Source organism: Mizuhopecten yessoensis, unplaced genomic scaffold (assembly GCF_002113885.1).
Source record: "Mizuhopecten yessoensis strain PY_sf001 unplaced genomic scaffold, ASM211388v2 scaffold7547, whole genome shotgun sequence".
NCBI lineage: Eukaryota > Metazoa > Mollusca > Bivalvia > Pectinida > Pectinidae > Mizuhopecten > Mizuhopecten yessoensis.
This window is the reverse complement of record NW_018407102.1, coordinates 610,132-682,220: the sequence shown is the minus strand read 5'-3', so window position 1 is coordinate 682,220 and position 72,089 is coordinate 610,132. Positions and strand designations below refer to the sequence as shown.

General features: G+C 36.3%; 3 protein-coding genes across 5 annotated transcripts; 1 reads left to right on the top strand and 2 right to left on the bottom strand.

The window, feature by feature from the left end:
• Positions 1 to 2,516: 2,516 nt before the first annotated feature.
• Positions 2,517 to 3,661, bottom strand: LOC110453902 (cocaine esterase-like). The gene is made up of 2 exons (XM_021503116.1): positions 3,027 to 3,661; positions 2,517 to 2,717 (listed from the first exon to the last, which is right to left on the bottom strand). The coding sequence occupies exons 1-2, from the start codon at positions 3,497 to 3,499 to the stop codon at positions 2,543 to 2,545; spliced, it is 648 nt and encodes a 215-aa protein (XP_021358791.1). The 5' UTR covers positions 3,500 to 3,661; the 3' UTR covers positions 2,517 to 2,542.
• A 7,872-nt stretch (positions 3,662 to 11,533) lies between these two features.
• Positions 11,534 to 60,833, bottom strand: LOC110453898 (cytosolic Fe-S cluster assembly factor nubp1-B-like). The gene is made up of 11 exons (XM_021503106.1): positions 60,713 to 60,833; positions 59,259 to 59,360; positions 58,660 to 58,793; positions 29,112 to 29,180; positions 27,408 to 27,440; positions 20,635 to 20,725; positions 19,294 to 19,448; positions 16,965 to 17,075; positions 15,368 to 15,470; positions 13,964 to 14,186; positions 11,534 to 13,002 (listed from the first exon to the last, which is right to left on the bottom strand). The coding sequence occupies exons 1-10, from the start codon at positions 60,831 to 60,833 to the stop codon at positions 14,056 to 14,058; spliced, it is 1,050 nt and encodes a 349-aa protein (XP_021358781.1). The 3' UTR covers positions 11,534 to 13,002; positions 13,964 to 14,055.
• LOC110453897 (tektin-3-like) lies at positions 54,061 to 71,310 on the top strand. Of its 3 annotated transcripts, none has more exons than XM_021503104.1 (7): positions 54,061 to 54,177; positions 65,409 to 66,136; positions 67,313 to 67,383; positions 67,769 to 67,912; positions 68,661 to 68,883; positions 69,114 to 69,268; positions 69,784 to 71,310. In XM_021503104.1, the coding sequence occupies exons 2-7, from the start codon at positions 65,420 to 65,422 to the stop codon at positions 69,995 to 69,997; spliced, it is 1,524 nt and encodes a 507-aa protein (XP_021358779.1). In that variant the 5' UTR covers positions 54,061 to 54,177; positions 65,409 to 65,419; the 3' UTR covers positions 69,998 to 71,310. The 3 variants fall into 3 exon arrangements, with proteins under 3 accessions (XP_021358779.1, XP_021358778.1, XP_021358780.1); XM_021503103.1 differs by lacking the exon at positions 54,061 to 54,177 and adding an exon at positions 60,835 to 61,002; XM_021503105.1 differs by lacking the exon at positions 54,061 to 54,177 and adding an exon at positions 64,289 to 64,399.
• Positions 71,311 to 72,089: the final 779 nt, after the last annotated feature.

The following is a 72,089-nucleotide window of genomic DNA, read 5'->3' as shown; positions in this document are numbered from 1 at the left end:
CAAAATATGATCAGTTTCGTGCTGTAACTTATAATGTGTTAAGATCATTGTAAAGTGGGATGTACAGGAGAAAACGTTTGTATTCAACAACGTTTGATATGTTATTTAGATATTTTTCCAGCAAATGCTTATTATGGCGACCTGCATCGATCTTTAAAACAGTCTTTCAGTTTAAATATCGTCTTTCCAGCAAATGATTTTTATTTCGACCTGCATCGATTTTTAAAACAATCTTTCAGTTTAAAGATCGTCTTTAAAGTCTGCACTAAGTATCATGCTCGTCACTTCTGCTTTCTTCCTCCATTTAACATTCCAGACTTTCAGAAAACTTTTCCGTAATCCTGCATGCCCTTGATTTGAATCCTATGTTGTTTGTGTATGTAAGACGGACGAGAACCATGTCGAACATCATTATCATGCATGTATACGCCATACATACACAGACATCAAGTAATAAAGTCTTGCACCATTAAGGCAGTGGTAGCATTTCTTCGTCGAAAGAATGATTAAAACACACTCGGTGATTCCGTCCATTTCTGATATTACAGCATCATAAAACGTTTGGTTAATGGCATCCGGTATTATTTATTTATATTTTAGAAATTCTGGTAGTAGGCAGAACTCATATCCTTTATTTCATAATCATTCAATAGTATTGGGTTTGTGGTATGATCAGATCATGGAGTATATTTCGCTGTAAATCTTAAGTGACCTTTATAGCCCGAGTTTCCTCTGGCACTGACACCAGACTTAGACATTGTGACATATAGATACCAAACCAGACATCTATCTGTCAAAATGTCTAAGTCTGGTGTCAGGGCCAGAGTAAACTCGGCCTAGTGACCTTTAGTGATTTCTTGAAGTCATGATTTGTAGCAGTGTGGTGTTGTGGTGTATTCATTGTGAACGTCAAAACTACACCCGGATGACCAGTAAAGGTCGGGATTAGACATAGGCGGTATACTACAAAAGCCTCACTGAGGTGTATTCAAATGATCAATACAAGTATTGACCACAGGGTCAGTGTGTACATAGCCGTGTCCTAGTTTACTCGACCACAGGTCAGAAACTATAACCCTACGCTAACACTGGCTCAGCAATATCTTAACAATATGTAAAATTCGCATCAAGATAACGTCCATATCTACTTAAGATGCAACTGGATATTGGCTTGACATGTATAAAATTTACATGAAAACTAAAACTAATGTTTATTGAAAATCTATTTTGCGTTTGTGCGACGCTACTTGGAATACTTTTCAGTGTCCATAGTTTTGTTCTAATACCTTTATGAAACAAGAGATTCCAGAGGGATCTTGGCGCCCACCTTTGTACCATCTTCATTAGTTCTTTGTTAGTTCGATCTTTTCTCTTCTTTCCTCTAATCTGTTTGATCGAGTCATGTTAACAGTAAATGCACCTTGAGGTAACTTTTGATCTAAACTTATTACTGATGTGTATGAAAGCCAACCTTCAAATTGAGTTTGTCATTTCACATATTTACTAGTACAGTACTTAATGTGAAAGAAATAGAATCGATCATTGCAATATGAGAAAGATCTGTTTAGTTCTTCTTTTAATCCATTTTGTTTTTATGATCAGTCTCAAAATATAACATACACAACGAGGGATCAAGGGGAACCTACATTTAAAATTTGAGAAAGATCCCTCCCGTACTTCCCGAGAAATAGCGATAACAAACTTTCACTATCAAAATCCAAGATGGCTGCCTGTCGGCCATGTTGTTTATCCGATCAGTCTCTAAAATTGCCCTGCACAGCTAGGACCAAGGGGAACCTACATATAAAATTTAAGAAAGATCCCTCTAGTTCTTCCGGAGAAATAGCGGTAACAAACCTACAATATCAAAACCAAAGATGGCTGCCTGTCGGCCATGTTGTTTATCCGATCAGTCTCAAAAAAATGCCCTGCACAGCTAAGGACCAAGGGGAACCTACATATAAAATTTGAGAAAGATCCCTCTAGTAGGGAAAACTACATATAAAATTAAAGAAAGATCCCTCTAGTTCTTCCGGAGAAATAGCGGTAACAAACTTTCAATATCAAAACCAAAGATGGCTGCCTGTCGGCCATGTTGTTTATCCGATCAGTCTCAAAAAAATGCCCTGCACAGCTAAGGACCAAGGGGAACCTACATATAAAATTTGAGAAAGATCCCTCTGGTACTTCTTGAGAAATAGCGATAACAAACTTTCAATATCAAAATCCAAGATGGCTGCCTGTCGGCCATGTTGTTTATCCGATCTGTCTCAAAAGTTGCCCTGCACAGCTAAGGACCAAGTGGAACCTACATATAAAATTTGAGAAAGATCCCTCTAGTACCTCTTGAGAAATAGCGATAACAAGAATTGTTTACGGACGGACGACGGACGACGGACAACGGACGGACGACGGACCACGGACGCAGGGTGATTTGAATAGCCCACCATCAGATGTAAAAGGAGGAGATAATTTTGCAATATTATCCGGATATGACATCTAAATGTTTAACTAAAGTTGACTGTCTGTTCAGAGCGCTGGATCACAGCTCGGTCTTTGCTTTATTGTTGTGTATATTAGGAAGCTCGTGTAACAGGAAGTTCATCCTTTTCTCAAACAGGTTCTGGCCCTGGACAGGCTTGAACGTGAGTTCCAGGTAGTCCCTTGACGTAGAACTAAACTGCTCCCACGGTACCAGACTTCCGCCGTTCGGATTGCTAAGCAAAACAATACACGCATGAAAGCTTTCACATTCATTCATAAACTTTCTATAATTATGTAGAAAAAATATCTACATGGACTTAAAGATCTGAAATATCTTTCTTGTGTGTATAATCGTGATTTCCCTGAATCTCAAATCAATACTGAACACGTTACTAAATTGAAAATGTTTAGATTTACTACACTGTCATTTCATGCGTCCTTGGGAATTTTCTTGCAAAACAATATCTGGCAAAAGTAAGTATTTATCAGTATTTTCCTGATATGTTAAAATATAAAATATAGTTTTGTGTTTCGACACTTACCCTGTTTTTGCGAAGTTTGTCCAGTACGAAACTAAAACATCAGTGAATTCCCTGCCCTCATCCGTGGCAAGCGACTCGTCATTCTGGCTGGCCGGACCAAACATATAAGGAAGTTCCATGCCATGGCCGGCACCCATCCCATCAATCCAGGCTGGTATGGGAAACAAGAAAGTAAAACTGAGTTCCTGACTGTAGACGTAATGGTAGGTATTAGAAGATGTCCTGTCTTGAGCATGGAATTCAACAAGTTGTAGAGCCGGTGCAACAAAGCAGGATTCTGCATACAGATAGTTGATATTCTTACTTTGTTGCAGCAGGTCGTCTGAGCTGTACTCCTTGCAGATGGCGTCTGAGAGAGACTCGTCTCCATACATATCCCTGGCAACAGCTGGTCCTAGCACATCACAAAGTACAGGGGTCGGCAGTCCCTGCTCCATATCAAACTGCATTGATTCCTGATGCTCAGCAAACATGTACGTAGTGAGCGACCCTTCGTTGCTTGTGGTTCCCGCTATCACATCTAAGGACCGGAAGAAGACTGACACGTCTGAGTTGGGATCCCGAAGACTGTCAATGGGCTCCTGATGAAACAATTCACCATCCACAACCGGCCAAAGCACTGATCGTTACGAGAAATATCCCAGGTACTCAACGTTCAAGGTGGGGTCCATCTGGACCTCCAACAGTTCGTCGGCTGTTTTCTTCTGGAAGCACTCCGTTAGCAAACCTCCAGCAGACTCGCCAAATATGGTCACTTTGTCAGGATCTCCACCGAATGCGGCAATATTACGATTGATCCATTTCAGAGATTCAATCATGTCCCAGATAGCAAAGTTGCCCTTGATGACATCATCCCCAGTACTAAGAAAACCAAATATGCCCAGACGATAGTTGATGCTGACGACGATGACGTCCTTGAGTGCCAGGAATGAAGGATCATCTGCCGCGGCCTGCCCTATCAAAAACGACCCGCCATGGATATACACCATCACGGCCTTTTTCTCAGAGGTAGATATGGCACGTGGTACGTACACGTTCAGTTGTAGACAATCTTCCGACAGTTCCTGGTTCTCCAGTCTCTCCCACACGCCTTCCAGTAGATCTTTAAACTGTACACAAGAAGGTCCGAATGCTGTTCCGTCCAAAGGCTTTGTCCACGGTTTGATTGGCTCCGGTTTCCGGAATCTCAGCTCACCTATGGGTGGTTTTGCATACGGAATGTTTCGAAATTGAATGACATCTTGTCCAAGGGCTGGGACGACAACACCCCGTATTGGTCCGGATGGCGTTACAACGATAGGGGGAGACTGACTCGCGGCATGCGCAACCAGAAGCGATGACACGAATAAAGTCAGAAAACTTGTCATCTTCACGAATAACCTGAGGATGGTAAGAGATATCTATGAATTGGAAACATTTCAATTTTATCAGTCTTGCGAATGCTTAATAAAGTGTCTAAACCTCCCGAGTATATTCAAAAACTATTTCAATTTTAAGCAGATATTTTAAAATGTAATAGCAATGGTTTAATCATGGATTTAAATTATCAGAAATTTCTTAAGAAAATGTTCTGAAATGACAATTTGTTTATTTATTATAACATTTTCAAATGCATTTTGCGTTACTGATTGTACCCCGTGATGAAATTCGGCCTGACAAACAACTGCAATTTGATAACATATACCAGGAAAACAAGTTATCATGCCATCTTCAAAATACTTGGCCTAAATACTGACCGCTCCGGTACGTATATACCCGACCGTTAATGCCCGGGTACCCACCGTGATAGATAATGTTCATGTGCGTACGCTGGTGATGTTATCAACACTAACATACACATGTGATGTGTAAAGAAAGTTTAGAAGTAAGAAATATCACAATTTACATACTTGTTATGGGCCCGTTCTGGTTTTACACTGCCATGTACTTGTATTGCCAGTTAACACACCGCGGCCGTCGGCCAGAACTGCAATGTGTAAGTATGGTACTCGGTAATACAAACAAACACATGTAGAATATATAAATGTATAAGGGACTCCTCTCTCTGTGCGACAGACTTTATAATATAATTAAAACTGTTTTAAAAATCCAGACTTTTACAATTATGTGTATCGTAACCTTACTCTGCTCTCCATTACAATGGTTAGAACAGTCTGTTACATCGTCCCTTTTAAATGTCACATCATTTAGTTGCTCATTGCAACCTCAAAAAGACGAGATCATTGACCAGAAAGAACACGCACGATTCAGTGTAACATTTACACCTCGGGTTTTAATCTTATCCCTCGGGCCTAGATTTCTCATTTCGTTTTCTCTTGCCACAAAAGTGGGGCATTATTTTCCCCCTCACATCTTATGTTTCGGAAACATAATGATTTATGATCAAAGCATTTTGCTCATTGTGACAGTCATTTTGATTGATCCAAAGAACGGCTCCCTGTGGTTTGCATTCTTAAACAGTTACCAAAAGTCAAGCAACCATCATCTATAAACACAAGGAAATGACCAAAGCTTCACGTCTAGAAGAGAAAGTGCAAATGCTTTAAATTGACATGGAAATCAAAATGGAGTATACCTGGCCCCAGGAGCATTAAATGAATTAAAATTCCAATTAATTATTATCAAACTGACAGTAGTAGTATTTCTAGGATGCGGACGTTGCCAGCTAACACCGAGAGGACATTGGATACAGCAGAATATATGAAGTTCATCCCGGTATCATCCTCGATATCCAGGGGTTACGCTTACTTTCGCTCTCTACACCCCTGGAATATGTCGTGGCAATATTGAAGGCACGACAATAGCTGTTTGATTAGTCTCAGGTAAAAAAAAAACCTGACCAATCGCTACGCTGATACCTGTCCTTTGTTGATCACAAAGGACAGACGCCCGATTTCAAAGCCTGTCAATTTTTACCGTTACGTGACCGCGAGATTCTTTTGATGTACATCAAAGGATCGAACTAATCTTCTTGTCTCATCAACAAGGTGGCGCACGCCGAGCCATCAATTTTGCCATGACATATTCCAGGGGTGTAGAGAGCGATTATGGAGGATGTCCCGGTATAAGTACTGAGAGTTTCATTGGAGAAAAGTGAATTTCCATTATTATAAACACTCGGTGGGTATGTTTTTGTCGGGTGTTGACCAACGCCTCTTCTTTATCTACAAATCGGTTGGAATATTTTACACAGTGTTTATATATTTACCATGGCTTATGGTAAATACTGCGACGTCCAGGTCAATGAAAATATCTGCCTCGACGTCTCTAATGCTGCTCACGAGGATGCTTTTCAATATGGGGAGTTTCTTGGATTCCGGGTTTGAATTTTCTTCAGAACAGTTTGTTGCTATTTCTTAACATTTTCTTCAGGTTGGTAAGTATGGATTATGAAAAGTTCTTTTTACACAACCAATAAAATGTTCTATATGACGTTTCGTTGACTAATACGATATGTACACTGTCATCTTCATCAGACAAATGACCAGTGAAGCGTATGCACACAAAGGTGTAAAATGTGTACGAGTTGCCCACAAAATCGATATCGATTTCGGCTACGCTGCAAACGTATGTACAATAGTTGTTATATATGTACCGAAATGACTTGATTCAGCTACGCTGTGCGAGAGTCATTGAGCCCCTTCGTCTCGATTTAGAACTGGCCCACTGCGCCGTATCCAGATCGACATCGATTTTGTGGAAAAGTCGTACACATTTTACACCTTTGTGTGCATACGCTTCACTGGTCATTTGTCTGATGAAGGTGACAGTGTACATATCGTACTAGTCATCGAAACGTCACATAGAACATTTTATTGGTTGTGCAATAAGAACTTTTCATAAGTTTGTTGCTATTATTGCAAGTCGATTGCTGGTACATGATGAGCTTAGCAGTTTCTGCAGCAATCAATCCTTTGGCTTGTGACCTTTCTGCATTTAGGAATGTGTAGTTTTTTTTTCTACAGTGCATAACACCATCTGGTGTATTATCGTTGGTGGAGTTGAATTATTATTTGCTGTGCTGTTAAAACACGAGATTTCAAATCTCCCATCGCAGCTGTATTATATGTGTTGTTATGTTTGGTAGATTGTTCCAAAGTCGGATTTCGTCAGAAAAAGAGTGTTGGTTGGATTGGGGTGGTTTTTCTTTGTCTTCTGTTTAGGACATTTAAGAAACAAGAGGCCCAATGGGCCTGCATCGCTCTCCTGGTATAAATCTCACACTTGTAACCTTAAAAGTGATCTAAAATAAAGCTACAGGCAAAATATCAGAATTTATGATTAAAATTCATTCAAAAGTCCCATTTTTGTTTTTTTAAACATTTCACCCCTGTGATTGAAAGTCGAACAAAGTCATTATGTTGAACACATTTTATAGCCTTTTATCTCAGGATGCAACTTGCAAAGTATCAACATCCTGGGACCCATGGTTATTCAGAAGAGGTCGTTTTAAGATTTTACTGACCCCTGTGACCTTGAATATAAGTCAAAGTCATTCACTTTAACAAACATAGTAGTCCTTGATCCCTGCATGCTACTGATTAAATATCAATATCCTGAGCCTTTTGGTTATTCAGAACAAGTTGTTTAAATATTTTGAACATATTTGCTCCTTGTGACCTTGAATATGATTCAAGGTCATACTTTTGAACAAACTTGGTAGCCCTTGATCCTAGTATGCTACTGACTAAATATCATCACCCTGGACACTTTGGTTATTCAGAAGTTGTTTAAAAACTTTAACATATTTGACCCCTGTGACCTTGAATGTGGGTGAAGGTCATGCAAATGAACAAACTTTGTAGCCCTTCATCTCAGCATGCTACTGACCAAATATCATCACCCTAGGCATTTTGGTTATTCAAAAGAAGTTGTTTAATGTTTTTCACATATTTGAACCCTGTGACCTTGAATATAGATGAAGGTCATTCATTTGTACAAACTTGATAGCCCTTTACCCTAGCATGCTACTGGCCAAATATCATCACTCTGGGCATTTTGGTTATTGAGAAGAAGTTGTTTTGAAGTTTTTAACATATTTGACCCCTGTGACCTTGAATATGGGTGAAGGTCACACATTTGAACAAAATGTGTAGCCCTTCATCTCAGCATGCTACTGGCAAAATATCATCACCCTGGGCATTTTGGTTATTGAGAGGAAGTTGTTTAAAGGTTTTTTAAGACAATTGACCCCTGTGACCTTGAATATAATTGAAGGTCATTCAATTGAACAAACTTGGTAGCCCTTCACCCAAGCATGCTACTGGCCAAATATCATCACCCTGGGCAGTTTGGTTATCGAGAAGAAGATGTCTAAAGTTTTTAACATATTTGACCCCTGTGACCTTGAAAATGGGTCAAGGTCATTAATTTTAACAAACTTTGTAGCCCTTCATCCCAGTTTGCTTAAGGCCAAATATCGACACCCTAGGCCTTTCGGTTATTATGAAGAAGTCGTTTAAAGTAAAATATTGATGCTGGACGACGGACGGACGGACGACGGACAGACAGACGCCGCGCCTGGCATAAGCTCACTTGGCACTTCGTGCCAGGTGAGCTAAAAAGAGTAGGCCCGTTATATCCCACTGCACGTGTATCGTAAGACACGACTTATTTTCGTTTTCCGTCTTCCTTCTTTGCTACCTACCTTCTCTTCCCGGCGGTGCCACCCTGAGCACCTGTCTTTGGCTATTACGAGGAGGACGTTATACCCAAAGCAAACAAACATAACTTTGTGACGTGGCTAATTCTAGTTAAATTTGTTAACCCAGGAGATCACTGATCTAGTTCTGTGTGCTTATTCTTATGTTCCGTAATGTTGTGTATTGACCATTCTGATATAAGGAATCTTGCTGAAGGTGATAAAAATTCTGCCAAGCAGAATGATATAATTTGCTCCTGTCAACACAATTAGCTCAAACTTACCCTTTGTTTTTTGTCCTTCTATATTTCTTTTACAAATTTCGAAATTGTTTTCTATTAAGCCATGATGTGCGATAATTTTTACCGTTAATGTAAGAATTAAACGAGATTTCTGTATCTAAAATTTAACACTCAGCATGTTAATTATCTATCTGCTTATCATTCAGCTGTCTTTGTCAGAATGATATTGTTACTTTAGATCTAATTAGTTGTATGATAGTTTCGTTGTGGAATATGAAACCAAATTGTTTTCGATCTCTGTCGTTGTAGTGATATCACCTTTATAACAGTAGCCGCCTCGAAGACATGCCATATTCCATTGTATTACCAATCCACTGTGGTTATATCAACAGTAAGATGACTGAGGAAGTCTTGACAACAAGCCCACCTGAGGAACTTGTCCTAGACATACACTGTGGTGACCATACTAGTGGTGTGGTTGCTGCTAAAATCTTGACGTTCTTTTTAAGAAGTTGAAAATAGGTCAACCAAACATTTAGCTTTCCAAGGACATATCCACCATGCTTGTATGTTTTTTTATAAAGGTATAGTCTCTGCTCCCAAAGAACATGAGGTTGCTCTCCATACAAAATGAATATCTAATGTTTTTCAAGAGACTTGGAAATAGCTTTGTGTGCAAACTTTTATGAAAATCCGTCCTGTAGTTCTGTACTTAAGGAGGAGTATTCAAGACAACATTGTGTCTACAGATAGCCAACCAAAAACAAACATACACAATCCCATCTAAACTTCTAATGGGTATACAAATTATCAAAGTCCACAATCCCCATCTAAACTTCTAATGGGTATACAAATAATCAAAGTCCACAATCCCCATCTAAACTTCTAATGGGTATACAAATAATCAAAGTCCACAATCCCCATCTAAACTTCTAATGGGTATACAAATAATCAAAGTCCACAATCCCCATCTAAACTTCTAATGGGTATACAAATAATCAAAGTCCACAATCCCCATCTAAACTTCTAATGGGTATACAAATAATCAAAGTCCACAATCCCCATCTAAACTTCTAATGGGTATACAAATTATCAAAATCCACAATCCCCATCTAAACTTCTAATGGGTATACAAATTATCAAAGTCTTTGAGGGCAATGTCAGTTATGATCAATGATCTCCATCTTCTTATAAAAACTGAAGAACTTATTAAATCAAAAACAAATACCATCCATTATCATCACATATTTTATTGCCTATGTGTTTCCGTATCGATAGATAAAAGTGAAATACATAAAATCTGTCTGTAATATTGAAACTGATAAATATTTCATCCCTGTTAAATACTGGTTCTTTTTTTACAGGCAAACACCTCACACCTCCATACACTTCTATAAACAAGAGGCCCAAAGGGCCTGTATCGCTCACCTGGATATCTAAGCAATCATGGCAAAATATTCTCCAAATGAGATCCAAGGGAATATGCCAGACCTCAAGGCCAATCCTTGTAGCATATCTGTATTTGATTTTTTATGCCCAGCAATGTTATGTATGGTTATGGGGTGGGGATCTCAACTGTTTCCAAGCTGTGACTCAGAAACTAGGTCCCTAGGGTTGTGGCCAGACCCCAGGATAAATTCTAATTTCATGACTGTATTTGTCTTTTTTTGCCCAGCATTTGTATATATATTTTTGGGGTGGGGATCTCAACCGTTTCAAAGTTATGACCCAGGGGTTATGTCTGCAAGGGTGGGGCAGACCCTTGGGTCAATTCTAATATCATGACTGCATTCGTCTCTTTATGCCCAACAATTGTATATAGTTTTGGGGTGGGGATCTTAACCGTTTCAAAGTTATGACCCAAGTCTCCAAGGGTGGGGCCAGACCCTAGAGCCATCCTGGAAGCAAATTTGCATTCCTCTCATTATACTCAGCAATTGTATATATGGTTATATGGTGGGGACCTCAACCATTTCCAAGTAAAAAAAAAAAATGTTGGCCCCACCCCTTAGCCCGGGGGGTCAGCCCCACCATTTGTACAATTTTGAATCCCTGCCTTCCATGAATGCTTCCGACCAAATATGATCAATATCCATGGTATAGTTTTAAGGAAGAAGTCGTTTATAGCAATATAGCCAAATTGCCCCCTTTTGGCCCAGCCCTCAGCCCCTGTGGGGTCAGCCCCACCATTTGTACAATTTTGAATCTCCACCACCTAAGGATGCTTCCAGTCAAATATGGTTGATATCTTTCTCTTAGTTCCAGGGAAGAAGTCGCTTTAAGCAATATAGCTAAATAACCCTTTTTGGCCCCGCCCATCAGCCCCCTGGGGGGTAAGCCCAACCATTTGTACAATTTTGAATCCACAACACCTAGGGATGCTTCCATTTAAATATGGTTGATATCCATCTCTTAGTTCCAGAGAAGATGTCGCTTAAAGCAATATAGCCAAATTTCCCCCTTATTGCCCCGCCCCTCAGCCACCTGGGGGGTCAGTCCCATCATGATCATTTGTACAATTTTGAATCCCCACCACCTAGGGATGCTTCCAGTCAAATTTAGTTAAATTCCAATAAGTGGTTAAGAAGAAGAAGTCTTTTGAAGAAATTGTTGACGGACGGACGATGGACGCCGGACGCCGGACGCCACGGTATGGCATAAGCTCACCTTGGTCCTTTGGACCCGGTGAGCTAATAATGTTCGGTTAGAAGCAATTCTTGTTTTTCAGTCAAAATCAAAGATCCCTGTCCCAGTGTAGAATGTGTGGAAGCTACGCTTCACATTGATCTTCACACAAATACAAATTTCATGGTAAAAACTGTACAGTAAAACGCTTTATGCTGATATGTTGATTTAGTTATTTTTAGGAATATAAAGTGTATATTCTGATAATGCTCAAAAACTTGTCCTGATATCTTAAACAAGACTAGAGAAAAACAACAAGCCTGAAATATTTTTAAATCTAGCAAATGACTAGCATATCAATAAACAAACCACTAAACATGGGTTATCTCCCTTCCACAATCTGTCCTTTATAGCGTTTTACAGAAACCTATTTTTACAACAAGTGAATGATAATATACTCGTTCATCACAAAAGTTTTCAACAAAATAGTTTTTTACTGTAGAAAATAGTTATATGACATGTAAGTCTCCTTTTTAACCTTATCTGTCTATAATTTCAGAAGTCCAAGCACAATATTTATACAATAGCCATTATTACAGTTTGGAAAAAGTTTGATTACAGCTGTAAACAATGTATTTGATTCAAAAGTGAAGCTTATGGCACTGAAAAAAGTTAAACTACACCAAACACATAAACTCACAGACTGTTTATTCACATGGAATTTAGAAATGTCAATTGAAATGTACATCTGGGACCATTTATAAGCCTTCTTTGAAAGTCAGGTAAAAGGACACCAGATTAAATAGAACTTTCAGTTAAGACAAAAACCTTTTTGCATCAAACATTTCTAAACACTTGGTAGGTATACATTCTACCAGGCAGAGTACAATACAACATAGTAGCAGAACCAGACAGAACTTCTCACTCCTTACATACAAAAAAGTTTGTATAACAAAATTTTACTGTAGAAAAGGTTTTTATCATTGTGTATAAAATATCAAAATAAAAGTTTCTCCATACATCTCACATTTGCATCTGTGATTGTGGAGGTCACTTTGGCACTTGTTTGACACAAAAAGCACTACTGTAATTAAACGTGTGTTTACAGGGCATTAACTCTAACTGTAACACCAGATTTACATGGACAACATTTGAAAGTTTTTAACATTTATAAAAAAATCTCACTTCTTCTTTTGTAGATATTTCCTCTAAAACCACGAGTACCCCATTTTTAGTTAGTTATATACATTTGAGGTGATCAACACTTACATCATACAATCTCTGGATATCATGATATCTTTCAATATCTTCAATGATGTAATTCAAGGTGGTTTTAGACTTGAGGTGGTGTCCAATTTATATCTAATACTATAACCGTCCTAGAGTTAGCTGCTGCTGCCGACTTCCATCTTTTCTCCAGTCTCTGTCTCCTTACTAGCCACAAACTTGTTACAGTGGTCAACAATTTCTGAAATACACACCATTCTAAGTTACAAAGACGGCATACAAAATCGAAAACGTATGGACTCTGCTTTGCATTCGTACCATACAGGTGATACTAGAACTGTGGAGGCCAAAGGCCACCGCCTTCCCCATTAAAACTGTTGGAAAGAAGTTGATTACATTAAAAGCTGACAATATTTTGCATTTTTAGAACATTGATCTGTTTACAAAAGCAGATATAAATCAGAAAGATGACGTTTCCAAAAGAGGAACATCTCGGGTAAATATGGCTAATAACGGACTTAACATACAATATCTGAAATAGCACGGTGGCCATTTCAGAAAAAATCTGAATCTTATGCAGGTGCAACTATGGAACGAAACGATAATATCTTCCATGTTTAAGTCATCATCTCTTTGGAAGTTCCTTGGAAATAGCAAATGCAAAGTCGAAAATGGCAGCCATTCTCTTTTCTTATCTGTCACAAATTACGACATGCACAACTGTTGATCATGCATATCAAATTTCATTGTGATCCGGTTTCCCTGAAGTAGTTTCTGAGAAACAGTGATAAAATTTGTTAGTAGATAGATTGACTGACTTACTGAATGATGACACCACACGGTGTGAGAGAAGGTGGGTAATTGTATAGTGTGTATTAGAAAGCGATGTGTATGTGTATCTATATTTGTATAATATTCACCGTTTATGATCTGGGTGTAGGCCTGAGTGGCTGGAGAATCTGGTACTTCTGTAAGGTGGTGTGAGAGAAGGTGGGTGATTATACGTATAGTGTGTATTAGAAAGCAATGTGTATGTGTATCTCTATATTTGTATAATACTCACTGTTTATGATCTGGGTGTAGGCCTGAGTGGCTGGAGAATCTGGTACTTCTGTAAGGTGGTGTGAGAGAAGGTGGGTGATTGTATAGTGTGTATTAGAAAGCAATGTGTATGTGTAACTCTATATTTGTATAATACTCACTGTTTATGATCTGGGTGTAGGCCTGAGTGGCTGGAGAATCTGGTACTTCTGTAAGGTGTTGTGAGAGAAGGCGGGTGATTGTATAGTGTGTATCAGAGAGCGATGTGTATGTGTATCTCTATATTTGTATAATACTCACTGTTCATTATCTGGGTGTAGGCCTGAGTGGCTGGAGAATCTGGTACTTCTGTAAGGAAGGATTTCCCCTCATCACAGCATTTACCTTGAAAATAAAACAAGGTAAACATTATTTCTCTTACCCTGAACAGGTGTATCCACATTTTTACCAATGTGAGATTTCCTTATCCCGCATTAGGGTTGAGACAGGGGGATTCCCCTATTCATAATAATACAATGACGTCACGTCAACAATCCATCAACGTCATGTCAACCCTGAATTGAGCCTGTAATGTTAACATTACATTATCCATATGATACAAAATGGGTGAACAAAGTTAGAGAAAAAGAATCATTCACCCCCTTGAAGGTGAGATGGGAAATCTCAACTCTGGGGGAAAGATTCTTAAGTTGCCAAACACTCTGCAAAGCCTCATGTACTGAGTATATAAAGTACTTCTGCAGGTCAGTCTGATGTAGTGTTTGTCTACACTCTCATGATACTATTAATTGGTTAAACATTTGACATTAATCCCATTTTCTGTTAGTCAGCCTTGTACTGTCTGTATAATAGTCACAAACCATTCTGATGAACACAGAGGTGCAGTCACAACACAACCTGGCGTACTTAGTTAACAGTGCTTTATTTACATTTAACAGTGAATGTATACATGCCTCCCAGGAGAGGGCTTCGTCAGGGCAATTATAATGATTTTATCGTTTCATAAGGTACTTTCTTGTGGGTGCAAAAAATTAAAAAGTTTTTATATTCAAGGGGAGTAATCCTTACACAATATATGTAACCATTCTGATTGGAGGTGTAATATCAAGTCAGTTTGTACATAGGGTTTAATGCACTCACAACAGCTTAGGTCATGTGAATGTGAATGCAGGAAGGAGACACCACCGAAAAAAAGACAGGTGAAGAAGGAAAATACAGGTCCATAATAATCAATATTGCAATGGAGGTAGCTGATCAATGTTGTTTTTCTTCTGTAAGCAGAAGACACAGCAGAAAACCTCAGATTCTGCATAGAGCAATCAGTAAAATGCTCATTAAATAGTACCGATATTTATTAAATGTTATTCATGATTACACATTATATCAAATGTCATGTGTATCATAGAAACAGACCTTATGTCTAAATGTTGTAATTCAAAAGGGCCAGTTACTCCATAGACATCATATAAGTTTTCTATTATGTTCATTAAACCCATCATAATTCTTTCTATTTACCTATTCATACTAATTTTATGCTCTAGCTAACAGAGCTGATCACCACTTACCTATCCTTGGATCCAGGGGTAGCTTGCCCAGAAATTTAACATCCATGTCTGCAGCCATCTTTTCTCCTCCTCCAGTAGTCGGTGGGAATATCTGAGATTCATTCTGCAAATAAATCACTAGTTATAGATTTGTGGTCTTATCTCCCTTTGATCGTGTTTAAAATAATACATTCAAAACATTTTTCATGAAAATTAGAACCTGGTGTTGTCTCCCTTAGATTGAACTAAGAGAGCTAACAAGTAGTTTTCATTATTCAGCTGTCATGGACATTGACATTATTTCCTAGGATCATTTTTTCTGTGGGGAAAATGTCCATGTTTGATTTCTATTTACCAAGAGTCCATCACACTTGTAATACTGGACATTACTGAAGTGTCACCTAACAATTAATGGTCTTGATTTGAACACTAGACTACCGTGCCTCACAACCCTTCAGTCACAAGCCCGGCATCCTACCACTAGACTACCGTGCCTCAAACCCCTTCAGTCACAAGCCCGTCATCCTACCACTAGACTCCCGTGCCTCACACCCCTTCAGTCACAAGCCCGGCATCCTACCACTAGACTACCGTGCCTCAAAACCCTTCAGTCACAAGCCCGTCATCCTACCACTAGACTACCGTGCCTCACAACCCTTCAGTCACAAGCCCGGCATCCTACCACTAGACTACCGCGCCTCAAAACCCTTCAGTCACAAGCCCGTCATCCTCCCACTAGACTACCGTGCCTCACACCCCTACGGTCACAAGCCCGGCATCCTACCACTAGACTACCGTGCCTCACAACCCTTCGGTTACAAGCCCGGCATCCTACCAATAGACTACCGTGCCTCACAACCCTTCAGTCACAAGCCCGGCATCCTACCACTAGACTATATAGCTACTATGCCTCCTCTTAATACTTTCTGAGTTATTTTCCAGCTGGACAATATCTGTTATCAAATAGGGATGGTCCTATTAGTCAAATGTTGGCATGCCTTGGTAGAAGTTAGAGGCTACAATAACATACGAATACAATCCAATTTACCTTAAACTCTGATCGAAGTTAGAGGCTACAATAACATACGAATACAATCCAAATTCCCTTAAACTCTGACCGAAGTTAGAGGCTACAAATATACTACCTAACTTAAAATTTGACTTTACCCCGTTTAAATGATTCTTTACTTACAGGCTATCAAATTCCAAATAATATTACAATTTGACTTCAAGTACAGGCTAAAACAATCCAACTTACCTTACACTTTGACTGAAGTTAGAGACTACAAACAACTAACCTTACACTTTGACTGAAGTTAGAGGCTACAAACGACTTACCTTACACTTTGACTGAAGTTAGAGACTACAAACAACTTACCTTACACTTTGACTGAAGTTAGAGACTACAAACGACTTACATCACACTCTGACTGAAGTTAGAGGCTACAAACAACTTACCTTACACTTTTACTGAAGTTAGAGACTACAAACGACTTACATCACACTTTGACTGAAGTTAGAGGCTACAAACAACTTACCTTACGCTTTGACTGAAGTTAGAGACTACAAACGACTTACATCACACTTTAACTGAAGTTAGATGCTACAAACAACTTACCTTACACTTTGGGCAAACAAACCCACTCATGTTCTCCACCACACCAATGATAGGCATCTCAACCTTCCGGCAGAAGTTCACCTCCTTCCGTACATCAAGTAAGGCCAATTCCTGTCAATTATATATCATGGTCACTACTTCAGAGCATATTAATTTAGGTTATGAACCATGCGACACAGCAATCTGATTTAAACACAGGTGTTAAGTTATCACCTAAAGTACCAACTGTAATGCAAAATAACATAATCATCCAATTTGCAATATTTCCTGTTCCATAAAACAAGACACACTTTTATGTACCTTTGGTCACTTGCTATTAAGTGTATCTTAGAAAATACATATCTTAATCAAAAACTTTGATCAATCATAAAAATTATCCATCATGAAATGATAATGGAGAAAGATAACAAATACTTTTCTTGAAACAAGATGTGGTCTAAATATGTAAATCTGATATGCCTTATGATCAATTGTTTCTCAAAGCCAACCAAATGTGCTTGAAAGTAGGTTACACCTCTTCCCCTCGGTCTAATCTTTTTTAGTAACAGTGACCTAGACATTACAAACTTTTATAACTTGGATTCAGAGAAAATGACTGTGACTCCCATGGGCTATTTTCAGTAACAGTGGCCTTGAACTTACCCCTCTATTGCACATCTATATATCACAGTGTATCACCATGTGATATTTCAAAATGATGTAGTCTTTGGATTCTGAAGCAAAGACCATAACCCCTTTCCCCTAAATGTCTATTTTTAGTAACAGCGACCTTGATCTTATAAAGTTTTTAAAACCCTATTACACATCTACATATCACGGTATATCACCATCACCATGTCAAACTTTCAAAAACATTAGTCTTTTTTATTACGAAATAAGAACTGTAACACACACACACACAAAGTGACCTTGACCTAAGACACTTTTAAAACCCCTATTGCATTCCTGTTTATCACCATGTCAACTTTCAAAAACATTAATCTTTTAGATTCCAAAATAATCTCAGAAAACCAAAGTGAGGACAGACGGACAGACATAAGGACAGACTGACACAGTGATACTACAGGACACCAGCATCTCTGATGGGATACCCTAATAATGGGGGAAAATCAAAAGAAAACAGTAGCAGTTTTGTCTTTATCACTGATGTCTTTGTATTCTATTTTTGTGACATAAAAAAGATGAATAATATGTCAATGCCTTATTATTTTATTGAAATTTGATGTGATGTCACTACAAGGCATATCGGTCCAAATAAATGATGGTGATGCTGTTAAACTCCCTAGCAATCCAAGTATACAATAAATTGGCATATAGCCCAATAGTTTAATTCATGGTATTTTAATGGAGTCATTCATGACAATTAACTAAAAGTTTGTTTTATTTCATCTACTTCATGACCTTCCATGTTAATTAGAATGTAAAACATTAATTAGAATGTAAAATATTTTAATTACAACGGATGGTTATGAAGTAGATTAACTTTAAACAGTTATAAGTTAACAAGTACTTGTAGGGCCAGCGGTCCTCCAACCAATGCCATCAATCCTACCGAAGGTGGGGGATTATTTCTGGGCACTCACATACGAAAAAAGTTCTTCACAAACCAATCCAGTTGAGATTTATGTGATTTTGTACCGTTAATGACATCGATTATCTCAGTTAATACTTAGTCGGTTACTCTCTCCAGGACAGATTGGTGTATGGAGTGTGTTCTCCAATAGATAAAACCCAAAAGTAAAAACACTTCAGCATTCCTACACACACGGGGCAACCCACCTGTATTTGTCAGGAGTACAGAAAAGGTAGCCACACCACACAACTATTAAAGGTAGCTGGACTCTTTTATTATGGTCAGTATTCCACATGACCAAACTATCATGGTTATACATGTGAGCTCAAAAAGGGTTAAGTTGCCATGAATACCATGGTGTCCAAAGGGTGGTCAATAGTGAATGTTTGTACGGCTTGCTGCCTTCATATTATTCGACAACTAGATTAGAAAATTATAAAGAGAGTACAGACAGTACTGATGGACAACATGTTTCACGTCGTTATGGATACACAGGTACCCGAGATTAGCTGAGGGTGATAAACGGACAAGAAGTGCCCTGTTGTCATGGATACCATGACATCTGAGAAAGATTAAGAAAATTTTATTTCTTGTTCTCACGGATCAGGAAGTGCAGTATTTTCAAGGATATGATAGTATCCACAAGTTTCCATGGGTAATAATGAGACTACTGTACGTAATGTCCTGGTTACATGCTCCAGGGTACAAGTTCACAAAAACAATAAGTATATCGCGTTTACATGATTATTAGAATACCTGAGGGGTGGTGATGATGACAGCACCATCAATTTGTGATTCCTTCAGGTACTGAGCAACAGACAGATGTTCATCAGATGTACCAGGAGGAGTGTCAATGACGAGGAAGTCCATCTCCCCCCAGTCCACATCCCTCAGGAACTGCTTGATCAGACCTGACAATGGATACACACCAGCTTCATTAATTATAGGCTTTATAGGTAATCTTCCTGGAATAGTTATAGATACTACAGGTAATCTTCATGGGACAGTAATACACTATACAGGTACTCTACATTGTGCCTGGGCAGTTTAAGACTATACAGGTAATCTTCTTGTTTTGGGACAGTTATGGAATATACAAGTAATCTTCTTGGGACAATTATAGACTATACAGGTAATCTATCTAAAAAAGTTATAGATTCTACAGGTAATCTTCTTGTGGCAGTTATGAAATCCACAGGTAATCTTCTTGTGGCAGTTATAGACTCTACAGGTGATCTTCTTGGGACAGTTATAGACTCTACAGGTAATCTTCATTGTGCATGGGACAATTATAGACTATACAGGTAATCTTCTTGGGACAGTTATAGACTTTACAGGTAATCTTCTTGGAACAGTTATAGACTTTACAGGTAATCTTCTTGGGACAGTTATAGACTTTACAGGTAATCTTCTTGGGCTAGTTATATACTATTCAGGTAATCTTCTTGGGACAGTTATAGACTTTACAGGTAATCTTCTTGGGACAGTTATAGACTTTACAGGTAATCTTCTTGGGACAGTTATAGACTATACAGGTAATCTTCTTGGGACAGTTATAGACTTTACAGGTAATCTTCTTGGGACAGTTATAGACTTTACAGGTAATCTTCCTGGGACAGTTATAGACTTTACAGGTAATTTTCTTGGGACCATTATAGACTTTACAGGTAATTTTCTTGGGACAGTTATAGACTTTACAGGTAATTTTCTTGGGACAGTTATAAACTCTACAGGTAATCTTCTTGGGACAGTTATAGACTATATAGGTACTCTTCATTGTGCCTGGGACAGTTACTGACTATACAGGTAATCTACCTGGGACAGTTAAAGGTTATACAGGTAATCTACCTGGGACAGTTAAAGGTTATACAGGTTATCACCTGGGACAGCTAAAGGTTATACAGGTAATCTACCTGGGACAGCTATAGGTTATACAGGTAATCTACCTAGGCAGTTTTAGGCTATACAGGTAATCTACCTGGGAGAGTTATAAGGCATTAGGTAGTTTAGGTGAGACAGTTATAGGGTATGTATAGATAATCTATACGAGATTGTTGTTTGGTATACAATTATAAATATATATAGGTATGTAGATACCATTTTTCTTTGGTCCTCGCCATATTACTGCATCGTCAGGGCCGCCCAGCAGGAACCCTATAGACATAACAGACAGATTGTCGTCCACATACTGTAACAGTAAAACAAAATAGTTATAAACCTTTAAACACACATCATTGATATTGATTTAAAAGCCATTTGTTACTGCTACTTTACCAAATGTAAGTGTTAGTTTACCTGTATAAATAGTATTTTTTCATGTCATTTCCCATTTACGAATTAAACAAAATGGTAAACATTGTGAACTTAGACCCTTTAGATTTATATCATCCAATCTGGTTTCTCTATGAACATTTTACACTTAACTGTATAAAATATACAGTAATATACACACAATACAGGGACTTACTTTTAATTAACAACCACACACCTGTACTGACTAAAAAGCCGTTTCTATAAAACTGTTTGATAGGTTAATATCAGTCATTGATCAGGAACAATTGCACCATGGAAGTTCACTTACGGGTATAATCTACGTGTGTGAACTTGACTATGAGGAATAGACCTGTCAGTCAACAGTGTAATTAAACAGGGTTTGATTAATGCCCCTCTTACACTTTCAAATCATCCTATAAACATAACCACTATAATTAAATGAAATAGGCAGTAAACAACACAGTCATTCAAGGAAAATATAAAAAAGTACCGGCTTTCATATATAAGAGAATAATTCTTTTTATAAAGGAAACCCATAAGAAAGCACACTTAAATGAGTATGTTGATATCCTGTAATACAAGATACCTCAATTCCAACAACCTATCTACAGTACAATAGTACCACATAAGTGCCATACCAAAAAGTTCATAACCCTATGTAACTGATAGTGTGTTGTTTTTAAAAGAAAAAGCATCCATGACTATTTGTTCGGACATTTCATAGAAATTGGTCATGTATTAACTCATTCGCCCCTGAAGACACATTTGAACTCATCAAATTCAAAGGTTGGAATAGTTCATTATAAAATTTCAGGGGTGAACAAGTTAAAACAACAGAGTATATATATATATATACCTGTCAATAACAAGGGACATTTACCAGTAAATGTTAACAATGAAATAAAGAGTTTGTTAATCATGTTACAGCCATTCCAAAAGCTCATTATGACCCCAACATTGTATAATCTAAAGACATACAATTCTGCATCCACATTTCTAAATACACAAAAAGATATGTTCCATTTCTAGGTTATATATTGTACGAATGAAATTTGTGAACACAAGTGAGTAGAGTGGCTTAACTTGCTTTATAATATGACATTGGAACAATTGATTGATAGATGTACCTTTCATTGTGATTAGAGATAATGTCGGGGAATCGATTCTGGCTGTTGTTATCTCCCCGCTAGTCATGAAACATTAATTGGTATCGTGGGTTGGTCCACCTAATCAGGAGGATGTGGAGAGAACCTCATTTTTCATTTGTCCAATTGTCTCATATACGACAGACAGACAGAAGAATTGACACATTGATTATATTTTATATAAAACTGGCTCCCAACTTCTGTGTCCAGTCTATCAATGATTGGTCATCTTGATAACTCTCTGACCAGTTCAACCATTCTGTTTTTTGGAATGTAACATGTCCAATTCAAGAAATTTTAAACAGTTCAAAGTTTTTTTCATTTCACAAAAAAACAAATGCGACAATGAAAAAACAGGTGACACAAAAAGTTTCTATTAATAAATGTCAAGCTCCGAGGCAACACGTCACTACCATGCAACGTTTTAGTGAGAGTAAATATACTCTGTTAAATTGTCAATAATGTTAAATGAATGAGGGAAGAATGTTAAATCTAGAATGAATGGAATCAATGCTACAGTACACAGTAACCATGCACCGGACAAATTCAACCAATACCATGACCACTGAAGAAACCGACTAGACGATAAAAGTGTTTTATCGCATCGTTGGCATATAAATTGACAATGAATAATTTGATATGAACCACATGTATGGATTTATATATAGAAACTGTACAGACACATATTAATGCAAACTTGATTTTAGAATGGTAATCAGACAATGATACAATGAACAAACACAGGTAGGAGACAGGTGTGGCTTACTGATGAAATATCAATTTGAACTACTATGATAAAGAACATGGATGATAACTGGTCCACAAACTAAAACTGTAAAAGCAATAAGATCAATAAATATATATATCAAAACTGTCACATCTTGTAGTGTTTTAACACGGAAATGTAAAAATATGGATATTCTGGTACATTGTGTTTAGAACTACAACAATCGATCAGGGCCACCAGTGAGACAATCATTTTTGCATTACATTTCAGGTGAAATTCGTCACTGGTATACAGCCCAGCTACAATGGAAATCCTATTCTACTGCCGTGCTATTCTAATCTAGTCCTACATCTTATGAAGTGGTATGACGCACAGTCCAGGTATAACGTCTTCAATTTTTACATATCTATACCTATATGGTATATATAACAGTTTTTAAGTTGATACTTTTTACTGTTACAAATACAAAATGTAACGTGTTTTGTTTTAAATTTCAAACAAAAATAGCCAATCTAAGAGAGGAAAAAAGTCGATGTTCAAGGAAGAACCAAATCCTTATATATATAAACAGAAAAACCTGATGAAGAAACCCAGAAGGTTTTCTATAATACTCTGTCTGGGTCTATGATGTAGCGTGACCTTTGTGAGATTCAGCCTCTTCTCCAGTATGTAGACTAAAACATCACCTGTAGAAAGTTTTTCTTACACCTACACTAAAGATCAGAAAATTCAAACCTTGGAATTATGAAATCCAATACATGACCCCTCGGATAGATTTTTCTATCTTCCACACTCACATATAGAGCCTATAATTAAAGGAATGAGTGATGACGTAGGGACTGGATTTCAATATCATTTACCATTTTTTAAATACAAAGAACTTGGAAGATTATACAGTTGTAAGATCGCACAATGTTACACGATGAAAAATTGGACGATCATTACTTGCGCACAATATGTGCGCTCGATGGACGAACGCTATGCGAAAACCATCGTGGTTGGTGTAAATTGAGGAATGCCTTAACAATATATACGGTTTCGTGTTTAAACATATAAACTTGATTTTTAAGTATGTGCTATATATATACTAGCTGCATCTATAAGCTTATCTTTAAATTTTCTCTCTATACTTTACTGAATTTTGAAATGGCGTTTTTGGTGTTTTTTGAACGACCTTAATCGACATGTAAAATTATAGCACAGTTCCCGTATACAGGTAAGCATACCATGTAGCCACTTTGTACATGAACCTTGACCGTACTTGTCCCGCCCGGGGCACTTTCGTAACTCATCGGGATGTGAAAATCCAGGTGGAGGGATCTATAAGGCAAATCGAATACAAATAACAACTAATTGGCCAGTTGTGTTTTCATAACGATCATACGGTTTCACACATCAGCTATATGTGTTAGGCACAAGCCAGGTAAAACTCTGGTCACTCATCAAAATGTTATTTACCTGTTCGGTTACCTAGGAGCCAAACCCATTTTGACAGTCTAACGGTCACTGTAATACTGTGTAACACGCCGGTAAACTTGTACATAATCTTAATTATTGTGATGAGAAATCACAGTAATATATAGTGTACATGTACATTATTGCATACGAGCCTTCTGTATTTATTTCATTTCGTAATATTGATCAACAAATTGTACCTAATCGCACAGTTGTGCGGAGAGAAGCGCACAACGGGGCGAACAATTGTTAAATTGCACAGTTGTGCGCACCATGTGTGGACGATGTATGCACGCTGTGCGTACGCTGTGCGCACGCTGTTTTTGGTGCGTTGTGCAGTCACACAACTGTATAAAAGTACCTATAAGCATCCCTTGGAGTTCAACCAAACTCTTGTAACTCCATTATCATACAGCTATTGTTGACTGAAGTGACCATAACTGTAGACCTGTAGCTGGTATTCCTATCAATCAAACTAAATGAGCAATGTGTGTAACAGTGTAAATATTGACTCCGTTGGAGCCAGACTCGGCCGGTTTACTTGGTGCTCTATCGAACAACATGTGCAGTCTTTCGGTCGCGATCAATAGTACATGCACATGTGGGGGAAGTCCATTACCAATTATGCCACACCATTTCCCCCATGTATGCAAACACACAGGTACACAAGCTCATTAAGGCAGGCTGATATAGTCACATGTAATTGGCCGTAACGATATCAAACACACAAACTCTGGACCAGCTAAGTTGCACCGACTGCCCTTTTGTTCGGGGTCCTGATCATTATAACAATTAACATAGTTTTACGTTAATAATTTACATAGCTATAGCAGTTTTACTCGATGTATATTCATGCTATATTCAACAGTGGGATACCATATCCTGCTAACTTTGCAACAAATGAAGCATATTTGATGCCTCTTTGAAGCCATCCTGTAGTACCAAATCCATACTTCCCAAGGATTTTATTATCAAGAAGCAGTCTCCCTCCAGTTGACATTAAATTTCACCTGTTTTGATGTGGATTTCGCTTAATATCACTTTATTTTGGCCACTGTCACAAATAAAATACAGGTAAATGGCGGTAATACATATATGTACTTCATGATAAATGCCCTGTACTCATTAAGGCACATTGCCTTCAATAGAAACCATCAGTAGATAGCAAATGCTTTTCTCCATTACAAATGAAAGTAACAAAGTTAGAGAGTGAATTATTCAGCGACACAATAGCCTTATCTGTTTATGTATCTTCAGTACTTTTATTATCAACCAGAATACCATGACATCAATATTTAAACAGCCCCACCCCAATGCACTTTTTTCATTTCCACCTTATCAGACGTTATCTTGTTGGCATGTTTTTTGCTCCATGACAACACCTAGTGGCTATTAATGAACATAACAAATTTCTTTCCGACACAATATACCGCACCCATTAATTATTCAGTCGGCAAATTCTGCATCGGAGACTAATCAGTGGGTGGGGTTATCAGGAAGCAGACCTGCAGGTAACGTTCAATATAAACCTGATACTACACTGTAAACGGTTCTCAGATGTAACACTGTTTAAATGACAAAACATAGCTCATAAATACGGTAGTTAGTGATACAGTCATTAAGTTTGTCTGTGATCTGTGTTAATGTGAATAAAGTAGCACACCCGTCCTGACATTGTTGCATTACAACTCCATCTGTAAAAGCATCATGATAATATCTACAGCTAAATGAAGAAATATCTATCATCTCTCAAATTGCTTTTTGGATCCTGATCATAACTTCTGTTTCTCTCTGTGTGACTTTGATCTTTCACATTGTAAACACAAGTAAAGAGGCCAAGCTGGTCTGTATGGGAAATAGATTTACTGCAGAAATTATAAAAGAAAAGCCTTGCCAAGTCAAAAAGACATCCTAGTCATATTGATGTTTTAATAATTTCTATTTTTGTTCGTTTTTGTGTGGTGTTGGTGGTGGTGGGGTTTGAAGATAGTTCTACATTTGGATCATGTGAACATAGATGATTGTAAAGGACATTCATTTGAACAACCTGATAGCCTTTCATTCAACAAGCCAAAGGCTACATATTATCACTCTATGATTCGGGGTTAGAAAAAGTTGAAAACATTTGACCCCTGACCTTGAAAGTGGGTCAAGGTAGTGTATTTAAACAAACTGAAAATCCCTTTATTCTGAGAAGCTTCATGCAAAATATTACTACCTCAAATATCATTGTTCATAAGAATAGGTTGTTTGAAGATTTGATCACATTTGGTCTATGTGACCTTGAATGATGGTCAAGACATTTATTTGAGCAAGTTATATGCTAAATATTACCTTTCTAAGATTTATGGTTCTTTGATGTAGGAGCAATGGATGAGAGACTAAAACTGTACATGTATACCTCTAACATGCACCGGTGGTGTCTAAAATAGCTACAGTCTGTATTATACATGTACATGCAGAGCTTGTATGTATGATCAGTACAGACCTATAATTAATTCACCTTACTTTCAGGCAATCTGTGGTAAGGCATTTATAGCATCTAGACATGTTGAGAAGAGATCCATTATCTTTCTCCGAGTTTCCTGTGATTTCTTGATAACAATCCCAATAAATGTGAATCTAAACCTAATATTCCTACAATCAAAACTCTTAAGAACTCTTATTATAATGAAACATTATCCTGTAAATTATTCTTTTGATCAAATCTTCCATCTCTAAGAATCCTTTCTCCAGTATCAATGCCAGGCAGACATTCCTGTGTATTTAATTGAATTTTCAGTCCCTAGATACCTGGTTAATTAATATCTAAGGGCCATCAAATCAATATTACTGTAACACAATAGAGTACAAGATCACGATAATGATGTTGAACTAGTCTGTGTGCCTGATGACTATCTTTACAAGCCAATGGCGACGCCGTCGTCAAGGTAACGATGTCTATATCACTTTCTACATTTACCCTGATATACAGTAACATATACCAGGTACATTACTGTCCTTACCTATCCAAATATAGTTTACCATACAACAATTGTTTGTATGAGTGGAAAAGTGTTGTCATATCCAATTAATTTAATTTTGATACATATTTTACATGTTCATTAACATCGGACTTATTAGTTATTCAATTTAATAAATTTCATATTACTTTGCCAATTTGTAGTACAAGCCAACCTCAATATTATATACTGTCAGAAATAGTAACGTTAATATTACCTGACTGACAACAATGTGCTTTATATATAAAGAAAATGTTGGTAACTTACCACTGGGGACCAGCCAGATCCACTCTGATGGACCTGAAGGTAAACACAATATAAAACAGAATCAGAGAAGTACTTATGTAAACGACACATACTTACTTGTCATCATGGCATGATAGATTGTATAAATTGACAAACTGTAATCAGCCTGGAGTTGTATAGTGCTATATTTCCATTTTTATGAAAACAAGAGATCCATGGGCCTAAACAGTCACCCGAGTCCTACAGTATTTATTTTTGTTGTTAAAATATGTACCAATTTGAGTACAAAATAGTTAAGTATAACGCTAACTTAAGTTTGTCAGGACCATGAGCTGATCATTCCTAGATTGAGTTTCAGTTAAATCGGCCTATCAAACTTGTTTTTAAGTTTGAAACAGTTTTTCAAAATGGCGCCGTGTCGGCCATACTGGATTTCTGATCGACCTGAAAAATAACAACACTTTGTCAGGACCATGAGCTGATGATTCCTAGATTGAGTTTCAGTTAAATCGGCCTATCAAACTTGTTTTTAAGTTTGAAATAGTTTTTCAAAATGGCGGCCGTGGCGGCCATTTTGAATTTCTGATTGACCCGAAAAATAACAACACTCTGTCAGGACCATGAGTTGATTATTCCTACAAAGTTTCAGTTCCATTGCCCCAGCAGAACTTTTACTTTAAGTTTGAAACAGTTTTTCAAAATGGCAGCCGTGTCGGCCATATTTGATTTCTGATCAACCTGAAAAATAGCAATACTTTGTCAGGACCATGAGTCGATCATTCCTGCAAAGTTTCAGTTCAATCGTCCCAGCAAAACTTGACTTTAAGTTTGAAACAGTTTTTCAAAATGGCGGCCGTGGTGGCCATATTTGATTTCTGATTGACCCGAAAAATAGCAACACTTTGTCAGGACCATGAGTTGATCATTCCTACAAAGTTTCAGTTCAATCGGCCCAGTAGAACTTGACTTAAAGTTTGAAATAGTTTTTCAAAATGGCGGCCGTGACGGCCATTTTGAATTTCTGATTGACCCGAAAAATAACAACACTTGGTCAGGTAGATGTCAGTAACCTTCCCATGAAATATATGAAATCCCTTTGCCAGTATTTCAGCTTAAGTTGAATATTTAAAATATTAACGGATGACGGACGACAACGGACGAAGACGGATAGCAATAGGTCACTTGAGCTCAGGTGACCTAAAAATACAATTGACTAGAGTTGACTTCGTGTTTTTCATGTTGAATTCATGTTAAGTGTTGAATTTGTGTAATATTGAATTCATGTAAAATGTTGAATTGGTGTAATGCTGTATTCATGTAGTGTTGAATTTGTGCAATGTTGGATTGATGTCAAGTGTTGAATTTGTGTAGAGTTGAAATTCAATTAATTGTGTAATGTTGAATTCATGTAGTGTTGAATTTGTGTAATGCTGAATTCATGTTAAGTGTTGAATTTGTGTAATGCTGTATTCATGTAGTGTTGAATTTGTGTAATGTTGGATTCATGTAAAGTGTTAAATTTTTATAGTGTCTACTTTGTGTACTGTTTAATGTATAGTGTTAAATCTGAGTATACGAAGAAGTGTTGAATTTGGGTAGTGTTGGAATTTGTGTGAGCATTGAATGAGTTTATAGTGTTGAATTTTGGTATGCTTTAAAGTAGTGTTGAATTTGTGTACAGATGTATGATATTATCGAAGTAGAAGTAGTTAAGAATTCACGTACCTGTTCCCCCTCCACACCGAGGATCCTTGGAATGGATGGTCCACAGATATCCACATCTAATACCCCAACCTGTAAAACAAAAGGATTTAAAAGATTTTTACTAATACACATTACATATGACCAGTTTAAATCAAGCTGAAATGATAACAGGTTAAATAACGGTTCATTAAAACAAAAGAATACAATATTAACTGTTGGTCACTTTTGCTCAAGTTCTCCTCAAGATGATCCATATATGATATTTGATATGTATATGATATTTGATATGTTTTAGACATCTAGTATTATATATGGAGCTAAACTACAGTCTTACAAAGATGACATACATACAGAGGTATGAACCCGGTAAAAAAGCAAAGCAGCATTAAGTTCACTCATTACAATGTCACACGTACATATAACATAATGGTGTTATACAATGCCTTTGTGATAGATTGCACTTTTTCAAATCATGTTCAAGCCAAAAATATTAATATTGAACAGGAGTTCTTCACAAAACTAGTTGTGTGCATACACTTTGTTTGCCATTCTTTCTAATTTTTTTACAGTGTGGAAAACGTAATCATGAGCTTTTCATAGAAAATAGGAAGACTTGGTAAGTACACATTTATAACATTACATGTTCAGTTGTTCTTTGGAAATTTTACAGTGCTGCATATTAAATCAACTGCATCCTTTTCTGTTCTGACTATTTAACCTTGGTGAAAAGGAAATCAAAGGTGGTGTCTTATGCCGTATGAAGGCTGTAAGTTTGACCTTCCTATTATGAATTTCAAAACAGCAGACATCTCTCTTCTACCATTGAATCGACCAGACAAGCTAACATTTTTTACATATTTAAACATGACCTCAACTCAAACCAAATAATCTAGTTCTGTACTTTATAATTAACGCGATGCTAACATAGACATATTTACTTTATATAAAAGTAAACAACATAGTCCAGAGTAACAGTTTATACACGATAAGTACTAAATTTTGTCACCACTTGACATAAAATGGGTCAAAACATGGAAATACAATGTATAAGTCCTGATGCTAGGATTACAATATCATATACACTTATTAAAATGTTTGAAAACAAAACAGCAAGAAGAAACTCAGTGCTGACCATCATAACTGTTCACTTCAATTTAATTTAAGGTTTGATCACGTACAGCACACTTAAATTTCACTTAGAAAATATGAGAACTTCGACCTGAAAGAACCACTGGATCAGAATACTGGTATTTATATTATCCACCATCATACTTATTAACACACAATCCCTTTTCAAAAAGAACTTTTAACGATCATATAAAGATTTTCAATGAAATAAAAACCTGCTTAGTATTGACCGTCTGTCCCGCGAAGGGTATTCAGACATATGAATCACAATGGTATAACAGTTCTGACCACAGTGTGGTATACACACCCAGGCCACCTTTAGTAAAAAGTTGTACAAATTCTCTGGTATTTATTCTTTATTTATTTCTCTTGACAGACCACTGTAACTTGACAAAGAAATGTGTCCCACCACCAAGTCAGACACCCTAACTTTGCTCCAGTGACGAGTCTACACAGTGGTTTCAAATAACACAATGTAGTATTTAGTCATAAGAATGGGAATCGGCCAGTCCCAGCCCACGCCAACAACCTACTGTAATCTTACTTTAATCTCTCGCACTTCCATTTCATACTTACACTTTTCTAGCATGAATGCTCAGCACCCATAATCAATAAATATTGTGTGTTTTTGGTACCAAGTCTAACTTACAAATCGACATATCAATTTGATTTCCGTCAAGTGTTATCGTTGGAATTCATTGTTAGAGGAGAGAAAAACCTGGTATTTCTTTATCAAGGTCCCACAAAGACATCTTATTGAATCCAAAAGGGCTACCACAACATGAAGTGTTATACCTTCTAACTGATCGGTTTGGATATCATCACCAACCTTACTGTACCATAAAAAGGAATCAGTATGAAGCAAATTTGTACTTGAATTTATTTTTCTGGACGTTTTGGTTACTGTAAAACCTCACTGTCGAGACATTTTTAATTGCCATAGAAACCCATTGGTTTAGACACTCCCCTTAATATGGAACCTCATTTGTCCAGAAACTTTGACTTCTGTGGAACCTCGTTGTTTAACACTTTGATTACATCTGAATTCACTGGTCTTGATACAGCATATACTTTGGTTTCTGATAAAAATCATTAAAGTTTTCAAGATTAAAGAAACGGGACATGTCATAAGTGAAAAAATGTAACACATACAGAACTGTGATTACTATATTAAGTGTAACTTGGTTTTGGTAAGTGTTGATCTGTGTATATTCACTGCAAATTGCAAATAAAAATTATATTGTGGTCTGCTTAAATTTCAAATTATAGAAATCAGAAAGAGATATCAAACAAATCAATACCAGGAGAAGCTTTTCCTCTATTATAGACTATGAAGTTTCCTTAAACCACTCTGGTAGTGTTGTCACAGGTTTGAGTGGACAAAGTATTGAGATAAGTATACAGGGTATATTGCCTAGTGACTTCACACGTATATGTTTTACCTAAACATTGGCTGGCTGTCAATGATTTTCTGGCCAGTGCTGGTATTATTAAACACACGTGTAAGTGTGGTAAATACCAGTCAAATCAGCATGGATACCAGCCCCGAAGTTTTTATGAAGAATCTCTCGCCTGCATTTCACAACTAGTTTATCTCCCCCTAGTTTTAGAATTTAAGGATCAGATATCCAAGTGATCAAAATTCAAAGAGTTTATTTTTTCTAAATAATTCAATATTCTAGAGATGAGTGTCTGAGTCTACAGTCAAAAAGTCATAAATCCATAGTCCATTTATGTTTTTAAACCTTATTTTGAGCTAATTGTCTAAAAATAAGTTGCTTTCAAACTTCTTATGTCAAGTCAATCTAAGACAAATACTCAATTTTGAATTTATATTTAAAGTCATCTTTATTTAAGGGAGTTGGCATATCAAACAGAAATCACTTTCGTGACTTTCATAACTATATCTGGCTTTGTTATAATTTTAGTTTTATGTTAAAAATAATTTTGAACCAGTAGAACGTTTACAGTTACTGATGAGCCGTAAGGTTCAAGGTAATAAAGAACTGAACTGAACAGTGTTACACCTGACTGATAAGTTAATTGAAAACCATTGTTCACCTTGAGCTAGACTACAAAGTCCACACAGGGCACTGTTAACTACAACACATAAATCACCCAGTCAATACACACCTGACCTACACTGGCTCATGGATATTCATAAAGCTACCCTGATGAGTTTCTTAATTCATTTCAATTCCACTTCTTCTTTTAATATGGTAATGATGGGACAGGGATGAAAGGATTTTCATTTCTGTTTGGAATTGATATAGAAACTCCACAGTGATATTATATAATCCTTTTCAACATACGCAATGACCTTAAATTATTAAAACAACTTTGATGATCCTTATGAGTTTTAAAGTATAATACCATGAGAAAATATTTACAGCCAAGCATATTTGATCAAAAGCAAAATAAAGATATCAATGGTCCTTATGTATTTATCATATATTAAATGTCTGGTAATCTACAATTCATTGTTATGTTAACAGGACAACAGACACACTTACGCTGAGGACACAGCATGTACCCCCAAAAGGGTTCCAAATCCCCACCCTACACATGTGTGTCACTTTATTTTGGTAATCTTTCAACAGCTGTCAGTAAAGGATTATGCTCTGATGGTTGGTGGGTTTTTTTCGTAAGCAACAAGCTAAGCTAGTGTCAACTTCATTGGTGTTTCCCCGAACACTAGATTGCTGTATGATAATCTCCAGTGTCTGACAGACTTTGTTTATGACAACTCTCCAACCCGCCTGCTACCATTACAGTTAATACTCAGTGGTCTTAATGGTGAGGTTGTGACATGGGTATTTATACAGTCTATTCAATTAGTCTGTTAAATACTCACCAAACAAGAGGCCCATAGGGCATGTATCACTTACCTAGATTTTTATAGCTAGCAATGGTATGGCTATAGGTTGGAGATCTCAACAATTTCAAAGTCATGGCCCTAGGGCCGGGGCCAGATCCAAGAGTCAAATACTTATACCAGCGATGGTCTTCATGGTTATGGGGTGGGGATTTCAATCATTTCAAAGTTATGATCCAAGAATTAAGTTCCTAGGGGCGGGGCAAGACCCAAGGGTCAATTATGATATCATGACTGTATTTATCTCTTTATCCCAAGCATATATGGTAATGGGATGGGGATCTCAACTGTTTTAAAGTTATGACCCAAGAATTAAGCTTCTAGGGGTGAGGTCAGATCCAAGGGTCAATTATAATGTCATGATTGTGTTTGTTTCTTGATGCCCAGCAATGGTATATATGGTTATGGGGTGGGGATCTCAACTGTTTTAAAGTTATGACCTAAGAATTAAATTCCTAGGGGTGAGGCCAGACCCAAGGGTCAATTGTAATATCATATCATGATTGTGTTAGTCTCTGGATGCCCAGCAATGGTATACCTGATATGATTCCAATCAAATATGGCTGATATCTTTCTCTTTGTTCCAGAAAAGTCTCTTAAAGCAATATGGCCACATTAAGCCTTTTTGACAAAAAGTGAACTCCCAAAACAACTGAAATGGACAGCAGCTTATAAAGATAAGAAAACATTATTTGTGATATACGGTTAACTAGTGCAAAAGGTTAAACATAAAAAGTCCTTTATGAAAAACTTCTGTAAATTAACATTTTTATAGCATGATGCATCAGAGAATATTAATCTGTACAGAAGCACAAACAGGCCAATAAACCTTGTGAAATTTAATATTCCTATGTAAATAATCTTAAAACTAGGATAACAGTACACTTGAAGAAGAGATTAGTCATATACTCTAGGTAGGGAAATGAACAAACACATGGTTAAATATGGACATAACTACTTAGTCTGTCTGTGACATTGTAGCTTGGATGAATATGAACATCAGTTTTAACCAAATGAGCTTTAAATGTTAACTTAACCTCACCAGATTTTGAAGCTGGTTCGAGTATTTTCTCGTTTAGAATTACTTCCCTTGCCAAGGTAGATGTGCATATATGATTTCTCGATAGCAACATCGGTTGAGTGAAGGACTGGTAGGTTAGAGTTCAAAAATTTGACCCCAATATTTCATATTTGTTTTCAATACTAAAACTTTGAACTACGATGTACTATAATTCTGTTAAATGTTTTGCATACTGTACATGATTTTTATAGAAAATGTTTTCAGTAGAAAAGATGTTGAATATTCCGTTGCAGTGACAATGGTATTTTTAATTATATTTTCACCTTATATTACTCTGTCAGGCAGAATCTTTCTGATGCAGAACATCTGTTAGCCTGTATGGTGCTGAAGTGTTTATCATTACTCTACTAAGGATATTAGGGATACATAAGTTATAAAATCTGAAAGACATTGGCCACCTATATATAGGTTTTATAATAACTGTGTGAGATAAGTTTGATCTGAAGTCCTCTTAATTTCAATCCATCCCACACAAAGTACAAGGTAAACACACCATTATAACAAGCCCAATAAACTCATCATCGCCTTCGTGTCAGTGAAACTTAATAGTTTCCCCGGACAAAAGTCTGAGGTCATAAAAAATATACAGTGCCTACCATTGGTTTACGTCGCTAACAACAACCTTTACATTTAGTCAATCTTTTATGATATCACTCATTTACACATCAGCATTAAATTATATCTACAGGACCATAAATAAAATGAATTATTGCTCTACATGTTATATCACAAGGCCATAATTGTTCGTGGAGAATAGGGTAATCAGTAAACAGTGCTTTATCAGGATATTTTGGGCACACAATCTCTAAGGTCCAAATTTGGAAAATATTCAGCAAAATCAGGAAATTTGAGAATTTTCAACTGTTTTCAATGTCAAGATGTAGGCCTGACCATGGCATTCATAACAGGTATCAATGCCATCTGAACTTGGTAGGCTTATAATATAGTAGCAGTGCCATAGAGTGGTATGTATTTCTGATGATGATGATCAGAACAAATAGTATGCATCAGAACTTGTACCATTCACAACCATCTGACCACAGCAAACATGATGAGACACTTTATAATCATTTACTCATAGGTACTACCATATGTATATTTGTTACATTCCTGGATAGACTCGTGCGCATATTCTACATGTAGCCACTTGCAGCTCCACTATCAGTCATGCTGATCAACACATGCATATGACAAAATAAACACTCAAACTTAAAACCTTTTCCGTTTCTAAAACATTCTAACACCTTACAGACTCATGTATATACATTGTATAATAAGGTTCTTTGGTATATATGTCTAGCCTTTAAAAACTCGTTGCTGTGGACCACACGGTAACCCAATATAACACCAACTTTACCCCGACTCCACGTGTGGGTGTGGTAAGTTACCCAGAAGGGAAAGTTTAACATTATATACATTGTACTGTGTCAATACCCAGAGATAACATTACAAACTACATGTCTAGGACCCATCAATCAGCTCCGAACTTCACTGTGGCAGGCGGGTATAAAATCAATGGTAATATTCAGTCAAAATTAATAAGTGATAAGACAGCTCTATGATATCTAAAGCACATGCTTTACTGATATTGTTACTATATTTGCAATATAATTTAGCACAAAACATGAGAGAACTTGCTGAAAATAAAATAGATACTGCCTAATGTAACCCAAACACATATATACAACAGGGATTGTTGCCTGTATCGGCACCCTTTTTTCTCCTGTTCATGTCTGCATTCAGGTTAAATACTTTTATCAAACCTGATAATTTTAGAACGAGCTAACACTGTGTAGAATATCTCCTTCTCTTCATCATGGTCACTGATTTGAAAAATATCTTTATATAATATATCCTCCTTTATGACCACTAAAATGCAGGAAATGTAAAACGAACTATCCCATCCCTATCCTTTATGGTCTTTCACTTGAAAAAGAAACTCCATTATGATATCTCCCTTTAACACCTAGCCTTTTAAGTACTTGGAAGAGTATTGATTTGCTGTTACAGCCTAATACCATTACCAAGTTTAACACATCCTGTGACATAAAATCTACACTATTATAGTGTTACCCTAGCTTAACCTATAATCCTTCCTTAGTCCTTTCCTGGCACTGTTTTGGTGCCTGTTTGACCCTCAGGCGGGTTACTGCATGTACACACTGTACACACTGTACACACAGACCTTAGCAACAGGTTAACCTTCACAACACCTTCTCAATCATTTAGCTGCATCCTAACTTCCCTAGAGGTGTGATTGATTTGTGTATTAGAAGGGGCCAGAATTAGGTCATCCTAAATCATCTCAAAACCAGACTGACAACATGCACCATCGATCTTATCAACCACAGTAAATATACCTAAACTTCTTGGTTGGAAGACCTCATGTCACATACAGACAGTACACACTATCTTCTGTTCATATCATTGTATACATAACAGAATCTGTAAATTATGTTATATATTATGCTGTCCTGACTGAAGTATAAGGTCTTATTCTCAATATATAGGACCAGAATATACATAAAAACCTTCAACCACAAGAATGATTTTATCAGAAACATACCTCATCATCTATTAGAATAATTATTTATCCTGAGAATAATTTGGCATGAAATGGTGGTCTTACAAACTGGTAGTTTCTTATTACATACAGTGGTTTCTATTGCAAATGTCCTTCTGAACTAATGACTTTCTACACTTCCAGCAGTATTGTAAACACGAGTACCGCAGGGCGGAACAATATACGCCCGTGGAATGCCATATAGTGTTATATACTTTCTTACATTGAAACAAGATCTGCATCATTCTAAGAGTGGTTATATACATAAAATTAGCTGACATGCTATAAAAAATTCGGGAGAAAATCTCCGGACAAAAAATAAAATACTGAAATGAACAAAGGCCAATTACTTCTGCAAAAATTATCAAATCAAAATTCTTTTCAAAAAAACACAACAACATATCATGATTATTAAGCCTACTAATTTTCAAAGAAATCCGTCAAAAATGTAGGAGAAGATCTCCAGACAAAAAATCAATTACTAAAATGAACAAAGGGCAATAACTTTTGAAAAATAATGTTGAATCAAAGTTCTTTTAAGGGAGACACAACTTCATATCATGATTATAATGTATACCAAGTTTCAAAGAGATCGGTTGAAAAATGTAGGAGATTGCCGGACAAACAAAAGTTTACGCCAGACAGCTCCATACCATAATACTCCCGGGCATATAAAACAAGAGATCCCAGAGGGATCTTGGCGCCCACCTTTGTACCATCTTCATTAGTTCTTTGTCAGTTCGATCTTTTCTCTTCTTTCCTCTAATCTGTTTTATCGAGTCATGTTAACAGTAAATGCACCTTGAGATAACTTTTGATCTAAACTTAATACTGATGTGTATGAAAGCCAACCTTTAAAAGTGAGTTTGTCATTTCACATATTTACTAGTATAGTACTTAATGTGAAAGAAATAGAATCGATCATTGCAATATGAGAAAGATCTGTTTAGTTCTTCTTTTAATCCATTTTATTTTAATGATCACTCTCAAAATATAACATGCACAACGAGGGATCAAGGGGACCCTACATTAAAATTTGAGAAAGATCCCACTGGTGCTTCTTGAGAAATAGTGATAACAAACTTTCAATATCAAAATCCAAGATGGCTGCCTGTCGCCCATGTTGTTTATTCGATCAGTCTGAAAAGTTGCCCTGCACAGCTTAGGACCAAGGGGAACCTACATATAAAATTAAAGAAAGATCCCTCTAGTACTTCTTGAGAAATACCGATAACAAGAATTGTTTAAGGACAGATGACGGACCATGGACCACGGACGCAAGATGATTTGAATAGCCCACCATCAGATGATGGTGAGCTAAAAAGTGGACATAGTTATGTCATTGTACCAAAGTCATAGCTACAGTCATTTATGAATTGTTATATATTAAAAACATTGAACAAGGTCATAGAAACAGACTTTTACCAATGTCAAAGCGACAAATACTGAACCAGGGTCATAGCAATAAAACATTTAAAACCAAGATTACAGCAAGATTTATTCAAACTAAGGTCACTGCTACAAAAATTGATCTCATAGCAACAAACATTTAAACTAAACAAATATTGAACAAAGGCCAAAGCAACAACCATTTAACCATTAGGTCGTAGGAACAAACATTGAAACCAGGCTTAAAGCATTGAACAAGGTCAAAACAAGCGACACTGAACCAAGACCATAGTAACCAACACTGAACCAAGACCATAGTAACCAACACTGAATCAAGGCCATAGCAACCAACACTGAAACCAAGACCATAGCAACCAACACTGAATCAAGGCCATAGCAACCAACACTGAACCAAGACCATAGTAACCAACACTGAATCAATACCATAGCAACCAACACTGAAACCAAGACCATAGCAACCAACACTGAATCAAGGCCATAGCAACCAACACTGAACCAAGACCATAGTAACCAACACTGAACAAAGGCCATAGCAACCAACCCTGAAACCAAGACCATAGTAACCAACACTGAACCAAGACCATAGTAACCAACACCACTGAACCAAGGCCATAGCATTAACAACATTGAATCAATGCCATAGCAGCAACCATTTTACCATTAGGCTATAGGAACAAACATTGAAATCATAGCAACAAACATTGAACAAGGTCACAACAACACTGAGCAAAGGCCTTAGCAACCAACACTGAAACAAGACCATAGCAACCAACACTGAACCAAGGCCATAGCAACCAACACTGAACCGCAACAAACATTTAAACTAAACAAATATTGAAGACAGGCCAAAGCAACAACCATTTAACCATTAGTCATAGAAACAAATATTTAACCATTAGTCATAGAAACAAATATTTAACCATTAGTCATAGAAACATACATTTAACCATTAGTCATAGAAACAAATATTTAACCATTAGTCATAGAAACAAATATTTAACCATTAGTCATAGAAACAAATATTTAACCATTAGTCATAGAAACAAAAATTTAACCATTAGGCCATAGAAACAACCATTTAACCATTAGTCATAGAAACAAAAATTTAACCATTAGGCCATAGAAACAAACATTTAACCATAAGACATAGAAACAAACATTTAACCATTAGGTCATAGGAACAACCATTTAATCATTATGTCATAGAAACAAACATTTAACCATTAGGTCATAGGAACAACCATTTAATCATTAGGTCATAGAAACAAACATTTAACCATTAGTCATAGGAACACCCATTTAACCATTAGGTCAAAGGAACAAACATTTAACCACTAGTCTGAAAAAAGGCCATAGAAACCAACGCTGAACAAAGTCAATAGAACCCAACACCGAACAAAGGACATAGAAACAAACACTGAACAAACGCCATAGAAACCAACACTGTACAAAGGCCATAGAAACCAAGACTGAACAAAGGCCCTAGCGACCAAAACTGAACCAATGCAATAGCAACCGACACTGAACCAAGGCCATATCAACCAACCCTGAACCAAGGCCATAGCAGCCAACACTGAACCAAGGCCATTTCAACCAACACTGAACCAAGTCCATAGCAACCAACAATGAAGCAAGGCCATATAAACCAACACTGAACAACGGACATAGAAACAAACACTGAACAAAGGCCCTAGAAACCAACACTGAACAAAGACCCTAGAAACCAACACTGAACAAAGGCCCTAGTAACCAAAACTGAACCAATGCAATAGCAACCGACACTGAACCAAGGCCATAGCAGCCAACACTGAACCAAGGCCAAAGCATTTACAACATTGAATCAAGGCCATAGCAACCAACAATGAAGCAAGGACATATCAACCAACACTGAACCAAGTCCATAGCAACCAACACTGAAACAAGGCCATAGCAACCAACAATGAAGCAAGTCCATATCAACCAACACTGAACCAAGTCCATAGCAACCAACAATGAAGCAAGGACATATCAACCAACACTGAACCAAGGACATAGCAACCAACACTGAACAAAGGACATAGAAACAAACACCGAACAAAGGCCATAGAAACGAAAAATGAACAAAGGCCATAGAAACCGACACTGAACAAAGACCCAAGAGACCAACACTGAACAAAGGAAATAGAAACCAACACTGAACCAAGGACATAGCAACCAACACTGAACCAAGTCCATAGCAACCAACAATGAACGAAGGCCATAGTAACCAACACTGAATCAAGGCCATAAAAACCAACACTGAACCAAGGACATAGCAACCAACACTGAACCAAGGCCATAGCATTTACAACATTGAACCAAGGCCATATCATTACCAACATTTAACCATTATGTCATAGGAACAAACATTAACATTGAACAAGGTTACAGCATCCAACACTGAACCAAATCCATTACTAAGCAACCAATATTGACTGAAGTCCACAGCAACAAACATTGAACCATCATGTCATAGGAACCACCATTTAACCATTAGGTCATAGAAACAAATATCTAACCATTAGGTTCCAGGAGCAAACACTGGCCAAGGCCATAACAACCAGTATTGGATGAAGGCCACATCAACAAACATGTTTTCATCAATAGGCATAGAAACAAACATTTAACTATTAGTCATAGAAACAAACATTTAACCATTAGGCCATAGAAACAAACATTTAACCATAAGACATAGAAACAAACATTTAACCATTAGTCATAGAAACAAAAATTTAACCATTAGGCCATAGAAACAACCATTTAACCATTAGTCATAGAAACAAACATTTAACCATTAGGCCATAGAAACAAACATTTAACCATTAGGCCATAGAAACAAACATTTAACCATTAGGCCATAGAAACAAACATTTAACCATCAGTCACAGGAACAACCATTTAACCATTAGGTCATAGGAACAAACATTTAACCATCAGTCACAGGAACAACCATTTAACCATTAGGTCATAGGAACAACAATTTAACCACTAGATCATAGGAACAACCATTTAACCATTAGTCATAGGAATAAACATTTAACCATTAGGTCATAGGAACAACCATTTAACCATTAGGTCATAGGAACAAACATTTAACCATTAGTCATAGAAACACCCATTTAACCATTAGTCATAGGAACAACCATTTAACCATTAGGTCATAGGAACAACAATTTAACCACTAGATCATAGGAACAACCATTTAACCATTAGTCATAGGAATAAACATTTAACCATTAGGTCATAGGAACAACCATTTAACCATTAGTCATAGAAACAACCATTTAACCATTAGTCCATAGAAACAAACATTTAACCATTAGTCATAGAAACATACATTTAACCATTAGTCATAGGAACAACCATTTAACCATTAGTCATTCAGGAACAACCATTTAACCACAAGGTCATAGAAACAAACATTAAACATTTAACCATTAGGCCATAGAAACAAACATTTAACCATTAGTCATAGAAACATACATTTAACCATTAGTCATAGGAACAACCATTTAACCATTAGTCATAGAATCAACCATTTAACCATTAGTCATAGAAACAAACATTTAACCATTAGGCCATAGAAACAAACATTTAACCATTAGGCCATAGAAACAAACATTTAACCATTGGGCCATAGAAACAAACATTTAACCATCAGTCACAGGAACAACCATTTAACCATTAGGTCATAGGAACAAACATTTAACCATCAGTCACAGGAACAACCATTTAACCATTAGGTCATAGGAACAAACATTTAACCATCAGTCACAGGAACAACCATTTAACCATTAGGTCATAGGAACAACAATTTAACCACTAGATCATAGGAACAACCATTTAACCATTAGTCATAGAAACATACATTTAATCACTAGTCATAGAAACAGACATTTAACCATCAGTCACAGGAACAACCATTTAACCATTAGGTCATAGGAACAAACATTTAACCATCAGTCACAGGAACAACCATTTAACCATTAGGTCATAGGAACAAACATTTAACCATTAGTCATAGGAACAACCATTTAACCATTAGGTCATAGGAACAACAATTTAACCACTAGATCATAGGAACAACCATTTAACCATTAGTCATAGAAACATACATTTAACCATTAGTCATAGGAACAACCATTTAACCATTAGGTCATAGGAAAAAACATTTAACCATTAGTCATAGAAACAAACATTTAATCACTAATCATAGGAACAACCATTTAATCATTAGGTCATAGAAACAAACATTTAACCATTAGTAATTAAGGAACAAACAATTAACCATTAGTCATTAAGGAACAAACATTTAACCATTAGGTCATAGAAACAACCATTTAACCATTAGTCATAGGAACAACCATTTAACCATTAGTCATTCAGGAACAACCATTTAACCACAAGGTCATAGAAACAAACATTTAACCACAAGGTGGTCATAGAGACAACCATTTAACCATTAGGTCATAGAAACAAACATTTAACCACAAGGTCATAGAAACAAACATTTAACCACAAGGTGGTCATAGAGACAACCATTTAACCATTAGGTCATAGAAACAAACATTTAACCACAAGGTCATAGAAACAAACATTTAACCATTAGGTCATAGAAACAAACATTTAACCATTAGGTCATAGGAACAACCATTTAACCATTAGATAATAGGAAACAAACACTGAACCAAGGCCATAGCAACCAGTATTGAGTCAAGGCCACAGCAACAAATATTTAACCCTTATATCATAGGAATAAACATTGAATCAATATCATAGGAAATGATCTTTAAACATGCTATCATTGCTTCTAAAAACCTATTGACTTAGTGAAATTGAAATCCAATGGACAATATCAAAATGAGGATATAAATAGCCATCTTCATTGTAAGTTGGAAAATGATCAGTAGAAATATTCACGCAGCCAGTAACTTCTCTATCAGGACAGGGTGGCAATTGAAACCTACTGAAATGTTTGGGAGGAAACAAGAACCAAGCAAAAAGTAAACCAGAACACCTAAAAAGACGGACATAACAATAGAATGGTGGATAAAGTATCAGGGACAACAGACTTCAGGTACAACCACTGGGTACTGGACGTCCCAATCAATGCCCAGCGCTGTATAGCAATATAGATCTGTAATTACCAAACCACAAAGGGTTAGTCTGACTCTGGCTACCAGAAGGCAGTGACTCGTCAACATAACAATACATTAATTACATATGGGCAACATGTAGTCAACTGAAACATCACCTTGTCAAACCTGCGGGTGGGTGTGTAACTGGATAAACTTGTTTTACCAGATACCTGGTATCATTTTTATATCAGTCTGTCACTAGAATAAGCGGCCGAGTAGAAAATAAAAGTGGAATACTAAATTACGTATTTAATCTTCTTTGAAAAACTTCTTTATACTAGTGTAGATTACACTTATATTATACAATATAAACCTATATGATCTCCATATAATTCTCACAGGCTTCATTCTCGTATAATAAGTACAGGTAAGTATACACTGGTGAATAATATCCATGAATTAAATGCTTACTGAAGCAATCTTTTTCATGTAAAATTAAACAAAATACTACATTATTTGATAATCACCGAATCCTGTGAGTATTATAATGCATACAATGTCTACGAGCCTTGTGCGGTAGAGCGATAAAGTGCCTGGCTATGTCATCAGATCACCAACCAATGTGTCCTAAATCAAAACCTGACCTCATTGTTACGGTATATATTCTAATCAAAATTCTACTTACAAATATATGACCCCAATAAACACTGCTACTCAAAAAAATGCATGTCAGTAAGAAAGATGAAAAGTGAGTCCCTTGAAAAGTTATGTCAGGGTGGGGGATGGGGGGTGGGGGGAATATGCTTATTTTAGGGATAACCCTATTCTGGATTTAATTACATGTTATATTACATTGGTGCAGGTATGTTTCAAGAAAAAAAGAAAAACAAAGATAAGGAGACAAATGAAGATCATTAAAATATCAATTACATTATTTATTCCTATGTTTAACATTTTAGATTTGCATGTGAAGTTGTATAAAACAATATTTTAATAAATATTTTGAAGTAATTGTTTCATTATACCTGTCATCGTTGAGTATTGCTGCTATAAACTATTGACTTATTTTATAAGAATGAAATTGATTGGAAACAGTTCAGACAGGCAAACAGACACACAGATTAATCACTGCGTAACAAAATAACTTGCATATAAGTTATCAATAAACAATTCAGACCTGACCATCCCATCGTATGGTTATTTACATCCTGTACAAAACACCAATATCTTTCCTACATAAAAAGGGTGTTTTTAATAAAGTTGGTAAAAGGCAGCTGATTGGAAATTTTAAAAAATCATTTTGAATGGTTTTAATTACAACATACCATGTACATTGTATATCAAGGTTATTTAAATCTGCTCCGCTGGTGATGTCTCTTGAAAATAATATACATAGAGAATAACGTGTACAAGTATGCAATTCCGATTTTGTCAGATCTTTTTAAATTATAGCATGGACATTTTGTTTAATGATATATTCATAGGTTTCAAATACTAATGGTATTCAAATACAAACGATAATGTACCAATCAATACACTGTGAAGCAGTCACTGTTATACAGGGTCACTTGGTAATTTGGACTTTAATACCTTACGACTGTTGACAGGTCACATGATAAACTATTGTTTGTTACCCTACGACAGTTGACTGGTCACATGATAAACTGGTGTTTGCTACCCTACAACAGTTGACTGGTCATGTGATAAACTGTTGTTTGCTACCATACAGCAGTTGACTGGTCACGGGATAAACTGTTGTTTGTTACCCTACGACAGTTGACAGTCACTTGATAAACTGGTGTTTGCTACCCTACAACAGTTGACTGGTCACATGATAAACTGGTGTTTGCTATCATACAGCAGTTGACTGGTCATGCGATACACTGGTGTTCGCTTCCCTACAACAGTTGACTGGTCATGCGATACACTGGTGTCCGCTTCCCTACGACAGTTGACTGGTCATGTTATAAACTGGTGTTTGCTACCCTACAGCAGTTGATTGGTCATGTGATAAACTGGTGTCTGCTACCCTACAGCAGTTGATTGGTCATGTGATAAACTGGTGTTTGTTACCCTACAACAGTTGATTGGTCATGTGATAAACTGGTGTTTGCTACCCTACAACAGTTGACTGGTCACATGATAAACTGGTGTTTGCTATCATACAGCAGTTGACTGGTCATGCGATACACTGGTGTTCGCTTCCCTACAACAGTTGACTGGTCATGCGATACACTGGTGTCCGCTTCCCTACGACAGTTGACTGGTCATGTTATAAACTGGTGTTTGTTACCCTACAACATTTGACTGGTCATGTGATACACTGGTGTTTGCTACCCTACAACAGTTGATTGGTCACATGATAAACTGGTGTTTGTTATCCTACAACAGTTGACTGGTCATGTGATAAGCTGGTGTTGTCTACCCTACAATTGTTGACTGGTCACATGATAAACTGGTGTCTGCTACCCTACAACAGTTGACTGGTCATGTGATAAACTGATGTCTACTACCCTACAGCAGTTGATTGGTCATGTGATAAACTGGTGTTTCTTACCTTACAACAGTTGACTGGTCATGTGATAAACTGATGTCTACTACCCTACAGCAGTTGATTGGTCATGTGATAAACTGGTGTTTGTTACCCTACAACAGTTGATTGGTCATGTGATAAACTGGTGTCTGCTCCCCTACAGCAGTTGATTGGTCATGTGATAAACTGGTGTTTGCTACCCTACAACAGTTGATTGGTCATATGTGATACTACGCTGGTGTTTGCTACCCTACAACAGTTGACTGGTCTTGTGATAAACTGGTGTCCGCTACCCTACAACAGTTGACTGGTCATGTGATACACTGGTGTTCGCTACCCTACAACAGTTGACTGGTCATGTGATACACTGGTGTTCGCTACCCTACACCAGTTGACTGGTCATATGATAAACTGGTGTTTGTTACCCTACATCAGTTGACTGGTCATGTGATAAACTGGTGTTGTCTACCCTACAATTGTTGACTGGTCACATGATAAACTGGTGTTTGCTACCCTACAACAGTTGACTGGTCATGTGATACACTTGTATTTGTTACCCTACAGCAGTTGACTGTAAACTGGTGTTTGTTATCCTACAACAGTTGACTGGTCATGTGATAAGCTGGTGTTGTCTACCCTACAATTGTTGACTGGTCACATGATAAACTGGTGTTCGTTAACCTACAACAGTTGACTTGTCATGTGATAAACTGGTATTTGTTACCCTACAACAGTTGACTGGTCACATGATAAACTGGTGTTTGCTATCATACAGCAGTTGACTGGTCATGCGATACACTGGTGTTCGCTTCCCTACAACAGTTGACTGGTCATGCGATACACTGGTGTCCGCTTCCCTACGACAGCTGACTGGTCATGTTATAAACTGGTGTTTGCTACCCTACAGCAGTTGATTGGTCATGTGAAAAACTGGTGTTTGTTGCCTTACAACAGTTGACTGGTCATGTGATAAACTGATGTCTACTACCCTACAGCAGTTGATTGGTCATGTGATAAACTGTTGTCTGCTACCCTACAGCAGTTGATTGGTCATGTGAAAAACTGGTGTTTGTTGCCTTACAACAGTTGACTGGTCATGTGATAAACTGATGTCTACTACCCTACAGCAGTTGATTGGTCATGTGATAAACTGCTGTTTGTTACCTTACAACAGTTGATTGGTCACATGATGAACTGGTGTTTGTTATCCTACAACAGTTGACTGGTCATGTGATAAGCTGGTGTTGTCTACCCTACAATTGTTGACTGGTCACATGATAAACTGGTGTTTGTTATCCTACAACAGTTGACTGGTCATGTGATAAGCTGGTGTTGTCTACCCTACAATTGTTGACTGGTCACATGATAAACTGGTGTCTGCTACCCTACAACAGTTGACTGGTCATGTGATACACTGGTGTTCGCTACCCTACAACAGTTGACTGGTCATATGATAAACTGGTGTTTGTTATCCTACAACAGTTGACTGGTCATGTGATAAACTGGTGTTTGCTACCCTACAACAGTTGACTGGTCATGTGAAAACTGGTGTTCGCTACCCTACAACAGTTGATTGGCACGCGATAAACTTGTGTTCGCTACCCTACAACAGTTGATTGTTCATGTCATAAACTGGTGTTCACTACCCTACAACAGTTGATTGGTCATATGTGATAGTACACTGGTGTTTGTTACTCTACAACAATTGACAGGTCATGTGATAAACTGGTGTTTGTTACCCTACAACAGTTGACTGGTCATCTGATAAAATGGTGTTTGCTACTCTACAACAGTTGATTGGTTATGTGATACACTGGTGTTTGCTACCCTACAACAGTTGATTGTTCATGTCATAAACTGGTGTTCACTACCATACAACAGTTGATTGGTCATATGTGATACTACGCTGGTGTTTGCTACCCTACAACAGTTGACTGGGCTTGTGATAAACTGGTGTCCGCTACCCTACAACAGTTGACTGGTCATGTGAAAACTGGTGTTCGCTACCCTACAACAGTTGATTGGCACGCGATAAACGTGTGTTCGCTACCCTACAACAGTTGATTGGTCATGTCATAAACTGGTGTTCACTACCCTACAACAGTTGATTGGTCATATGTGATAGTACACTGGTGTTTGTTACTCTACAACAATTGACTGGTCATGTGATAAACTGGTGTTTGTTACCCTACAACAGTTGACTGGTCATCTGATAAAATGGTGTTTGCTACTCTACAACAGTTGATTGGTTATGTGATACACTGGTGTTTGCTACCCTACAACAGTTGATTGGTCATATGTGATAAACTGATATTTGTTACCCTACAACAGTTGACTGGTCATGAGATAGACTGGTGTTTGTTACCATACAACAGTTGGTTGGTCACATGTTAAACTGGTGTTCGTTAACCTACAACAGTTGACTGGTCATGTGACAAACTGGTGTTCGCTACCCTATAATTGTTGACTGGTCATATGATACACTGGTTTTCGCTACCCTACAACAGTTGATTGGTCATGTGATAAACTGGTGTTTGCTACCCTACAACAGTTGACTGGTCATGTGATACACTTGTATTTGTTACCCTACAACAGTTGACTGGTCACATGATAAACTGGTGTTTGCTACCCTACAACAGTTGACTGGTCATGTGATAAACTGGTGTTTGCTACCCTACACCAGTTGACTGGTCATGTGATAAACTTGTATTTGTTACCCTACAACAGTTGACTGGTCACATGACAAACTGGTGTTTGTTACCCTACAATTGTTGACTGGTCACGTGATAAACTGGTGTTTGCTACTCTACAACAGTTGACTGGTCACATGATAAACTGGTGTTTGCTACTCTACAAGAGTAAAAAAAAACTCAGTAAGTACTTAAATACATGCATAAAGGGGTGGTAAGACCTGCTTATAAATGTTGATTCTTAACTGTTTGTTTTCATTGGTAAAGTTGGTCATGTAACAAAACATTTGTTCCAAGCCATATCAGTTGACAGTTGGACTATTTTTTGAAAGAGTTAGAACCCACCAGGCAAACTGTTTCCCCCAGCCTGCGACCTCCAGAAAGATGTCATCTGATGGGTATAATGCAAAGTACTGTGTTATACTAATCAGTCACTGTTATACAAGGTACTGTGTTATACTGTCAGTCACTGTTATACTGGTACTAGTTATACTGTCAGTCACTGTTATACAGAGTACCAGTTATACTGTCAGTCACTGTTATACAGAATACCAGTTATACTGTCAGTCACTGTTATACAGAGTGCCAGTTATAGTGTCAGTCACTGTTATACAGAGTCCCAGTTATACTGTCAGTCGCTGTTATACAGAGTACCAGTTATAGTGTCAGTCACTGTTATACAGAGTCCCAGTTATACTGTCAGTCACTGTTATACAGAGTTCCAGTTATACTGTCAGTCACTGTTATACAGAGGACTAGTTATACTGTCAGTCACTGTTATACAGAGTTCCAGTTATACTGTCAGTCACTGTTATACAGAGTACCAGTTATCCTGTCAGTCACTGTTATACAAAGTACCAGCTATACTGTCAGTCACTGTTATACTGGTACTAGTTATACTGTCACTCACTGTTATACAGAGTACCAGTTATAGTGTCAGTCCCTGTTATACAGAGTACCAGTTATACTGTCAGTAACTGTTATACAGAGTACCAGTTATAGTGTCAGTCACTGTTATACAGAGTACCAGTTATCCTGTCAGTCACTGTTATACAAAGTACAAGTTATATTGTCAGTCACTGTTATACAGAGTACTAGTTATATTGTCAGTCAGTGTTATACAGAGTACTAGTTATACTGTCAGTCACTGTTATACAGAGTGCCAGTTATAGTGTCAGTCACTGTTATACAGAGTCCCAGTTATACTGTCAGTCGCTGTTATACAGAGTACCAGTTATAGTGTCAGTCACTGTTATACAGAGTCCCAGTTATACTGTCAGTCACTGTTATACAGAGTTCCAGTTATACTGTCAGTCACTGTTATACAGAGGACTAGTTATACTGTCAATCACTGTTATACAGAGTACCAGTTATACTGTCAGTAACTGTTATACAGAGTACCAGTTATAGTGTCAGTCCCTGTTATACAGAGTACCAGTTATACTGTCAGTAACTGTTATACAGAGTACCAGTTATAGTGTCAGTCCCTGTTATACAGAGTACCAGTTATACTGTCAGTAACTGTTATACAGAGTACCAGTTATAGTCTCAGTCACTGTTATACAGAGTACCAGTTATCCTGTCAGTCACTGTCATACAGAGTCCTAGTTATACTGTCAGTCACTGTTATACAGGGTACCAGTTATGCTGTCAGTCACTGTTATACAAAGTACCAGCTATACTGTCAGTCACTGTTATACTGGTAATAGTTATACTGTCAGTCACTGTTATACAGAGTGCCAGTTATAGTGTCAGTCACTGTTATACAGAGTCCCAGTTATACTGTCAGTCACTGTTATACAGAGTACCAGTTATCCTGTCAGTCACTGTCATACAGAGTCCTAGTTATACTGTCAGTCACTGTTATACAGGGTACCAGTTATGCTGTCAGTCACTGTTATACAAAGTACCAGTTATGCTGGCAGTCACTGTTATACTGGTACTAGTTATACTGTCACTCACTGTTATACAGAGTACCAGTTATACTGTCACTCACTGTTATACAGGGTACCAGTTATACTGTCACTCACTTCATACAGGGTACTATCGTTATACTGTCGACGAGCTTTGTTTACAGCGGGCACTCATTACACTTAGTAATGTACTAAAGTCTAGGCTATCTCTTGTATCGGTGTGATCTTTATACAGGGTACTATCGTTATACTGTCGACGAGCTTTGTTTACAGAGGGCACTCATTATACTTAGTAATTAATGTACTAAAGTCTAGGCTATCCCTTGTATCGGTGTGATCTTTATACAGGGTACCAGTTATACTGTCGATGAGCTTTGTTTACAGAGGGCACTCATTATACTTAGTAATGTACTAAACTCTAGGCTATCTCTTGTATCGGTGTGATCTTTTTACAGGGTACTATCGTTATACTGTCGACGAGCTTTGTTTACAGAGGGCACTCATTATTCTTAGTAATGTACTGAAGTCTAGGCTATCTCTTGTCTCAGTGTGATCTTTATACAGGGTACTACCATTATACAGTCGTCCAGCTTTATTTACTGAGGGCACTCATTACACTTAGTAATGTACTAAAGACTAGGCTATCTCTTGTATCGGTGTGATCTTAATACAGGGTACTATCATTATACTGTCGTCCAGCTTTATTTACAGAGGGCACTCATTATACTTAGTAATGTACTGAAGTCTAGGCTATCTCTTGTCTCAGTGTGATCTTTATACAGGGTACTATCATTATACTGTCATCCAGCTTTGTTTACAGAGGGCACTCATTATTCTTAGTAATGTACTGAAGTCTAGGCTATCTCTTGTCTCAGTGTGATCTTTATACAGGGTACTACCATTATACAGTCGTCCAGCTTTATTTACAGATGGCACTCATTACACTTAGTAATGTACTAAAGACTAGGCTATCTCTTGTATCGGTGTGATCTTTATATAGGGTACTATCATTATACTGTCGTCGAGCTTTGTTTACAGAGGGCACTCATTATTCTTAGTAATGTACTGAAGTCTAGGCTATCTCTTGTATCAGTGTGATCTTTATACAGGGTTCTATCATTATACAGTCGTCCAGCTTTATTTACAGAGGGCACTCATTATACTTAGTAATGTACTGAAGTCTAGGCTATCTCTTGTCTCAGTGTGATCTTTATACAGGGTACTACCATTATACAGTCGTCCAGCTTTATTTACAGATGGCACTCATTACACTTAGTAATGCACTAAAGTCTAGGCTATCTCTTGTATCGGTGTGATCTTAATACAGGGTACTATCATTATACTGTCGTCCAGCTTTATTTACTGAGGGCACTCATTACACTTACTAATGTACTAAAGTCTAGGCTATCTCTATTATCGGTGTGATCTTTATACAGGGTACCAGTTATACTGTCGATGAGCTTTGTTTACAGAGGGCACTCATTATTCTTAGTAATGTACTGAAGTCTAGGCTATCTCTTGTCTCAGTGTGATCTTTATACAGGGTACTACCATTATACAGTCGTCCAGCTTTATTTACTGAGGGCACTCATTATACTTAGTAATGTACTGAAGTCTAGGCTATCTCTTGTATCAGTGTGATCTTTATATAGGGTACTATCATTATACAGTCGTCCAGCTTTATTTACTGAGGGCACTCATTATACTTAGTAATGTACGAAAGTCTAGGCTATCTCTTGTATCAGTGTGATCTTTATACAGGGTACTATCATTATACAGTCGTCCAGCTTTATTTACAGAGGGCACTCATTACACTTAGTAATGTACTAAAGTCTAGGCTATCTCTTGTATCGGTGTGATCTTTATACAGGGTACTATCGTTATACTGTCGTCCAGCTTTATTTACAGAGGGCACTCATTATACTTAGTAATGTACTAAAGTCTAGGCTATCTCTTGTATCGGTGTGATCTTTTTTAAATCCATTTGTCACAGTATCACATTTCAAGCATGTTTGACTAATGAAGAAACAAAAGAATACCAGTCCATGTCCTGATCGCTAAGACAAGGTTTAACACAGTAAATAGTATACCAGCGTGGTATACATTTTAGACCCATATTCCAATACATACACCTGAAAAAAATAGCACATAATCTAAACACAATACGTTAAGTCATAATATCAGAAACCATTCTAGTTAATATACTTAAAGTACAGAGTCAGTGAAGCAGTGGTAGAGGATTGTCGTAGATCGGAGCTAATCAGGTAGGATCGTCACCATACACAATGATTATACTGTTACCAATTGTAACACCTGTCAAAGGTCTGCAATCATACAACTTTAATAAATGTAATGTTTAAGGATTAAAGGTCCTTTAAATTCGAGTCTTTCATTCAAAAATTAATAAGTCCAATTCAGAATTTAAACTAAAATCATTTATTTTGTTCATTCAAAGAAATTTGAGCTAAGTGAATTAATAGTCATATGCATTGAAAAGGACACTAAATTACACACGTGTCTTGTTAATGTTTCTCATATCATGTTTGGTTTTATTTGACAAAATATATACCCCAAATGAAAAACAGAACTGATTTATGAAAGCAAACGTTTTAAATGTCTGACAGTTATAAAGGAAACATCTAATGGGTAGCTGACAAATACTGTACCAATTATTCATAGAATTTATTCATAATCACGGAACTAGATACACTTGTGAAACTGATCGGGCAAAACCAGAACATTACTACCACCCTATGGAAGTAAAGCAAGATAAATGGAGGAAAAGGACAATGTGTAATAAATTTTTTTTCTATATTTTAGTAATCATAACATTAGCTCTAAAGGACCTAAATTTCATGTTTAATGGAAACATGTGAATGTTTATTACATCTACCAGTGTATGTAACATTACTAATGTTTCATTTTTTAATTGTGAAAAGAAATTGTTCTGTCATGGATTTTTTCACCTTTACATTGTGCTTCAATTACTGCACACAGATATTGCATCAGACACGGAAAAACTGGTCACATTTGAAGTAACATTAAGGCTTGAAAATGACTCCCTTTGAATCCATTTTGATGAATTATTTCCTTGTGCCGACGGCACTGTGTTTCGTCCCGAGATACATTGATCTGTATGTCGGTGCCTTTCTAATTGATCTACGAACACAAAGTGCTACTGTCTTACCAAACAATGGTCTACTGATGACAGCATTTACCCATTATTATAACAAGTCTACCTAAATTCATCTATTGATACATATGACAATATAAATCCCAGAGTTTATACAAATTTTACATTAATTTATGGATAAATAATTAATTACAGAAACACAAATCCGCTATCAAAACCTATAAAATGTAGAGTTAATAAATTTGTTGCAAATTATAGAAAGTAGCATTTTACAATGGTTCAACTTCCATATGGATAGTCCTATGATAACAATTTTCCCATACAAGGTGTCAAACATTCGGAAATAATGACACAATAAATTTCCACCTGTGTTTGTAAGGCAGAACGGTCTTATAAACCTATTGAAGCGCCTCTCTCTACAATAGAAGGCAAGTTGTCGTAGATTTGAACACCTTAGTTTTGAACACTCATATACACCTATGGGATATACTCATTCAGCAGAGGCATTTAAACATTCACCAGACCCATGCACTGCTCCGGTAAGGGGGCTTATGGGTAAAATCCATGTTGTCATGACCACAAGCAGTGTGTTGATAGGGCCTACTAAAGTATAGTAAGTGTATATATAGCTAGTTCATTATTTCTACCTTAGGATCAAGTCAAAGGTAAGTTCTCATTATTTCATTATTTTTTAACACATTTCCTCGTCCAAATGTTGAATTTATGTCTGTTGTCAATGTCATTCTTAGTTTATAACTGAAGTTTTATTCACACAACACAGAGATAGACTCAAAGTTTGGGCTAGTCTGTGTTTCCCTTTAAATCCATAGCCAGGTGAGTCTATAGTTACCCGTATAGTTTAACACAGGGCAGCAATCAATAGCATGTCATTACTATAAGGTATAGATTTCCAATTAGTGTATACATATAATGATTAACCTGACACTGTATCTGCAGATAGATTAGCTTTTTCTCATCCTCTGCGAGATGGCTACTTTACGGAATTTGTCCTAGGGCCACACAGAGGTGACACCTCCATACAACATTTATCAGTTCTGTAAATATTTACACACTTTTCCTTGTCAAATACCCTGATACCTATACAACTATCTTCTGTAGGCAAATTTGTCCAGTGGAAATTGTATTGACTCTAGAGAGTATCTAGAAATGACCAGTACTTAAACCTCGATTATAGTCTGATATGTATACAGCCATAATCTGAATGTTCTTGTCCGTGTTTGGTTATGGTGTTTAAGAATTAGATAGAAAGTAATCACAGATCTATTAGGATACATTCCATTTCAAGTCCTTAACAAACAAACTAAGGTATCCATATTTATTTTTAGGATGATCAATCTGTCAGTCTGATTGATTAATTTTTTGTCTCGTCTACTGGTTAGAATATACCTGTATAAAAAATTATAATATTGGGACGACACAGCCCAATCACCTTCAAAACTAGAAACCACCAGAATATAAAGCAGCAATTAATTTCACACATTGAGAATACACAAAAATATTGATCTTCAGGTTAAAAGTAGTTAGCAGATGAAATGTTTGATTGATCACAACAGACAATACATTTAGTCAAAGTCTACCCCTTGGGAACACGTACATACACTCTGTAGCGTTAACAGAATGTTTGAGCCACCATTCAGTCTGGAAGTTAAAACTTCTCCCCATGATGCCCTGCCTTTGATAAGTACAGGTAAATTCTTCAGACACACCAGGTGTAACCTTGATTCACTCAGAGCTTTTTCCTCGTGCATTGATCAGTTTAAACCCTCGCTGTCCAACTACATACACAATTAAGCCCCTTCCCCCCAATGGGTGAAACATTTAAAACACCAACGCCCCTGGTATCAATAAACGAAGGCTCTTCCAGTTGTCACTTGCCGTGCACAAACCCACACAAGGTAGATAGGATCAATCACATGTGAATCTTCACTAAGTGGTGAGTTCCTTAGTAGCATTATAAGTTACCTGCGTCGGCAATCAAAGTGATAAAAGCTTAATTTCATTTAATGGAGTCATAAACAATTTACTATAATTCCTACGATCACAATGAGTACATTAGTAATTTAGGACAGACTGTGTATCCATACAGACTAATGATGTGTTAAGTCTCCCACAAGGTATTTCATATCACTTTGTACCTGAAACACTCTATTATACCCAGCATTAACACTCTAGATTTATAGGACCATGTACAGCCAGTACAAAGCTTCACCTGCCCAACAGAGCATGTCATCATCAATAAACTTCATTACTAGTATTTCAGCTACAACAATTAATCCCATTACCAGTGTTTTTGCTCAATAGATGAAAATACAACAAACTTTAGTGGCCACTATATGTGTAACAATGAATCAATTTTACTGCACAATAATTTCAATAGTATTTATATAGAAAAGAAATAAGCTTTTCAGCAGGTGCTCACATATTAAAGATGTTATTTTCTAGGTTTTGAAATTTACAAATTTTAAATGTATACAATACTGTACTGAGATTTACCTGTCCAGGAAGACTGGTACAGATGGTTCTCAGCACCTTACACTATGATGAAAACAGTCAAATTCAAAGTATGATATACATGTATACACCATTTTATGAACAAAATGCACATTTAACACTTAAAGTGGTTCTGTGTTGGACTAGACTCTTAACAGTACACGAAACCCCAAGTGGATTGAGTGGACTCTCATAATACGTTTCGACTCACACAGGCTCTTACAGTATATATGTAGACTCAAATAGACTCACAGATTCCAACAGTACAACTTACTCTCATGACTAACTAGACTCTCACATCACATGAAGACCTACTAAGACTGACTAGACTATCACTAACTAGACTGGCACAGTACGCATAGACTCACATAGATTCACATAGACTAGCACAGTACATGTGGACTTACTAGACTATCACTAACTAGACTGACACAGTACACATAGACTCACATAGGCTAAATAGACTAGCACAGTACATGTGGACTTACTAGACTCTCACAGTACACTTAAGACTTATGTAGACTAAATAGACTCTCACAATATAAGACTTACTAGACTCTCACAGTACACTTAGACCTACGTAGACTTACAGATTCCAACATTACTTGTAAACTGTCATAGACTAAAAAAACTCTCACCATGACTATATAGACTCAGGTACGTAGACTTACTGGACTACCAAACATAGACCCATGTAGACCCACAAAGACTAACTACACTGTAACATATCTTATAGACCTACATAGTTGCATGTAATGTTATTATCAGGAACGGTGTCATCCATTAGAAACTTAAAACCAAAACAGAATGTTTATTCAGCACTTCATATGTGTAAACAAGCAGTCCATAAATCTAGTAACCTGTCAATCCTATAAAGAATATTTTAAAATCCTGCTAAACTTAGTCCCTTTCAGAATGTATATTCATATATACAAATGTAATTATAAAAGGAAAACTTTCGATTAAATGTGCCACACCTAGTGCTTTAATAGCTAAAAGGGCCACTTAACAATAGAATGCATTAACCACAAAATGAAAGGGGCATCAAATGTAAACCACACATTAGTGTGTTTGGCCATGACTAATTCACCCAGACCAACCACTGCAGGAGGAAATGGGCCAATATAATATTATTGTTACCACATACGGGTCGATGTTTGTTTTTATATGAATGTTATGCAATTCACATATCAATTTATCATTAACATTGTGCAAAGGAATGAACACCACACTAAAAAAATGTATATATATATGTCATATTTTCTTTTAAAATATGCAAAATAATTACAAGTTACAAAAACAGTTGGTATTATCATGTTTTATCAATGTGATAATTAAAGTTGTCAGAGGTACTGTATTTCTTGTGGTGTTCCCCTGTTTTGAAGGATACCAACAGGGAAAATTTCAATTAAATAATGAAGTGTAGACAGCTACTTAAGCTTGACAGCAATGTGTACACTCAATCATAAAGTCGTGAAATTACAACTAACTTTTAAACAGCAGCGTGTATTTATATATATAACACTGATCTGAAAGGTGTGATCTGTTTTTGATGAATTATAATTGTGAAAATATATTTGTATACTTTATATGGACTTATTCTGTTGTGATAATTCAGACGTGTTCCCCTACTACTTTGAACAGCTTTATACAGCATGTATTACAATTGATAATATAGAAGACTTTTAGAATTTCTACCATAACTTGTCAACAAATTGTTTTTAAAGTTTAAATGACTTTAATAGATTTTTTTAGATGAGTTTTCAATTAGGAAGTGATATAATGAGATCTCAAAATGTGGGTAAGACCCACAAAGGCACACATCCAGGACAAACAATATGTTTCCTAAAGAAAATTGAATAATATTCTATTATTACTCAATGACTATCCTTGTAAGAGGTATAAGATTGTAAAGTCTATCCTTAATCAACTTAAATGTGACATAAAAATCAGTAAAATATTGCACACAATTCAATTTTTGATGCTTTATTTTTTAGAAATGTTGTTGACAGGCAATTTAATAAAAAAAACACATTTTTGTTGGTTTAGCTTTAAAAGTCCACAAAAAATCAACACACCTATATACACTAGGACAACAATTCTTTTGAAATCTTATTCAAACCGACAGAAGGTAGATCAATATCTTTAGTAAAAGCCACTTACAAAAACAGGATTGTTAACAAGGTACACATGTCATAGTGGCTGAGGAGGAACCCTGCTATTTGGGGATAAAGGGTGTCGGGGAAAAAACTTTTTGATAAAAACTTCCCCTTCTCTTTACATTGACAGGTGTATTCTGTCACTTCACACATATATCAATAAAAGGTATTATTGGCACAGGGTTTAAACTCTAAATAATGAAGAGCTATGATGAAAACTAAGATATTTTATTTAAATGCTTCTGAAATATTTATTTTGTTTGCCTTTTAATTTGGTTCTGATATCATTGAACGTAACATATTTCTTGATCTCAATAAAGCACAGCTTTCTTAACATTGTTTATTTCGGTGATACAGTAGAATTATCATGTTCATGCAATTCCTTCATTATAAAATCAAGTGGGTGAAATTAGAATTAAAACTGTTTTATTAGAAAATTACAGAAAAAAAATGGAAGAGATAAAACAATCAACTGACCTGTTTTGTATGATCTGTAGCTAACCCATGGGCTAAGTGAGCGGTAAATGTACTTTTACCAACTCCACCTTTTCCAGATAAAACAACAATCTTGTGCTTCACGCAGGATAATCTTTCTTTTATTTCTGCAACCGCTGTAAAAAATGTATGACACATTAATTACGAAAAAAATAAAATTAATTATTAAATGATTATATTTTTTACAAACAATACGAAAGAATAATTTATGACAGTATGGCCTAAACTGCCAGTGACATGTCTAGGTGTTTTAATATTTAAACTGTTCAAAATTCCTAAAGCATGACATTGGTTAGTAAGTTGAAAATCTGTTTTAAAATGTCTGATTTCTATATTTTGTTGCCTAAAACACAAAAGGAAGAGGAACAAGTTATCTTTGCTAATTCACACCTTATGTGAAAAAGGCTTAAACCACAACAAAAATGTAAAAGTTTTCTTTCAAAAAATTATTATATGTATACAACTGTATATCTAAAACAGCAAAAAAATATGTGGCAACTTTATACCATGATCAAACAAGTGTTAACACAATATTCTTTATTATAATTATTTATATTGCAATAAAAAGGTTAAAACAATACCTGGATCTGGTCCTTTGGGTAAGACAGTACAGACATTCTGATTAGGACATCCTTGACAGGCTGCTGCCTTTCCTGCATCGTCACTAGCTGTCCCTGGACAGTCTGAAATAAACAAATAACAAAGGTTTCAGATGGAAATAAATCTGTAATTTCAGGTAACAATATAAAATAATATTCCACACGTGATCTATATATAGTCATAGAATTTCACAGGTCATACTTCATGGGTTTTTTTTGCACTAGCTGCTTCATCCAAGGAAAACACAAATATAAATTGTATGTGCAAAAAACACTCAATCCCTGAATAGTAAAAATACATATATGATGTCAATAAAAAAAAATCAACAAACAAAAATGAATTTTAAAATAGTATTTTTGTCTATGAATTTTCATGACATTTCTTCTACCTAAATCTATATTGTTGATGAACTATTGGTATTATATATATAAGTGTATTGTAAATTTTAATGCACATAAGCTTACACTACAATACAGTTAACCCGAGTTCCTCAGATCTCTGGTCCCAACATAATATTTGAGACATCTTANTTTCTTTTTTTAAAGAAAACGAAACAAAGTCGCTTTTAAAAGAAGATTGTATCATTAGGTTGATAACAAAAGACATTAAATATAAGTATTCTTTTTAAAAAATAATGATGTAAAAAAATCGGAAATTTTACATTTATGAAAAATGAAAATAAACATCTAACTGTATGCTCTTTGTAGTCAACATTACCATAAACCTTATTCTTTTATGCGACTTTGCTTTAATTTAATGAAATTTGAAATCTGAGAAAATATAGCTCAATACAGCTATAATTTATAGGTATATATAGCTATATAGGTCTTTATAGCTATATAGCTCAATCGGCAGAGTGTACTGGACCTGTACACTGTAGGCTACAGGAATCAGGAATTAATATTAGCAGACAAAAAAATGTGACATCGACATAATCACATTTAAAAGGCAGGTATCCTGTTTCACAGACTAGTCTTGTGACTAAGAATCGGGCTGCTTGGTTCTAGTGAGAACTGTGTCTCAGAATGAAATATTTGGTAAGGCCAACACTCGAGTGTAAGGAGGAGCTAAAGTCCATTGTTTTCCTCCTAAATACATCATATTCAAGCTTTTAATAAAGATATGTTTTAAAACCTTATCCATACCCTAACACGGTGTTAATTCATTCAGGTGTATATTTGGATAAATTCCAAGTTAGCTGGGCGGTATCTAGGGTAAACATTTCAGGTTCACTTATATTGTATCGTAGATTAAATTAGTATTGCAGTGCGTCGTTAACTCAGTAAGTAAACTATCACACAGTATATCGATCTTGGTCACAAAACACGTGATTTCTTCCCCACGCTAGGTATCACGTACACTAATAATGGCTTGAAGTCACTTAACGCTTAATACTATTGCATGTCACACCCAGTATCTGTAGATTTTTACTTACGTTCTGGGGCATCGGTCGGAATGTCAGCCATCTTTGATTTAGAATTACGTCCCTTTACACGCCACCTATCGACGAGTTGAAGAGAATGAGGAAATGTAAAAGTGCATTTCGGGAAATTCATTTCCGCCTAATTTTTCTTTGATAACCTTTAGAGTTAGCATAGGCGCCAATATTTAAAGTATTTGTCACATTTCGTGAATTAGTTTCTTTTCTAAGAAAAAGTATGGATTGTAACTTGCTTACGGCCAAATTGTCGCTGGGAGATGGCAAGAAACTTTACAAGCGCAAAGGTAAGACTGTTGGAAAATGATATCTACAACAAGGTCCCAATCTCCGACAGAATCCGCGTATTTTTTTATGATGTAAAATACCGTTTGAAAGCTGAACACAATACTTTGTTTTATTGGAATTAAGATATTTACCAGGCCCAACGCTAATTTAAGAAGATTATCTCGTACTATAGGCCTAGAGTTATCAGCATACATATATACCTTAAGGATACAGTATGCTGTAATGTCTTCATCTTTTTAAGAGATATCTGAAATCTTTTTTAGATACTTAGTCTATTCGATGATACATATCTAAAACTTGATGAGATATCGTATTTAATATTACTGAAGAGATCTTTTATTTTGGAAGACTTCAAATGTTCCTAGTTATAAATACAAGTTAATAGGTGAAATAATGAACGATACCAACGATTAGCCTATGTGATAATTTATAAACTGAATATTTAGTTCACAAAATGAAAAAATATATTTGTTGTTAAAAAAACATCCAATAATTTGGTCAATATACAAGATACAAGATTGCATGTTATTTTATTCTGCTAAAATAGTTGCTATACGAAAACTTTTAACTAAGTTACTGTAATGGTTGTATTTTAAAGATACACCAATAATATTTGCACTAATCACTGATTAAGGTACCTTTTGAACAAACAAAACATGTGTTAGAGGTTCTTATATATAACTGTTAAACAAGCCTCAGCATTGAAGCAAATACAGCTCCTCCGCCAAAGTCAATCATTAGAACCTTTCTACCAGACCTGATATCATTAATAATCGTTAAAAAAAGTCTAAAATTAATTTGGTTAAAAAGTAACCCGTATACAAACAACACCTCTTCACAAACATCAACCGTTAAATCCCGACCAGATATCTAACTGTTAAAACAAGTCTCAACATCATTTTAAAAACCTTCTCGAAAGTAAACAATGTCTCGCATAAAAACAACCACTTAACTCCACACCAGACATCTAAGACTTAAAACAAGCTTCGACACCATTTGAGTAAAAACTCCCCTAAAATAAACAAAGCCTCTCCCCTATTACCAACTGCTAAAAGAACTAAATCTTCTTCACCAGATAAGTATTGACTAAGTGCTCAAAAACCCTCAACATCATCGGTTAAAACTCCCCACTGCACACCTTTAAACAAAGGCTCTCTATATATATCAGCATCAACCGTTTAAAGCACACAACCAAACAGACAACTGGTAAAAAGTAAACCTAATCACCCGTTAAAAATTATCTACTGGACATAAAATTGTCATTAAAACATCCCCAACAGACAGCTATTTTAAGCCTTATCGTCGGTTAAAATTCTTCGTAATAATCGGTAGCAAAGTACCATAGTCTGTCTACGGCATCAACTGCTAAAACCTCTTCCCTAGATTTGGTTTCATGTAACAATCCACAAAATTTCCCCATATATTGAACAAAAAAGTCCCTTCACTTATATCGACTGCTAACCGGATATCGAACCATTAAAACGTTCGTCTTCCAATGTAAACTGCTAGAACCTCTAGCTCGAGTTTCCACTGGACCTGACACCAGGCTTAGACATTTTAACAAATAGAAATCTGGTGTTAAAATGTTTAAAGTCTGGTGTATGGGCCAGAGGGAACTAGGGCTAGTAAAACATAAGCATTTGCTTCCATCTACGTGTTTGAACAAATTATCTCCCAACATGATCTGCTACTCATCACAGGACACGCATAACCATTTAAAAAGAACATCTCGAAACATATAACAAATTAAACATTCATCCCAAATTTAAATCAACATATGATCACACTTTCAAACAGTTTCAAAAAACTCAAGATCAACAACAAATGTTCATCAGATAACTCTCATATCAACTATTATTATCTTTCCACTAGACATAACAAACAAAAAAGTCTCGACAAACGCTGTTATATCAGTTCACCGGGCCTGTATTAAGCTCTAAGCTTCTGGACCTCCTTGATTTTTGTCTCCATGATCCTATGGAGCTCCTTCATTTCTTTACTCGAGATTTAATTATATTCTTGATTTCATGTCCTATATGATGCACCTTATAAGTGCCTGCTGTATTCAACATTAATTTATGTACAATACATATACAGTTCCTGAGTGACTTAGCAGCAACTTGGGTTGAGCTTTGCTTCAAGATCCTTCCATTGATGGTTCAAAGTAGATTTAAAGCCAGTCAATGTGCCTGCCTTCACAATACTTCATGACATGCTATTCCAGTCATCTATAACTCGGATAGAAATGAAATGTTTCCTGATGTCCAGTCTCGCACGTTGTTTATCTTATTTCTTATTGTGGCCCCTTGTTCTGGTCTCTTTTGATGGTTTTATCATTTCCCGACCTTTTTAGTTAAAATTGTCTATGTTAGTCATTAGCCTATACTTTTGGATAACATCACTCCTTTTCCTTCTGTACTCCAACGTTTGAAGACCAAGAATCAATTCTCTGAATGTTTTTTCTTTCAGCCCATTAAAGCGCTTTCCACTAATATCTATTGGTCACCAGACATTTAATTGTGAAAAGTATCATACCTTTTAAACCGTTCCATATCAACTGGTATTTGATCACCTCTCCACCCTAATTAACAATTGCTGGAAAACCCTTTCCATCAACAATTCACCAACACCAATCGAGTAAACTAAACAAAGATCTTTGTTATACTAAATGGAATGCATATGTTCGGAAGAAAGTTTACATACACAGATTTTATTCTGACTGTAGGACTTAAAATATCCTCTGCTGTCAGCTCAATACAGTTTGAACAAATTTAGATTGTGGAAATATCGTTTATTGGTGTGTATATCAGGCTGTCCCATATATTCTAACTGATTACACAGTATAATTAGAGACTACGTGTAATATCGTACGTTATCTTCGTCAGGAGTGACACATTCACTGCTTGGGTCTGTGATCAGTACTCGACATAGGTAGACAGACAGAAAGAAAGAAACCAACTAAGCATGTGTATTGTAGCTACTAGGTAGCCTGCTTGTTGGTAACAGAAGTGCAAGTTTTAACCTATGTTAAAGTATTCCATTGGCTGAAAAAGGATTAGTCGGTTAAATTTATTTCGGGGATTAGCACTAATCGTAAGTTCAACATTTGTTGGCTTTGCTAAGTACAATTGTTGTATCAAACAATTGGACAGGCTGTGAAATGACCCATGACATGTGTATTGGCGAATGACTATAATCGATCGATACTGCACTGATCCACTTTCTCTTTCGTCGTTGCTTAGTGTCTCCAGGCAGCCATAGGATTTGTAAACATACTGCCTTAGTCTACGTTAGTGTGGCATTTAAACGAAAAACTACAAAGGGGTATTCTATAAGGTAGTTTATTCGTTAGAGGAATCTACATCACGTTTTCAAAGGATCTTTGGACCAATCTAGGTATGTCATGTTTATATCAGTAATTTCATTCAAATCAATGTCTAATCATTCATAAATGCGAAACATAGCCCGCTAATTGTATCGACAGCTGATGTACGCCATAAGGACGCATTAACACATACTACAAACGTTGTATTCAATTAATCTGGTTCCTACTTTTCAGAATGGTTTTCTACTTAGGAATTAAATTGTGCATTCATATCTAAATTATTCTCTTTTAATGAAAGGAACTCTAATAACATAAGTTTTAAAATGCAGTACAAGTTCATTTAACGAGAGACTGATTACGGTCGCTTATAAAATTACTATTGTGGTTTTACATTAGTGGTTTGATATCGTCCCAATACTTGGTTGTATAGTCATATGATATTCATACTATGATGGTGGTTGGAATGAAAATTCTTTCTCGCAGACAACACACGGAATTATTGATGTTTTGTTATGGCAGTGGGTCTTTTATGTTCTTTTGTTGATACGAAAGACATTAATGTGCAAAATTATAAATAATGTATTGCAATTGGATTTAAGTTTGCTAGTTTCAACATAATAAGTGTATATGTAAATTAATATTACTAGTTGCCATACAATAGGTAACCGTGGGATCATTACCAACAGTATGTGTTGATCGGAGCATGCATTAGTTCTGTAATTTCATTATAACTTAGACATATGATCATCTATAATTGGACGTTATTGTGCAATTAAATAAGGAAGCAGTGGATAGAAACTAGAGTACGATTCTGTTCTATTATGTGATCCTCGTTGATTGATTGATTGATTCAAATTTCTATGATTCCTGACCAGACAATCAAATTTCTATGATTTCTGACCAGAGGGTTTCCATTTTATATTATCAATTAGGTTGACATCATTGATATATTTTTGTTTTTAAAGTTTCACATAAATAGTTACAACGATTGACATGTTGAGAATAAAGCACAAATTGTTTATCAAGTGAACCAATAACATAACGATTATATAATTTCAATTTATTTTCGGTTAATTCCAGAACACGCAAAGATGGAGTACCTGGGCCATACCCAGACAGCCACTTACATGACTGGTCCTCGGCTAGGAGGAAGCAATGCGCAAACATTCCTACCAAGCATTAGCACAATGCAATCCTCCTATAAAGCCCATGATACATACCCCGCCCCATCACCTCTCAGGAGATCCCTTACCACCCTACCATGGCGGCCTAGCACATACTACCAAACAGCCCGAGTCAACACAAGCTCAGCATTAACAAGAAGTATGCCAGAGCCAATGTCAGCTAAGAATCAACTGTCAGAATTGGACAATGTTAAGGTTCCACCAGTGTTTGCTGCAGCTAGGAATGCCTTGTATACTCGTTACACGCCTAACGATTGGTATAGTTCAAACCACAGTAACTACATGGCTTCAGATCGAGTAAGGAGTAGTGCCGAACGTCTTCGTCTTGATACAGTTCGTCTATGTAGAGAAACGGACGACAAAACCAAGAGGACCCAGAGTGATGTTGGAAAGAGGTTAGGAGAGAGAATTGGGGATATACAGTTCTGGAAGACGGAGCTCCACCATGAGACCGACAACATGATCACCGAGATCAATGCCCTGCAAGAGGCCAAGCGAGTGTTGGAGAAGGCTCTGCAAGAAACAGAAAACCCTCTCCACATTTCTCAAGAGTGTCTGTACCACAGAGAGAAGAGACAGGCTATCGACTTGGTGCATGATGTTCCTGAGAAGGAACTGATCAAGGTAAACATTTTAAATTTCATTTCAAATAAACACATTATTATTTCTTTTGATGGAACACGGGCTTACTTTAGTAAAACTCACTATAATAAGTAAAGATGCTCTCCAATATATTGTTTCAATATCAAAATTAATTGTTCAGAATTTGTTATTCTTTTGGACCATTGTGAATCGATAAAGTTGTTAAGCATGATAAAGTGACTTATAGTGACACATACCGTGAAACACATGTATAATTAATTCTGTACTACTATTGATTATGTTACAGGTAAGTTGTAATATTCCTTTGTGATTCCGGTTTGACTTGTTAAATGTCTAAAATATGATACATATACACACGATTTGCATGATTATATGCAAGACATTATATGAATGTGAGTGAGTAAAAAAACTTTTCTGATTATTCGTATCTTGGAAGGAACAACAACTGTTTATTCAATACCCAGTCAAAAATATTCAATTTATTCTAATAAGTGTAAAATACGATATCGCAGCGAATCAGGAAGGCGAACACGTAAGGATGATCATATAGGTTAATAACTGCACGTAGCTAGGAAAATCTAAACGACAAGTGAATGGGTTAAAACTTGTGTGAGGATGCAATTCTGTTAGGATGGAACTTACTTATACCTGTCCAGAGTGTTGACAGTGTAAGTTTATCACGTAAGACATACCAGTACCAAGTAGCAATAAGTAAATGCTCTAAGAGTAAGGGCGATGACTGTAAGATTTAAAGAGACTTGATTGCTCATATAAGGAAGGTGACAGTATAAAGGGAATACGATAACAAGTTGTATATATGGTCGCGTTTGAATCTAATAATGACACATATCTAAGTAGATAATATTCTGAATGTGGATGAGCTAAGATTTAAACTAGTGACTAGTCTAAGTTACGATAGATGAGGTAAGACTCGAATAATGATCGACTCTTGGCTAGTAACAAATGTGACAATGTACTAATGTAAAGCGTTAAGTTAAGGTGGATGGGTATAGACATTAACACTTACACGAGACGTAAATTATGACACTCTCGCAGGATTTTTTTTTGTTGAAAGATTACATGGAATATGTAAGATAGGTAAGAAATTGACATTATTGAGTGGTTCAGTATTAAGTGATAATGGCAACAGACCACAAGACAGTTCAGTAAATAACGTTCATTTTCCAACTTTAACAGGAGGTGGATCTGATCAAACGCTGTCAAGAAAAGATGAGGAACACCATTGAGCGCGCCAACGTTCAACTCGGGTAATAAGATATGTGTTGTTAAATGATTGAAAAACAAATGAAATATATTATCAATGAAATACAGTTTCAGATATTGAAACAGAAAATGGGTCTTATTGATCACAACAAGGTTTGATGTCTTTTACTTCTTTCATCGTATAAAAGAGAAAATAGTCTATTCTTGTCTATTTTTTCTCAATATTTCTAAAAATCTGATATTCCTACATTATACAAGGGGACCAATTTCTTGCACTTAATTTTGATGAAAATTGTCACGGATTGCGTAACAACTCCAGTGGTCTTGCCTACCATAATGGAGTGAGCCTTATTGATAACACATCAGTTTTAATGTTCTTTATTGTCTAATAATGTACAACTTAAACATGTTCTTTTATTTTTTTTATAGTCTGGACAGAGCAGCTCAACATGAGTTAGAGATTGATTCAGCTGACAAATTTGTAGCGAATAGTTTGGATGAAAATTGCCATGGAATGCGCAATTCTTCTCGTGGTATTGCTTACCACAACGGCGTACAGAGAGTTGACAACACGTGAGTTAGAGACTTCCTGTTGTTTGGTGTGGTGTGATCCCTTTCCTTGCTTCGTACTCGTATCTGCAACTTTGTTACCAATCCCTCCCCAGCTTACCACTTTTTTTTAGTGGAATTGCAAGCACCAATTCATTTTGGATAAACACTGAACTTCTCAGCATGGTTTGTCACCGCTGTGACAATTTAGGCTAAACAATAAGATGCATATCTTTTCAACACGAAATAATACCACCTGTGATTTAGTGTTTTCTGCACAGCATCTGGTTTGCCTATCATTTCCTGCATTTTTGTAACTGTCCACCATTTCCAAATATGAAATCATTACCCATCACACTCTATGATGAAACATAACGTTCTCATGTATTGACCATCCACGCTAAGCGCTCTGTTCAAACGCTATGGAAATAATACTATCGAATACGAAAATATATTGGTTTCTTCCATGTTCGCTGTATAGGTATTGTAAATTGTAGTGTACGATATTTGCTTTTCAAAATCTTTGAAAAAATAATATATATATATATATATATATTGATTAGAGTTCATGTGCTGGAGAGTTGGATTATATTATATTGCATTGTTACTCGTGTTAACGTAACTAAAATGTAAATTTATTGTTGTAAATGTTATTTTAAGTTGTTTAAGTAAAGACAGGATTTGTCTATTTGTCTTTAATTTCACGAAAGATTGGTGTAAAGGATATGCGTATATTACTTGCTCATTAATTACGATATGAATTCTATTTTAGCGTGTCTGTGCCTGAGACATGGGCTAAATTTAGCAACGACAACATCCAGCGTTCTCAGAGCGAGCGTGCTGCCTCCAAACAGATGAGGAACGAAATTGAAAGCGCACTCAACTCATGTGCCAACGACATGTGGCAGGAATGGAACTCCGTCAATGTTGCCTTGACCCAGCGCATTGGAGAGTCCACTGATGCTAGGAACAGGCTCCAGACCCATTTGTCTAAGGTAATATAGATACTCTATAATATATAAACTTTCACTTTTATACGTGCACATCTATTCATTATTATTAATTAAATAACACAACATAAGGGTCATGGTAGCAGACAATCCGATATCTTTATTGATAAATGATTGAAATTTAAGAATACTGACTTATCGGGTAAAATTGGGTATGTTTTACTAAGTTGTCTACTTTGAACTATTAAAACAATTTGTACCATTGAAATTTGCAGGTCCTCCAAGAGATCTTCGACATGGAGAAGAACATTGAGCTGCTGAAGAAGGCTATCCAGGACAAAGAGGCTCCAATGCAGGTGGCTCACACCCGTTTGGACACTAGGATACGTAGACCTAACGTTGAACTCTGCAGAGATCCAGTACAACACAGGTAGGCTTTTTTTATCTAGGCGTTTTATAAATCACATAAGGTGATATTGCTTCATCACAAAACAGAAGCACAGATAGAAGATGACATTTCTTGAAACGATGATTTAAATGGATTAGTTGGAAGACATTTAAATATTGTAAAATTCAGTTGTTGTGGAGTTATAGCCCTTTATTTATTACCCTTTTGGGGATGTCCGCTATCCACTCTCTGGAAATCTTGTATAATATTAAGTTGTTGAGAGACACTCTCGAAACCGTAAAGCGGTTCCGGGTCTTTTCTTATGCTACACTCAATATTCTTATTTATCAATCAAATTCTTTCAAACTTTATACATGGTTGAATGTTGTGAAAAGAAACAATAATTGAACATTGTACAAATAACAATGGCTAAATGTTGTAAAAAGAAGATATGATTGAGCAATGGCGTTCAGTTTGTCTATGGTATTATTCCTTTGAAATTCAGAAGACCCTTTTAATGTTTGTATTGGTAAACATATCGTATTTCTTTCAAAAAGGCTGGTTGAAGAGGTTGGCGAGATCGGTGTGACTGTGGATCACTTGCAGAACAAACTGCGCATGGCCGAGAACGCCCTTCAGCAGCTTCTGCGCACCAAGGCCAGTCTGGAACAAGACTTGTCCATCAAGAACAACAGCTTGTTCATCGACCGCGAAAAGTGTCTGGGCATGCGCAAAACATTCCCAATGTCACCACGTGTTGTTTCAGTCTAAATTGCCATAAACTTTAGTGGACCAAGTGAATTATGGAATTGTTATTTCAATTGAACAATGTTATTTATCATCGGATGGTTTATGCAAGATTTCTTTATAAACAAAACCAGTAAATAAGATAAGCAACATACGTTGGTACTGTTAACGGTTAATACTTTCACTATTATCATAAGACTTTGTTACTATTCAGAGTGCAGAATGTACTAACTTTGTCTTTCAGTAAGAAATCAATGTTTATGTCTTGGATAAACCATGTGTATACTGTACACACAACAGCGTTGTTGTCCAAGAACAGAACTCTTGTCTGTTGGGTTTGTCTCGGATCAGTATTGCACATATTACTATTTATATTCCTGTATATAATTACCGTTGGGTGATGATTCTGTCCACATATTCGTGTGTTTTGATCAGTATTATAATAATAAAGGTGTGGTTACATACAGCTGTGATAACATTATAGGAGATGATACACCATGTATTGTTGTACATTTTCCAACCATTTTGATATTTCGTAACTGGTGTTTAAGATATATTTCGATTCAACACACTAGAACAAGATGGAAGGTTAATGTTACAAAACAACGTATGTGCTATTCATGTTAACATGATATATTTTACATCTTGATTTTTTATATAGTGCGTTAAAGCAATATAGAGCTCCACTTTGTTTTACACATTTTTCCGAAATTTTTCTTTTTCTGCACGATTTTGATGTATTTCAAATTTATTGAATCAACAAGTGAATATAATTTCTTTTTGAAAGTTCGGTCTTACTCTTGCTTATAAATATTGGAAATAAAACCAATTCCTTGAACCTTTTGATAAATATATTTATAAGAATTTGGTTATGAATTTTTTCCTTTTTACATCACATGCATTAGCAAATATTGCACAATGTAAACATATATACTTAATTCTGTATTTTAATGTAAGTATACACAATATCCAATCGCAGAAGGTGATTTTTCCCCAGCATGTAATGCTATATTTTTTGGCACTGTAAATATTTCTGTTAATTATATATATATCTATTGCATATCTGTGATACTCTAATAGATTATTTAATATAACCGTCGGTAGGTCTTTTCATATTTTGCCTGTCAGTATTTGCACTGTGTGTCACCATTATTTCCTCGTTATCGCGTCATCATTGTGCTTTGTGATGTCATATTACAAATGATCCGTCCTACATACTTTACACTGCGAATGTTAACGAAAATAAGACCTATATTATATATAATTATTGTTTGCTCAGTCGCGAATTTTGTATGGTTGAACACTTTTAAAAAATAAACTGGATGCAGTGAAAAAAAGTTTGTGTTTGTATTTTTTTATCAATTACTATTCAAACATACGCTTCAACGTGTTGTTAAGGTCATATGCTTACACTTATCATATAATACAATGATTTATGAGTTATTTCTCTTGAACGGCGTTATTTAGAATTACTGAGTTTTATCCATTTAGTAAAATCTTCTGTGAGCTTCAAATAATCGAGGAAGATCAAAATCACCATTCATCTTTCTTAGTGTGGAATTGTTCAGAAATAAAACAAAAGCCCTTCCTAGACAGCTATCACTGAGACAGTTAAGCCTCTAGAAAGATAACACACATGTCAAGGAAAAACAACAAGAGAACATTGAAGTGTCATCAAAACCATTATTCGAACTCAATCGATCAAACTAGGGCAAAATACGATCAAAAAGCTCTACATGGAGATCATTGAAAAAGTACATGGAGAATAAAACCAGGTGTTCCAAAAGGTTAAGCATATTTTGCTTCATCGACGACACCCGGCATGTAAATATTGGTCAAATCAAATTAAAATCACATGAAAACATCGTAGTAGGGGTAGCGTAGATGGTACTGTCAAGAAAGGGAAATATTACGGTCGAAATCGTCTCGCTTATGTTACAGCTTAGTTGTAAGCCGTTCCTGCTGGCAATGTGTAAGTTAAATTCGTCACCAGTCCAGATAAGCTCATCAATATTCAGCTTTATATGAAAAACAAAATCGGCCAGAGGAGGGGCACAGTATATGTTCCCACCTCATCATTATCCACAACAGAATATCGCCATTATTAAAAGCTGGT

Excerpts from the sequence above, each read along its gene's own strand:
- LOC110453902 (XM_021503116.1), bottom strand. The coding sequence starts at position 3,499 with ATGTTTGCTGAGCATCAGGAATCAATGCAGTTTGATATGGAGCAGGGA. Across the intron at positions 2,718-3,026 it reads ACAAACTTCGCAAAAACAGG|CAATCCGAACGGCGGAAGTC; the intron begins GTAAGTGTCGAA and ends TGTTTTGCTTAG.
- LOC110453898 (XM_021503106.1), bottom strand. The coding sequence starts at position 60,833 with ATGAATTTCCCGAAATGCACTTTTACATTTCCTCATTCTCTTCAACTC. Across the intron at positions 17,076-19,293 it reads TCATCATCACCACCCCTCAG|GAATTGGCCTTACTTGATGT; the intron begins GTATTCTAATAA and ends TATAATTGACAG. Across the intron at positions 15,471-16,964 it reads TTGTTTGCCCAAAGTGTAAG|AATGAATCTCAGATATTCCC; the intron begins GTAAGTTGTTTG and ends ATTTATTTGCAG.
- LOC110453897 (XM_021503103.1), top strand. The coding sequence starts at position 60,936 with ATGGATTGTAACTTGCTTACGGCCAAATTGTCGCTGGGAGATGGCAAG. Across the intron at positions 68,884-69,113 it reads TCCAGACCCATTTGTCTAAG|GTCCTCCAAGAGATCTTCGA; the intron begins GTAATATAGATA and ends TGAAATTTGCAG. Across the intron at positions 69,269-69,783 it reads AGAGATCCAGTACAACACAG|GCTGGTTGAAGAGGTTGGCG; the intron begins GTAGGCTTTTTT and ends TCTTTCAAAAAG.